General features: G+C 36.2%; 1 protein-coding gene and 4 non-coding genes across 5 annotated transcripts; all 5 read right to left on the reverse strand.

Annotated features, from left to right (window-relative positions):
* Positions 1 to 6588: 6588 nt before the first annotated feature.
* Positions 6589 to 6662, reverse strand: Trnat-agu. Its single transcript has one exon. It is a non-coding gene; the product is annotated as a tRNA-Thr (tRNA).
* A 278-nt stretch (positions 6663 to 6940) lies between these two features.
* Trnat-agu lies at positions 6941 to 7014 on the reverse strand. The gene has a single exon. It is a non-coding gene; the product is annotated as a tRNA-Thr (tRNA).
* A 278-nt stretch (positions 7015 to 7292) lies between these two features.
* Positions 7293 to 7366, reverse strand: Trnat-agu. The gene has a single exon. It is a non-coding gene; the product is annotated as a tRNA-Thr (tRNA).
* Positions 7367 to 12567: 5201 nt separating this feature from the next.
* Positions 12568 to 12641, reverse strand: Trnat-agu. The gene has a single exon. It is a non-coding gene; the product is annotated as a tRNA-Thr (tRNA).
* Positions 12642 to 13558: 917 nt separating this feature from the next.
* On the reverse strand, positions 13559 to 16127 carry LOC123675532. Its single transcript, XM_045610898.1, has 2 exons — positions 15998 to 16127; positions 13559 to 14676 (listed from the first exon to the last, which is right to left on the reverse strand). Exon 2 carries the CDS (start codon positions 14664 to 14666, stop codon positions 13659 to 13661), a length of 1008 nt encoding a protein of 335 aa, XP_045466854.1. The 5' UTR covers positions 14667 to 14676; positions 15998 to 16127; the 3' UTR covers positions 13559 to 13658.
* Positions 16128 to 72089: the final 55962 nt, after the last annotated feature.

The following is a 72089-nucleotide window of genomic DNA, read 5'->3' on the forward strand; positions in this document are numbered from 1 at the left end:
AATTAAGAGATATGAGTGAAGAACAAGATGAAAGATTTCACCAAATATTGAAGTTATGGAAGAGGAGAACCCTCTACCAAATAAGATGGGACATGCACATGATGGCAGATTACTGGTGGAGTTTAAAAAGAGACTGTTCAAAAACAAATTCAAGTTGCGAAAAAGAAGCTTTTGGTGTTGAGTGACTATTTGATTTCTTCAATGGTTTTTTTTTTGTAAGTTCGACAAAATATTGTATTCTCTTCTGTATAACTAAAATAAAAATTTCGTATCTACTTTTGTTTACTGCAGTTACAGATTTGAATTGAAATAATGTAACTTATATTTCTCTAAAATTGTATATCTTGAAAAATTGAGCTGGTAGGTAAAAATGGGTACGTTATTTGAATTCAGGACATCGAATTGATTTAGCATCAGCTCAAAAAACCTCGACACCAAAACAGCTGTTCTTTTGTGTTGTTATTGTATCTATACACAAAATCTCAATCGAATCGGATTTGTAATCAAGAAAATATGGCTTTTTTCCAATATGTTTCTTCTTCTGGGTTCAGATGGAACTTGAAATTTTGCAAAAAACTCGATATTGTTATATTGTATAAACACACAAAATCTCAAGTAAGTTTTGTTCAATATTCTTCATTAATTTTGTGATTTTGGTTGAGGGACAATTAAAAATTACACACGAGGGATAAATTTGTCATTTTTCATTCAAATTTACCTGTTTATGCGATCGAATATGCAGTACTTCCTGGGTGATATTGAGTCGCTCTAGTCTGCCTGGGTCTATCCGAATCCTTTCTCATCGACTTCCACTTTGTAAACCTAATCATGACTCGTCCGAAAAAGAACGTTACGCCATTGTGGTAAAAGCCAGTCTTGGTGGTGTTCTGCTCATTGCTGACAAGTAGGTCTATGTCCAGGTGATAGCCAAGGTATTCTTGAAAAACTTCTTGCCCTTAAATTTGAGGAATGCAACCGTCTACTTATGGTACCTACTGGTTGAGACTACCCGTCTATATGTCCTCAAAAATGACTTCGAAGGGCTGTTACAGATACCGTTCGATTCTTTTCAGTAACATTTGCGAAATAATGGTCGTTCTCATTTAAGTGATAAGATAGTGGAGATTCCATGCACACGCAAAAATTGTCAGGTTACATTCAACAAGTTGAGTGTGAATAGAGGGGCCAAGACTTTTGACGATGTTTGCAGTTTCTGGAAAAAGCTAATTCTGACGACTGAACACTGGCTGAAATGTGTTAACTATGAGTGCAATAAGCGGTGCAATAGGAAGTGTAATATGAAAAATTCAGATCAAATTTTGTGTTTTATTCAACATTAACTTTTCCACATATACTGGTGCTTCTCAAGTCTCTCAAGCATCATGTCTGACGTCATTCAAATAAAAAACCGTCCAATCTCTAACACAATGAATAAGCAAACCACCGAATTCATTAATTCATTATCATCGAACGCCTGTTTCGGCAAACTTTCGAACTGAGGCGTTGCTTCTGGACCAAAATGGGGAGGCTGCAGACGAACGCGCGAAGGCTCTCAATATTTAAGTTTTCAATTAATTAATATTTGTTGTTTTCAATGCGGCTTTTCCCCGCTCTTGCAATAATTGATTCCGTTCCGACTTGATTGTGTTTATGAAATATTCGATCTAGACGTTGTTCGCAGTTTTGAGTTATCGAATACGAAGATGGAGACGAGAACAATGCTTTGATTGCTGCTGATGAGGAAGCGGAGATGAAAGCAGGTCTGGTGTCACGTGTCCCGAAATCATGGACAGCACAGTTGAAGGCAGGTTTCGAAATTGATGGATAGAAGGATACTGGCAAAAAATATTGCGTAAAACTGGATATTTTTCGCATAAACTGAAATAGTTATTCATAATACAAGTGAGAAGGCATTAATATTCTTCTACTAGTCTAAAATTGAAAAACGAGTCAAGAAGCAGCGAGTTTTTCAAGGAACGAGTGTTGAAAATGTTGGAATGAGACTTTCTAGGGGTGATAGTACATTGGCAAATAAGTTTACTTTGATGAATACATTTGCGGTCCAAATGGATATTAAGGGATATATATCCTTCCAAATTTGATAAAATGTCCTCCTACTAAAAACAATATCTAACTTTTATTTTCATCTGAACCTTGTAGGGGCAGACTTGTTGTTAGCTACTTATTGTTTATCAACGGCACAAGAAGGTTATAGCATCGGCAAAATTAAGTACAAAGTTTTTCACGACCTGCTAAAATATCCTCATGAATGATTCTCGCGATGAATGAATCTGATGTTATCATATGTCTACAAAAACTCAAATATCCCGTAAACTGTTTAATTTTTGTGTTTGGATTAGAGTACCTTCTTCATGTAATTTTTTTTGGTCCATCAAATGCTTCTGTTTTTCACCAAAACGAAAAAAACGAAGGAAATTTCCTCAGAAAAATCATGACTCACCCACTGGAAACACCCTTCAGAACAATATCAAGAATGTAGAAGTTTCAAGATCATTGATGTCCATCAGGAACAGAAAAGGTCCCAGACTGCTTCCCTGCGAGACTCCTTTGTTGACATATTCAACCTCAGACATAAAAACCTCTCCTCGATTACAGTTGCAAACTCTTTGACTTCAATTGGACAAATAGTTTTTGAGTAACTGTAGTTTACAATCAGGTATTCCTTATAAAAAGAGCTCATGAATCACGTTATCAAATACCTTAGATAAATCTAGAAAAACCCAAATAGGAACTTCATCATTTTTCAAAGTCTCATCAATATCACAGACCAATTCAACATCGAGTAGTAGTATTATTTTTTAGAGAGCTATATTGTTTCTTGGGTACCATCCTACTCACATGAGTCTGTATCAAAGTGAATACATCGAAAACAGTTGCAATCTACTTCGAAGGAACTACAGTAAAGAAAGAGAAAGCAGGAAATGTCAGAATTGAAAATCAGACGATAGAATGGAAAAAGAAAGCAAATTATCTGGGAGTAATACTAGATGAAAGAATGAATTTCAACAAACAGATAGAAGAAAACAGAAAAAAGGCAAAACAATTGCACGGGAGACTGTACCCGCTGCTTAACCATAAAAGTAAACTTTCCTTAGAAAGCAAGGTGGAGATAATAAAAATAGTGCTAATACCAAGCATCGAGTATGCAGGAGTAACCTGGTATAATACGAAAGACAATAATAAGGATCAGTTGCAAAGTACGCTAAATACAATAATCAGAACAGCGGTTGGCGCCCCATGGTATATAACCAACCAACAAATCAGAGAAGAACTGAAAATTGAAACTATTGAGGAAATAGTTAACAAACAAAGAAAGAAGACAATAGAGACGCTGAAAGAGTATGAGAATAATGAATTAAGATAGATACTACAAATCAAAATAAGAATGACGGATAAGAGGAAATACCTTTTTCAAAGGCGTAAGGAATGTAAATTCCGGACCTTGAACAGAAAGAAGATCTGAGGATCATGGGGATATGTGAGGTTCAGGTTTTTGGGAACGTTCACCTCACCATTTCATAGTGGCTAGATACCGATAATCGTATTATGCACTTCTATCTGAGGAAGCCCCATCTCCCTTCCTTATTAGGTAACTTTTTTGAACTAGATAGAGCATTTCGCCCCACCCTTTATCAACAATAAAACACACCTAGAAAATCCTTTTTTTTTGTGGGAGATTTTCTCGCACTTAACAAACCGCACAATAAAACACGTCCATCGCCTCTTCCCAACCCCAAAACGGACCATAGACACCGTCTTCATTTTACTCGCCCTCCATCTGTCAGCACTTCACTCCTCAACGACGTCCCCGTATATTTATCGACGGCCAAAGTGGAAACGTCTGTTGAAAAGACGGGTTCTGTCGATTTCCCGGGAATCTCTTTTTAAGTGTTCCTGATTTATGGCCGTGGGTCGGTTTGGAAATTGGATAGACGCCGTTTTTCCGCCGCCCCCTTTCGTATATACGGCCTCTTTATCAGATAGAGGACGATGTGTTTTCGTATGTAGATCGGGGCCGATATAGACACGTAGCGCCCGATATTGCGTTACGGATGGATTGGGGAGGCTGTTCGTGACTGATGCTATTATCTGATTTGTTATGTCTTATTTGGGTTTTTCACCCAACTTAGAGTTTTCGGCGATTTGGTGGATCGATCAGGCGAATATTTCCATCTGTTTGGCGATACGGTTCAGTGTGTATCATTCCGATATAAGAACTGTAATTTACAAAATTTGTACCAAAAATCGAATGATATATGACTATATTTTTCCTGAATAGCTCGAATTCATGCCTAAAACAGTCTTAGTTGTTTGGTTGATGATGAAATTGGTCATTACCTAACTTTGAATGCATACAGATATTTCTCTACTTATAAAGGGTGTTTTTTTAGAGCTATAGAACTTTAAACTTCAATTAAACAACGACGGATTATTCGATTGAGATGAGTTTTATTTATCCGCAAGATAATCTTGTGGCATTACATTTTAAATATGACTTCTGGCATATGACCGCCACGGCTAGCTCGGATGTAGTCCAATCTGGACGTCCAATTTTCGATGACTTTTTCCAACATTTGTGGCCGTATATCGGCAATAACACGGCGAATGTTTTCTTCCAAATGGTCATGGGTTTGTGGCTTATCCGCATAGACCAATGACTTTACATAGCTCCACAGAAAGGAGTCTAGCGGTGTCAAATCACAAGATCTTGGAGGCCAATTCACAGGTCCAAAACGTGAAATTAGGAGGTCACCAAACGTGTCTTTCAATAAATCGATTGTGGCACGAGCTGTGTGACATGTTGCGCCGTCTTGTTGGAACCACAGCTCCTGGACATCATGGTTGTTCAATTCAGGAATGAAAAAGTTAGTAATCATGGCTGTATACCGATCACCATTGACTGCAACGGTCTGGACATCATCGTTTTTGAAGAGGTACGGACCAATGATTCCACCAGCCCATAAAGCGCACCAAATAGTCAGTTTTTCTGGATGTAACGGTGTTTCGACATACACTTGAGGATTAGCTTCACTCCAAATGCGGCAGTTTTGTTTGTTGACGTAGCCATTCAACCAGAAGTGCGCTTCATCGCTAAACAAAATAAAATGGACGTAGTGTGCGATACGTATTCCGCACAGAACCATTATTTTCGAACTGAAATTGCACTATTTGCAAGCGTTGTTCAGGCGTGAGTCTATTCATGATGAATTGCCAAACCAAACTGAGAAAAATCACTTGACAGCTGTTGAATCGGTCGCCATCTTGAAACGTGATGACAACATAAAGTTATATATCTCGAAAAAAAACACTTGTTATATGTAGGGATTCATCAAGCTTGACATTTCAACCAACTCCTTGACTCTCTGAGAAAAATAAAAAGGCAGTAGTGAAAAATTGAAGGAAAATGAATAAATCAAATGAATAACAATATAAAAATAAACTGGAAGCAGAAGTATATTATAAGTTTGATAGAAGGCGGAACAAAGAAATTGAAATTTGGAAAATCGATATAATGGAATTTTTTAGGAAAGATTCAACTCAATTCGAAAGGACGTCGAATGAAAAATAATATTAGAAAGGCGAAGATCAGTTGTTAGTTGGGTTAAGTTATTATTGTGTTAGTTCAAAAAAATTTAATGTAATTTTAAATTTGAATATTCTGAAATTATTTGAGTGACTAGAATCCACCCCAATTTTCAAAATTTAAAAAAAAATAATATTCATTCTACATTATGAAGATAGATTTCAGTAAGAGAAATAATATCAATTGGCGCCCAACGTGGGGCTGGATAGTCACTTATCAATTTGCTTTCCATTTTGATAAAACTTCAGACTTCATATAAATTATTACATTTTTTTTTCTTTGAAGTAATCAAAAGGCTCATTCCTGAAATATTACACAAAATTTCAATAAAAAAAAAACAGAAATTACTATTTGTCAATGAGTAAAATTATATGAAGGCAGTGTTGAAGTGTTAAATTGGAAGAAATTGATTGAATTAAATATATAACAATCTGAAGATAAACTGGAGGCAGAAGAATATTAGAAGCTTGATAGAAGGCAGAACAAAGAAAATGAAATTTGGAAAATTTGGAGGAGAGGGCCTATGGTGGTGAAGCTTTTGTTGAGGATTAATGATTTTTTTTTGATTATAATTAAAAAAATATTTTTTCATTCTGAGACACGAAATCTCTGAAAAAATCCTCACCACCACAGGCCCCGGAGGGATTCGAACCTTCGATCTCCTGTTTACTAGACAGGCGCTTTAACCAACTAAGCCACGGCGCCGATGAGAACATATGGAATATTTATCAAATGTGTGGTCACGGTGTTCTTTGGTAATTTTTTGAAATATTCTTCAATATTCCAAGGTTCTGATAATGGGATCAGCCCAATGATTTGCATAAAAAAATAAAAAAAAAATTATGTTCACATCCACCGTCGGTTTTGTGGTCAAGGAATCATTTTTTCAACCATAGTGCAAAATTTTGTGTGGATAGCGCCTTCAGAACCACAGATAATTCAAGGAGAATATCCTTTCATTCTCAGGCACAATCCTCAACCATAGGCCCCGGAGGGATTCGAACCCTCGATCTCCTGTTTACTAGACAGGCGCTTTAACCAACTAAGCCACGGCGCCGATGAGAACATATGGAATATTTATCAAATGTGTGGTCACGGTGTTCTTTGGTAATTTTTTGAAATATTCTTCAATATTCCAAGGTTCTGATGATGGGATCAGCCCAATGGTTTGCATAAAAAAATAAAAAAAAAATTATGTTCACATCCACCGTCGGTTTTGTGGTCAAGGAATCATTTTTTCAACCATAGTGCAAAATTTTGTGTGGATAGTGCCTTCAGAACCACAGATAATTCAAGGAGAATATCCTTTCATTCTCAGGCACAATCCTCAACCATAGGCCCCGGAGGGATTCGAACCCTCGATCTCCTGTTTACTAGACAGGCGCTTTAACCAACTAAGCCACGGCGCCGATGAGAACATATGGAATATTTATCAAATGTGTGGTCACGGTGTTCTTTGGTAATTTTTTGAAATATTCTTCAATATTCCAAGGTTCTGATGATGGGATCAGCCCAATGATTTGCATAAAAAAATAAAAAAAAAATTATGTTCACATCCACCGTCGGTTTTGTGGTCAAGGAATCATTTTTTCAACCATAGTGCAAAATTTTGTGTGGATAGCGCCTTCAGAACCACAGATAATTCAAGGAGAATATCCTTTCATTCTCAGGCACAATCCTCAACCATAGGCCCCGGAGGGATTCGAACCCTCGATCTCCTGTTTACTAGACAGGCGCTTTAACCAACTAAGCCACGGCGCCGATGAGAACATATGGAATATTTATCAAATGTGTGGTCATGGTGTTCTTTGGTAATTTTTTGAAATATTCTTCAATATTCCAAGGTTCTGATGATGGGATCAGCCCAATGATTCGCATAAAAAATAAAAAAAAAATTATGTTCACATCCACCGTCGGTTTTGTGGTCAAGGAATCATTTTTTCAACCATAGTGCAAAATTTTGTGTGGATAGCGCCTTCAGAACCACAGATAATTCAAGGAGAATATCCTTTCATTCTCAGGCACAATCCTTAACCATAGGCCCCGGAGGGATTCGAACCCTCGATCTCCTGTTTACTTGCTTTTGCTTTTATAGTCTTTATTATATTTTAATATGTACATGTTATAATGGTTTACATCATTTGTTGTTTGATATTTTAGTAGTTCCTATCTATACATGATTTACCTACAATAATAATAATATTTTGGCTGGACGCCTTTAGATATTCAGAGGTTTTGTTTTTTTTTTTATGTTTTAAGTTATCACTAAAATTCAAAGTATTCACAGGAAAATGTAGAGAAAAACCTGTTTTCATTGTTTCCCAGTATCCTGGGCTTAAGCAGTATCAACAATGTATAAAATGAGATATAAAAAATAACATCAACAATAACAACAACAAAAACAACAATAATTACAGTAGCAATTACAGTAGTAAATAGCCAAAATGTTAGCTATTTTTTTAGCTAATGTGTTTTCTATTGAATATGGGTAAATGCTCGTAGGGAAGGGCATGTTTTTCATTGACGTTTTTCGAGTTCTTTCTAGTCAAAGTTATTTTGTTAACGGGATCGCTCACGTATCTCGTTTTTTCGTAAAAGTTCGCGGAAATTCTATCTATGTGATTTTTCATTGTTTCAATACCTGCTAATTCGTGCAAATCTGTGATTCTTGTGTATCTATCCTTGTCAGTGATAAGCCTCAGCATTCTGTTTTGAAAAATTTGTAACGGTCGTGTCGGCCATGATTTCAAGTGACACCAGGCCGGTGCCGCATAAGTTATGATTGGTCTTATTAAGGAGGTGTATATTAATTTTTTATTTTTTTGGTTCATACGGCTATTCTTGCACATTAGAGGATACAGGATTCTGATTGCCCCGTTGGCTTTTATTAAGGTTTTTTCAATGTGCTTGTGAAAATTAAGTCGGCTATCTAGTTCCATTCCCAGATATTTAACCGTGTTATTAACTGTGATTGGATGGTTGTTGAGTTTAAGAGGAATTGAGATTTTGTTGTCGTTTAGTTTTCGGCTAAACACGATCTGTTCGGTTTTTTTCTCGTTTACTCTGATCTTCCAGGTTTTGTAAAATTCGGTTAGTTTATCGACGTTATATTGTAGCAATCTGTTCGCTATTGCCGAATGAAAGGAGTGAGCGTATAATGCAGTGTCATCTGCGAATAGCGCCATTTTTGTGTTTGGAAAACCTGGAACGTCGTGTATGTAGAGGTTAAAGAGTCTGGGTCCAAGGACGCTTCCTTGAGGTACACCTGATTTAATTTTTTTGATGGACGATAGTTTATTGCCGATTTTTACTACGTATTTTCTGTTCGAAAGGTATGAATTTATTAGTTTGATGATAAAGTAGGGAAGTCCGAGTTTTATCATTTTGTAAGTAAGACCTTGGATCCAGACCCTGTCGAATGCTTTCTCTATGTCTAGAAAAAGCATGGCTGTGTTCTTTTTTTTGTTGAATTCGTTGATAATGTCTATTACTATTCTACAGATTTGGTGTGTGGAACTATGTTTTTCTTTGAACCCAAATTGATACGGATCATGCAATTCCGTGTGTTTGAGTGTTTTTGTTAGTATTTTGAGAATAATTTTTTCGGAGATTTTACTGAGCGTTGATAACAGACTGATCGGTCTGTAATTAAGTGGTGATTTTTTGTCGCTACTACTTTTATGTATAGGAACAACTAGTCCAATTTTCCATGTATTCGGCCAGTGTTGCAAGTCGATTATGGCGTTGATTATATAATTGAGTTGCACGATTGCCTTTTTAGTGAGGTTTTTGATCAGTTTGTTATCAATTTCGTCTATTCCTGGGGATTTGTTATTTGCTAAGTTGTTAATAATGTTTTTTATTTCTAGTGGGTTGGTATGAAACTTTTTCGATTCATTATTAGTACTGGTATGGCTACTTAAGTAATTTTCTACAATTTCTATGATTTTTTTATCTTCGGAGCTGTTTGTCGGACCTATGTCATGTATCTTCTCATAGGTTTCTGCCAAAAGTTCCGTTTTTTGTTCGTCTGTTATGTAATCGATAGAGTCACTTGAAAGAGTTGGTATTTCTTGTGGTTTCTTTTTCAAGAATTTCGTGAATTTCCACAAGGAACCATTTGATGGATTTAATTTGGATAGTTTCTTTCCCATTGTTTCATTTTTATATTCGCCAATTTTGGTTCTTATTCGCGATGTTAAAAGTTTGCTTAGGTCGTTATCATGAGGGTTCCGATATCGCTGCCAGCGTTTACGTGTTCGATTTCTTAATTGAATTAGGTTCTTTATTTCTGGTGAGAGGTCGTCTTTGTATGGATAAATGATCTTCAATTTAGTGGTTCGGTTCCTGGTGTGAATTAAATTTTCCGTGAATTTTGTTACCTCCTCCTCAAGTTTCTCTATCGAGTCAATATTGTTATTTATGACGATTTTATTGTTAAGAATTCTTCGATATTCATTCCAATCTGTGGTCGAATAATCAAAGATTTTCTTGGAAATGTCAACTCTACAGGTACTAGTTAAAGTGAAAGTTACTACGTTATGATCTGAGGGAAGGTCAGGTAATGATTCAGGGGTACTTATGTTGGGTACCATTCGGGCCACTATGAGGTCAATTATTGAAGGGGTATTACCGTTAGGCGGATAATGCGTAGGTTCGGAAGGATGATGGATGATGCAGTTTTGTTTATTTTCTAAGTATTCGAAAAGAGTGAGTCCGTTGGTATTGTTTGAAACACAGCCCCAGAGTCCGTGTCTAGCGTTGAAATCTCCTACAACAATGGTTTTATTAGTTTTTAATAGTTCTTCGAGATCGCTTTCACCGAAGTTATTGGTTGGTCTGTTGTAGATGGAGATAAGTTTAAGACCGTTGGCTAATTGTATACCGGCATTCTCTAATGTGCAAGAAATTTCCGGGAGTTCTTTGAACGGAATATCTTTTCTAACAAGGATAAGGATACCCCCGTGTCTAGTGTTACCTGAGCGATCCCTTCTAACAACGTGGAATTCCTTCATCTTAAATTTGTCTGTTTTTATTAGTCTAGTTTCATTTATGAATAAAATATCTATTGAATGTTCTTCAAGAAAATGTGCAATTTCATTATGTTTGTATCGAATTCCATTGGAATTCCAGGTTGCTAGATTTAACTGTTTTTGGGATTTAAAAACCATGACTAGGAAGATTTTCTAGGAAGTCGTTGAATATTAAGAATTTTTCTTTGAAATTAGTGCATTTATCCATTTTTTGGTTAAGTGCGCGGATTTCTAGCAAGAATTTATTTATATTGATATGTTGGTTTAGTTTGTCCATTTCATTTTTTAAATCTAAAAGCGGGCTTTGAGCAGTATTACCCATATTCAAATTATCTGTATTAGTCCTAGCAGCATCTGGTTGGGAGCTTCTTATTTCGTTTATTTTTTTTCTTCTCTCTTCCCATACGTTTACTGCTGGTAGTGGAGCTTCAACGTATGTAGATTTCCTCGTAGGTTGTGGCTGGTTCCTGGATATTCTGCTTTGTAGAATTCTCTGGTACACTTCACATTCAACACTATTTGCCCGATGTTCGCCTTGGCAATTCGCGCACTTATCTTTCTCTCCCGCGGGTTTGGCGCATTCTGCTGTGGCATGTTCGTCCGCACACAGTAAACATTTGTATGCTCTATAGCAGTTACTTGTTGCGTGTCCCCATTGTTGGCACCTCTTGCATATAGTCATTTGTTTGGTCCTATATTGCCTTTCCCAATGTATCACGGTGTAACACAGTGTTCGCACTTCTCTTTTCAATTGTTTGAGTGTCACTTGGCTGCTGGTTATGACGAGGAACATCGGATTTCGTGTGCCTCTCATTTTGTAGATGTCTTTCACGTCTATTTCATAGATGTTCTTCAGTTCATCTATTATTTCTGGGATTTCAATATTGGAATTTAGTCCTTTGAGTACATGAGCATGAGTTTTTTCATTTTTCAATGTGTACGAGTGGAACTTTTGTCCAAGATTTAGGAAATATTCCTTTAGTTTTTTATGGTCTTCCATATTATTCGTATAAATCGAGGACTCCCGTCCGTATCTTATGTGGAAACTTTTGTTTCCAATTCGTTCCGCTATTCTTTTAACGGTTTGGTTATGATCTTCAATAAGTCCTTGAAGAACTATAGGAGGAGGTTTTATTTTTGTTGATTCGCTGTCATCTATTTGCATCTTGGTTTCTTCCACGTGCAGATTTTTAAATCGATTAGTAGTCGCTATTGGTTCTTCTGCTTCTACTACTTCGGTTGATGTGTTCGAAGGTTGTTTAGCACCTCCGGGGTGGGTTTGCGTCGGATTTATCATGTCCTTTATCTTCTTTCTTCGGTTTTCCATTTCGGCTCCTAAGTTCGTTGTTCCATCAACTTTTTCAGGGCTTAGAGAAAATACGGTTATTTTTCTCTTTTTTTCGTTGTCCATTTTGGGGGGTTTGGTCCCCATTTTATAAGATTTTCTTTTCAGCACTTTACTTGAAGTAATGTCACTGTCACTGTTCACTTTAAACTTTCGTTTGGAATTCAGGTTGGTTTTCTGACTATTCACAATGGATACTCAGGTACTTACACTACTGGTTCAAGACACGTCTTACCTGTTCGGTGTCTCATTGGGAATATCTCCTGTTTACTAGACAGGCGCTTTAACCAACTAAGCCACGGCGCCGATGAGAACATATGGAATATTTATCAAATGTGTGGTCACGGTGTTCTTTGGTAATTTTTTGAAATATTCTTCAATATTCCAAGGTTCTGATGATGGGATCAGCCCAATGGTTTGCATAAAAAAATAAAAAAAAAATTATGTTCACATCCACCGTCGGTTTTGTGGTCAAGGAATCATTTTTTCAACCATAGTGCAAAATTTTGTGTGGATAGCGCCTTCAGAACCACAGATAATTCAAGGAGAATATCCTTTCATTCTCAGGCACAATCCTCAACCATAGGCCCCGGAGGGATTCGAACCCTCGATCTCCTGTTTACTAGACAGGCGCTTTAACCAACTAAGCCACGGCGCCGATATAGAAATTTGTGAAACAGATCTGATCTGTGGCGACAGTAATATTGATTAATTGAAAAAAATATTCTTCTTGAATATTCTAGATTTCTGATTATTGCATCAGCCTAGATTTTTCCAGAAAATTTAAAATTGTTATGTCATATCAACATCCATCGTGATCACGGAAAAATCAGGATCATTATGATGCATTTCAAGGACCTAATCAGCGAATCTACGATGTTGATGGTAATCTACCGATTTGAGTAATGGCGTTAACTTAACTTTAAAAGCCTTAGGACCTTAGTCTTTATACAAAATAAGTAGAAGTGCGTAATTCTTAAGACCGACAAGGAATAGACAAATTTGAGTTTTCGTAAATACTACAGACTACTGATTCAATATTCTCAGGTGTTTTTGAGCGAGAGCGACGCACATGGTTCAGATTTTCCACATCGTTAACTTGTCCAAACAGCTCAAATTTTTCGATCAATTTCACTATTACCGGCTAAGACGGTACTTCAAAGACGACCCAAGAGTGCATTAGTGTTGCGAATTGTATTTTCACGATTTTTTATGTGAATTTTTAATTTTTCAATGCGTTGCTGAGGAAATATCATTCTATTCTCAATAATGGCGTAATTTTTTCTTGTCAAATGACAAAAGACGATAGCTTCAAAGGTGTCAGCTGTCCAGATAGCGAGCTCTTGAATATGATAGCCTCTTACGGAAGAACCCTCTACATATACAGAGTGGCCACTTTTTCAATAGGATTGTATTGGTAACTTTTAAACCATAAGAGTTAGAAGGTCGGTCAAATGGAGAAAAAGTTGCACGCATAGAAGCATTATCAAGCAGTTCAAACAAAGAGGTCATCAGGGCCGGTTATTGAGATATCGTAAGAAAAGTAAATTTAATAAATAAATAAAAACACTTGACTATACGTTCACAAATTTAATAAAATATTATATTACGTTGACATGCATGTTTCGGGTTTTACCCCATTCTCAAAACTAAACAGAATAATAAACGGTACAAATTATACATCAAACAAAACAGATGTTAACACCGGAGATAAGCGGAACTCCAGCTGATCGTTCACAATTGGCAATTTTTGTTTATGTGCTGAAGATATTTCTAAACATTCTAAAAGATCTAATCGCTTACTTTTCTCTCCTTCGTGTAAAATTTTGGTTTTATTGAAATCTATAAAATGGTTACAAGAGATACAATGAGTTGAAAACCCCGTTGTGGATTTATTTTGTAAAATAGATTTTTTATGTTCTTCAACCCTAACTTTGAGAGAACGACCGGTTTGACCAACATAAAAAGCAGGACATTCGTCACAGAACAACTTATATACACCACTTTTTTCTGAATCACTTAACTTATCCCTACCATCAGAAAACATTGATCTCAAATTTTTCTTGTTTGTACACACAATATCAACTCTGTTTTTTCTTAATCTATTACAAACTATGTCGCTAATCTGTGGAATATAATTAATATATACAAATCTCTTCATTTGATCTTTAGGTTGAGGTGGATAGATACAAGTTAAAAGTTTTTCACGTTGTTTTTTCAATATTAATTTATCTATTATGTCAGGAGAGTAGCCGTTGTTCTTTGTTAATAACTTTAACATCTCAACTTCTTTTTTGAAGTTATTCTCCGATAGAGGAGTGGAAATAAGTCTGTGCACAAGGGAATGAAACGCAGACATTTTAATTCTATAAGGGTGTGAACTACTATTATGAATGAGAACATCGGAAAAAGTTGGTTTTCTGTAAATATCAAAATCAAGATGGTCATTTACGATTTTTATCTGAATATCCAGGAAGTTGAGTGATTTATCCACATTTTCCAATTCCAAAGTGAACTGAACACCGTCATAAAATGAGTTAATAAGCTTTAGAAATGATTCGAGTTCTGAATCCGAGCCAGTCCAAATACAAAATACGTCATCAACATATCGCTTCCAGTACAGTACATATACAGTCAGATTATTATTCATTATGGAAAATATTTTCTTTTCCAAATGTGTCATAAAAATTTCACTGAAAAGGGGGGATGAAGGAGAACCCATTGGTAGACCATCTAGTTGTTGATAAAATTTCCCATTGAACTTAAAATAGCTCTGTTCAAGACATATTTGTAGTATTTTCATTGTTTCTTCAATTATTTCCGTACTGAGTGAAATATTGTCATGGAGTTGTTCACTGACTAAATTTTTGACGGTGTTCAGTTCACTTTGGAATTGGAAAATGTGGATAAATCACTCAACTTCCTGGATATTCAGATAAAAATCGTAAATGACCATCTTGATTTTGATATTTACAGAAAACCAACTTTTTCCGATGTTCTCATTCATAATAGTAGTTCACACCCTTATAGAATTAAAATGTCTGCGTTTCATTCCCTTGTGCACAGACTTATTTCCACTCCTCTATCGGAGAATAACTTCAAAAAAGAAGTTGAGATGTTAAAGTTATTAACAAAGAACAACGGCTACTCTCCTGACATAATAGATAAATTAATATTGAAAAAACAACGTGAAAAACTTTTAACTTGTATCTATCCACCTCAACCTAAAGATCAAATGAAGAGATTTGTATATATTAATTATATTCCACAGATTAGCGACATAGTTTGTAATAGATTAAGAAAAAACAGAGTTGATATTGTGTGTACAAACAAGAAAAATTTGAGATCAATGTTTTCTGATGGTAGGGATAAGTTAAGTGATTCAGAAAAAAGTGGTGTATATAAGTTGTTCTGTGACGAATGTCCTGCTTTTTATGTTGGTCAAACCGGTCGTTCTCTCAAAGTTAGGGTTGAAGAACATAAAAAATCTATTTTACAAAATAAATCCACAACGGGGTTTTCAACTCATTGTATCTCTTGTAACCATTTTATAGATTTCAATAAAACCAAAATTTTACACGAAGGAGAGAAAAGTAAGCGATTAGATCTTTTAGAATGTTTAGAAATATCTTCAGCACATAAACAAAAATTGCCAATTGTGAACGATCAGCTGGAGTTCCGCTTATCTCCGGTGTTAACATCTGTTTTGTTTGATGTATAATTTGTACCGTTTATTATTCTGTTTAGTTTTGAGAATGGGGTAAAACCCGAAACATGCATGTCAACGTAATATAATATTTTATTAAATTTGTGAACGTATAGTCAAGTGTTTTTATTTATTTATTAATAACGATGTTTCACCAAGTGTTGAGCGAGAGATCTATTTCTTTAATCAAGAATGCAAACATTTCACGACTCGCAATATATTACAGAAAGGTACTCTTAAAGATCAAGAGATGTAACAACCACCTATGGTTCAATAAACAGTGTTTATTGAATAATATCAAACCGAAATATATGAAGATCAGTTGTAAAAACAATTCACCCCAGGCAAAACTTGCCTTAAAATCCGCAATTAGAACTTGGATCAAGCTGGAGATGAAAAAGTGGTATAAGATAAGAGACAACAACAAACTACACCTGAAAGTGATACACAGTGAATTAACTTACCGCATTAGCCCTGCTGAGTTCGACCATTTGGATTTTACCATCAGAGAAGAAGTAAGGATTTTGGGACATAAACAATATGAAAATCAACTTAAAAAACTTGAAGCTCTTGTGAATAATGTGGACAAATTCGAACCTAACTCGTTGAATTACGTGAGTGAAACTAACAAAATCTTTTACGAAAAAGTGAAAAATTTTACAGACGTACATTTCGAAGAAACTGAAATTAAATTGCTGGAAAAAGGTTTGAAACATTGTCCGAATGTGTTCAGTAAAAACGACCTCAAACAATTTGCAGTAAATGTTGAATTGGCTTTAAATAAAATTGAACCTCCTGAAAATCGAGATCTCGAAAAATCATTATGTGCGAGAATAATATCAAAAGCTACCGTGGAAGATAATAAAAATGAGTCATTGGTTTTAAAACAAATCAAAAAGAAAGCCTCAGAAAATGACCTGATCATAACAAAAGCTGACAAAGGCAATACAGTCACATTTTTGAACAGAAATGATTATTTGATAAAAACTGAAAGTTTATTGAATTCTAATAATTTCTTAGAATTGAAGTTTGACCCTACATCAAAATTCCAAACTGCGGTGAAGAAGACAATTAAGAGCTGCCCTAACTTGTTATCTCAAGTGAGTTTCCCTCTGACCATAATGAACCCCAGAATACCCTTATTATATGCTCTTCCTAAAATACATAAGGAAAATTGTCCGATGAGACCCATTGTTTCATATACTCATGCACCATCTTTGAAGCTCTGTAAATTCTTGAATTCGATGTTACCAGGTATGATACAACATAATCCTATTTATTCTATCAAAAATACAGTTCAATTAACAAACGAATTAAAGATCCTCAAAATTCCCTCAAATGCCAGGTTGATTTCATTCGATGTGGTGAATTTATTTCCATCCATACCGACTGCAGAAATCAAAAATTTAGTCAGTGAACAACTCCATGACAATATTTCACTCAGTACGGAAATAATTGAAGAAACAATGAAAATACTACAAATATGTCTTGAACAGAGCTATTTTAAGTTCAATGGGAAATTTTATCAACAACTAGATGGTCTACCAATGGGTTCTCCTTCATCCCCCCTTTTCAGTGAAATTTTTATGACACATTTGGAAAAGAAAATATTTTCCATAATGAATAATAATCTGACTGTATATGTACTGTACTGGAAGCGATATGTTGATGACGTATTTTGTATTTGGACTGGCTCGGATTCAGAACTCGAATCATTTCTAAAGCTTATTAACTCATTTTATGACGGTGTTCAGTTCACTTTGGAATTGGAAAATGTGGATAAATCACTCAACTTCCTGGATATTCAGATAAAAATCGTAAATGACCATCTTGATTTTGATATTTACAGAAAACCAACTTTTTCCGATGTTCTCATTCATAATAGTAGTTCACACCCTTATAGAATTAAAATGTCTGCGTTTCATTCCCTTGTGCACAGACTTATTTCCACTCCTCTATCGGAGAATAACTTCAAAAAAGAAGTTGAGATGTTAAAGTTATTAACAAAGAACAACGGCTACTCTCCTGACATAATAGATAAATTAATATTGAAAAAACAACGTGAAAAACTTTTAACTTGTATCTATCCACCTCAACCTAAAGATCAAATGAAGAGATTTGTATATATTAATTATATTCCACAGATTAGCGACATAGTTTGTAATAGATTAAGAAAAAACAGAGTTGATATTGTGTGTACAAACAAGAAAAATTTGAGATCAATGTTTTCTGATGGTAGGGATAAGTTAAGTGATTCAGAAAAAAGTGGTGTATATAAGTTGTTCTGTGACGAATGTCCTGCTTTTTATGTTGGTCAAACCGGTCGTTCTCTCAAAGTTAGGGTTGAAGAACATAAAAAATCTATTTTACAAAATAAATCCACAACGGGGTTTTCAACTCATTGTATCTCTTGTAACCATTTTATAGATTTCAATAAAACCAAAATTTTACACGAAGGAGAGAAAAGTAAGCGATTAGATCTTTTAGAATGTTTAGAAATATCTTCAGCACATAAACAAAAATTGCCAATTGTGAACGATCAGCTGGAGTTCCGCTTATCTCCGGTGTTAACATCTGTTTTGTTTGATGTATAATTTGTACCGTTTATTATTCTGTTTAGTTTTGAGAATGGGGTAAAACCCGAAACATGCATGTCAACGTAATATAATATTTTATTAAATTTGTGAACGTATAGTCAAGTGTTTTTATTTATTTATTAATAACGATGTTTCACCAAGTGTTGAGCGAGAGATCTATTTCTTTAAAAGTAAATTTTGTAATTTTGATTATTCTCTTTTTCCCGATGTATTACAAATAATATCGAAAAAAGTTACAGGAACTTTTTAGTCGACAGTAAATTATCTTCAATTTGACGTAATCAGATTTCGTATACCACGTTTCGTACTCTCTGGGCCACCCTCAACCTAATTTTTTTCAATATGGACCTGCATATTTTATGACACTTTTCGAAATAACTTCTAACGCTGAATTCAACGATATATCATACAATGTCATTCAAAATTGATGTTCAGGTGATTTTGACCCTTATCCAATTTTCTTTAGGTCTGATCTGTATTACATTTAGATACCTTCAGTGTAATTAACAACATGCAAGACATTTCGATAAGAAAATCAACTTACCATCTAACTAAATGGAACATATCAGAATCAAAGGAAGAAACCAGTAATAATTATTTACATATTTCAATTCAGAATAATTCAACTAAAGTATCATTTAATGAAAGAAAAATCAAATGATTATTCGAAAGTAAATGAAAATAATGAAGTAAGTGTTCGAAATGTCCACCATTTGGTAAAATGCACTTCACGGTTCTGGAACCCATACTTCTTATACATTTGCTTGTTTCGTCTCCTTGAATACCTTCCAATACATTATCAATCTTCTCGCGAGGAATCACTATTGTTGGATTTGTCATTTGTTCCGTTGAAACAAATTACTGAATACAACTTTATTTTGAGATCATTACGATATAATTTTTGCGAGGCTGGGTATTCAAATTTGAAATCATTGTATTCGCATCTCTTGACTATTTTATTAACAATAGTTTTTGATAAATTCCATCCACTGGCCTCAGTTCTCGTTTTTTTCTGGGTTCAATTGAATATGTTCAGAACATTGATATCGTTGATAGACTTGTTTTTTCTTACATACACACCAGTAAATTTGGGTAACAGCCAAAATCACCTGAAAATCAACTTTGAATGACATTGTATGATATATCGTTGAATTCAGCATTAAAAGTTATTTCGAAAAGTGTCATAAAATATGCAAGTCATAAAAAATGAGGTTGAGGGTGGCCCAGAGAGTACGAAACGTTGGATACGAAAGCTGATTACGTCAAATTGAGGATAATTTACTGTCAAATAAAAAATTCCTGTAACACTTTTTGATAATATTTGAAATAAAGTGGGAAAAAAAAGAAAGATTAAAATGACAAAATTTACTTTTGTTATGATATCTCAATAACCGGCCCTGATAATCTCGATTTGTTTGGACTGCTTGACAATGATTCTATGCATGCAACTTTTTCTCCATTTGACCGACCTTCTAACTCTTATGGTTTTAAAGTTACCAATGCAATCCCATTAAAAAAGTGACCACTCTGTAGAATTTTCACTGTTGGTATGAGTTAAAGAGTAACCGTTTTTCTATGCACAAAAGTGAAATAATCAGATATTTTTCTTCCATGTGATAGTAGGTGATGCCGTTAAAACTGGAATATTCACTTTAATATTGCCTACTGTTTTTTCGTAACTTCGATTACAAATATTCAGTTCTCTTTTTCAAATTAATTATTACCATAACATTCAATCTCCTTAAGATTCCAGAAAAATTTCTTCAAATCACCCAATAGATACCTATAATTAACCCACGCGTCAAACGTACGTTCCAAGATCTGAACCCTGCCTGTCAGACGTTCAGACATTCGTAAAAAAGGGGGAGGCAACTAATAAATATGTATTAAACATTAAATCGAGGAGAACGAGAACACTATCTGCTTAATAACACGTTCTCGATATATAAAGTGTCACTCAAACTCATATTGATACCAACGTTTTAAAAACAACGGCAGAACACGTCGGCAGCGGTCGCCTAAGGCCATACGAAACCGAAGATTCCGTTTTGATATTTTGTTTATCGATGAAGAGAAAAAAATTGATGTTGGCGTGGGTTCCGAAGACTTTTTCTTCGGTTTTCTCGGGTTGAAATGAGGCTCGGAGCGGTCTGAGGATGAGTGACTGACAAGTACCTTGCCTAAGTTATCAAAAATTTCGATTCGAAACTGTCAGATTGATTTTTTCGTTATGAGATGGATGTTAAAGGGGTCAGTTCTGAGCGATTGTATTTTATGCTCGGAACTGAATATTCTCAGGAGTCGGCACAAAGGAATTGAAATTTAGAAATAATACCTGAGGTGGATATTGTGTTGAAGGAATAATAACCCAGTAATTTTAACAATGGTTGATCTGAAATATTTTTTCATTATCCACTTCAAACAGACACGTACCCACAGAATGGGTTAAGGGTGGATTTCTTCCTTCGGGAAGAATTTCCTACACTTACAGGGCGAGTCTTTGACTAGTTCATTTATTTCAACAGTAGATTCTTCAGGTAAAATGAAATACTTTTTTCCCTTAGGTACCATTTTTTTCGATTCGAAATAGTATACAGCTATAAAAAGGAAAACCAATGTAAAAATGAATTACAAAGTGATGTTGAAATAATTAATCCAAGTATTTCCGTTTCCCAATTGAACACCCTATATATCAAATCAAATCAAATTAATTTAACAAATCATTACAAAACGATAGGTAACTATTAATAGTCAATGAAGAAAAAATAGTGTAACTATCAGAACAATATAAGCAAAAAAAATAATATTTTTATATTTATTTCACTTGAATTCGTCTTGCAAATATTAATCAAGTCATCAACAATATTCATAACACTTGGAGCTCAGGAAGTATTTCAAGCGTTGTTCTTGTTCATAACATCTGCAGAGTTTGATCTCATCTGGGAGATTGTTGTACAATATTTATTTATTATATATTATTTATTCATATTATTTATAAATGATCTGCCTGTGTGGTTAGCCCCGTTTTTGTTAACTTTATTCGCTGATGATACTTCTGTTGTTGTTTCTGCGGGGAGTCTTGGGCAACTCCATAGGGCATGCGAATGTGTTGTGGCGGAATTTCTAAATTGGTGCCGTAGGAATAATCTTATGGTGAACATAAATAAAACTGTTTGCGTTAGATTTTGTTTAAGAAATAGTGAAGTCGAAGCATTCAGCATAAGGTATGGAGATAACCTTATCACGGCATCAGAGTCGACAAAATTCCTTGGTATCCATGTTGATAAAAATTTAAGATGGACGACTCACATTGACGTTTTATGTAAAAAATTGAACAGCTCGTATTTTGCAATTCACAGAATTAAAGACATTCTACCTAGAAGCTGTCTGATGAGTGTTTATTTTAGTCTGGTTTATAGTCATCTATCGTATAACATTCTGCTCTGGGGAAGATCTTCTGACTTCCCCAGAGTATTCGTAGCACAGAAACGAATTATACGTACGATATTTAACTTGAATCCGATGGATTCTTGCAAATCAATTTTTGTTGAGAATAAAATTTTAACTTTGCCATGTATATATATTTTCAAATGTTTGCTGTATGCCAAAGAGAATGAATTTAAATGGATGAAATTATCAGATTATCATGGTTATGAAACGAGAAATTCACAAACTTTATTGTTTCCTAGACATAAGACTTATAGATTTGAATGCTCTCCAATGTATCAGAGTATCAGGATGTTCAATCATTTGTCACCTACTATGAAATCTCTCAATTCAAAAATATTCAAGAAAGAAATTAAGAACCTTCTTTTCGTTAAAGGTTACTATTCAGTACAAGAATATTTGTGTGATTTTTTTTTGATTCCTTAGTTCATAGTGTTATTTATGATTATTGTTTTGTTCTCATTTTGACCTGTCCTATACACCATGTTTGTGTCTGAAAGGATCGAATAAAGTTTATTTATTTATATTTATTTATTTATTTGATCGCTAAATAGTTTGTGGACTTCTGTGCTTGTTTAAGTCTCTAATCTGTAGTATGGTATACATGCATAAAATGAGGTTACTCATATAAAATGAGATTACTTATATAAAATGTAATTCCTTATATGAAATGAGTTTCCTTCAGCACATTTATCATTAAGAAATGACGATCTACTTTATATATTATACTTGTATTTTAAATTCCTTCAAAGTTAATTGAAGTGGAATTTAATGAACACAATGTTATAATAGCCTGACACTATCCATTTCAGTGAGAAAACGAAAGTACCTGCCGATCTCAACTTGTGGTGGTGCTCAACAGGGGGCGGTAAGATATAACAGGTGAACTGTCTATCAACCTGTCATACCGAAGAATCCTGATAGAAAAATTAAAATCGAGACGTATCACATTCCTATGGATTCGATTACAATATGTATATCGCTGTTAGATTTTAATCGTTTTCATCGCAAGATGGATATCCGTGCGCATGGTTGAACTGAAAATAAAAAATCAAGAAGAAATCAGTTTTTGGAAAGATGTCAGCATGGTCACCCATCGTGAGGTATCTATATTTGATAACATACACAATCTCATGGTATAGCCGTATCAATATTTTTTCGATTATTCATTTCTTTTAGTTTAAGTATTGAAACGGCTTATCGAATATTATTCGCCTAATTTCGAATACTGTGTTCGCGCTTGTACTAAGGATGTAGGTTTTTTAGGGTATTTTTTCTCCTTTTTCTTGAATCTCAGTGTGTAATACCTCATCATTTGATACCATTACCGCCTGAATATTTATTTTATTTCAGATTTCTTCATTTTATTTAGATGGGTACGACAAAAGAGAATTTTGTTGGTAAATGCCACATGATCATGATTTTTATTCGATAAAAAGGGTACATTTATTTATTATATCATAGTGTATAGTATTAGTTTATGAATGGATGAATGGACGGTTGCCTTCACCAAAATTAAGGGCAAAAAAACCTTTAGGAGTACCTCGGCTATCACCTGTACATGAAGCTACACATGGGTAGAACACCACCAAAACCGGCTTTCACCACAATTATACTTTTTTCGGACGAGTCACTATTCGTTTTACGAAGTGATAGTCGACGAGAAAAGGTTTGGAGACATCCAAGCAGAATAGAACGACTCAATTTTGCCTATGAAGTTGTACCCTTTCAAGGCGGATCAATAAATTGCAGGTCGCCATATCCCACTTGAATTATCGTTGGACGAACAATGACAGGTGCCATCTACGTAGAAAACATCAATGAACTAATGTTCCTCTGCACAACGACTTTGGAGATAATTTCATTCATCAGGATGATAAAGTCCCACCACACTGCACATGAAGGGTTCAAAACATGTTTCAAAAGAACAATATCCAGAGGATGAATTGGCCAGCAAACTCATCACCAGACTTGTGTCAAATTGAGCACGTATGGTTTTACCTAGGGAGAGCAATATCGAATCGCTAAAGCCCACCTTCAACTTTTCAGGAATTGAGTTCAGCCCTTTAGGAAGAATGGAGCGATACCCCTGAAAATTTCATTGATGACTTGATTCGTGGGATGCCTAGGCGTCTTGGGTTGTTGATTTAAAGGAGAGGTGGTACCTATTATGGACTATGGAATTTTTTTTCTCTATTTTGTGTCATCCTGCTCAAAACAAAGAGTAACAATCAAAGATTGTCAATCAAATATATTTCAGTTGAAATAGAGGAAATTATCTCATTTCCAGAACATTGATTGTTTATTTCTTGAGAAATCTAGGAGGGGCAAGATTTTTAACGATGCATGTATAAATCAAAAATCCAAAACTTCAAATCCATCCTGCAGAAAGTTCAATACTAGAAATAAACGGAAATAGAGGTAGTCAAAATCTCATCCACGTGCATATTTCCCCAATCCTCCCCATATATTCGCCATCATCCCCAAGCTAATTATCAAACAATCAACAACTACAAACTACACCGACCCCACTTGCCAATCCGGCAGCTCGATCTCAAAAAGATTCGGTATTAGACAAGCCGCCCCCTGTCTGCCGCTCGCGCGAAGACGTCTGAAATTAAGTGGAAGATTTTGATTAGGAATAGCAAAGCGGAAACAATGGTCCCGGATCTGGTCCGGAATCATACACACGGAACAGACATGCATTATGGCGGTATTGAACGTGGCAGCCGCTAAATCTAAACCAACGTCTAGTGTGCTTTGAAGATGACAATTCAATTGTTCGACGGTCGCGGCGGATCTTATTGGAGTCGAAGGATGTTGAGGATGACGTTCGGCGTACGGAGGACTGATATGGGGATCATTTGATTTCGAGCTGAGGGGGGGAGGGGGGTAATCGGAAAATTATGCCTTGTGACGGTCGTGGGTTTGATTGATGTTTTTGTTTATCGTTGGTGACGAGTTGCACAGTTTGGAAGGGGGGTTATTTTTTTTAGAGTTGAGCGTAAAAGAATGATTTAAAAAACCAGATATTTTTCTTTTTAGTTTGTCTGCCTATATAACCGTGTCATATTTTTCATTAATATTGGTCGCTTGTCCTCCCATTCCTGACCCTTACCTTCGACCCTCATCTTCAAACCATATCTTTCTGTGCACTGTTTCCCTAAAATCTGGAGGGAAAGTAGAGTCATCCCTGTTAAAAAAACCGACAAAAATATGGTCGACAACTATAGACCGTTTGTAGTTCTGATCAACTTCAGTAAAGTATTAGAGAGAATAGTCCATAATTGTGCTTACGCACAGGTGAAATGTCGAATCTCAGTTTTCCAACATGGGTTCATAAAACGTCGGTCAACCATCACGAGCTTGACGTGTAGAATTCAGTAGATACATCACTTCTGCTTCAGATGATTCTTCTCAAGTTGATGTAATTTATACAGACTTCTCTAAAGTGTTTGACCGACTGAACCATGGTATCCGAAGTATACTTCTTACAAAACTATCCTCCTTTGATTTGACTGTGACTTCCACTCGTTTTTTTGAGTCTTAACTTACGAATAGGTGACTTTGAGTTCGAAATTTAGGTTGCAGATCGGCTTAACTCGAAACGTCTTCTGGTGCTCCCCAGGGATCTATATTGGGTTCATTGCTATTCATAGCCTTCATAAAAAATATTTTTTCACATTTGATTTGCCGAACTTTGCTTTATGTTGATGATTGCAAGTTGTTGCGTCAAATTCAGTGTGTTTAGGATTGCTGGGATCTCCACGGTGACATAGATGGGCTTAATGATTGGTGTTGCAAAAACTTGCTTCCTCTTGACATTCTTGAGTGAAATGTGGTGTTCTTAAGCCGTTTTTTGAAAGTAATGGGCGAATTCCCATAGAACGTAGGTGGTAACGTTCTCAATAGAGTTGTTCAGTATAAGAGACCTTTGTTGTTCGATCGGAAATCTTACTTCACGTCCCATGTGCGTTCTATTGTTTCACGTGGCTGCAAGACTCTACATAGGTTTCATTATAAGACATATTTTGTATTTTTCAATGCGCTTGTGAGGTCAAAGTTTGAGTATGGATGCATACTCTGGAGCCCTGTGCTACATGAGGATCTTCACTGTCTCATGTAATTTTGCTTGGTTAGGCAGGTCCGTCAATTCCGGACAACGATATGGGTAACCCAGTATATACTATTCAGTGGCGGCTAGTGGCATTATCAGATGTGGAGGAACATTAGAAAAAATTATTATTATTATTATTGTGAATACATAAATTTATTTTTAGTTTACGGAAAAAGTTTAGCTAGTGAACTTTTTACAAAAAAAAAGTTGTACGTAATACTAATACTTAATAAATGATGAAAATCCTGAAAGGGTTTAAAAAAAGCTTCAATCTGTTGAATTGAACTACAAGCATGACTTAAAAGCAAATTGAATACATGTGTATAACAATGAATTAACATCGCTTATGGTGCTATAGATTTGATTTTTACCTGTAAGGCGTCTATTTCTCCGGGTAGTACACTAGTCCCTAGTTTGAGTCACTGATTTTGAATTCTAGTTAAATTTTCTGAGTTTGGCAGTTAAAAATTGAAATGAACCTTCAGCAGAATGTCCAGATCTCACATCATCCAATCACATGAATCGCTCAACAAGTTGGTCATTGATTACATAACGGAAAATTGTGAATGGCAGCTTATGTCAGTTATTTTATCAACTTTGCAGGATAAGAAGATTTTGACATTTCTTTCATTTTTTCTTTCAAAACAAGAGCAATCCAATGAATCAATTCATTTTGTATGGATTTAGATGTACTAGAAAAAACTGATCAACTGTTAATATCATTGCAAATACACGGCCAACAAAATAATTTATTCAAAGTAAGTAAGTAACTACCAGTAAGCTAGACGTGCTTTTCTACTTTTAATGTATTTTGAAACCGCAATCTGATTTTTCGACCCCACTCATGGCCACAAGTCATTTACTCAGATCTGAAAGAGGTCGCTTTACTTCTTTAATTATGTATAATATATTCTCATGGGAATGACTCGAAAAATGCTACTGATTTATTAAAAATTTACCAAATTACAAGTACATATTTTCATTCACCTTGATGGGAATTTGAGACGACTTACTCAATCCCCCCAAATCCATTTCGTCTTCTGGTAGTAAATGAAAAATCTTATTCAAAAAAGTTCACACTAACACGGAGACAACCTTACACGAGACAGTCGAGACACAGAAAATTACAACATAGCAAAAACTATCCCGATTTCCAGCTTCCCAAATACTGCAGAATAATTGCAGTTCGTCCTGCAGCATCGGCATGCCTCAAATCTATATAATTCTGGACTGTGGTCACTGAAATTGTTCGCAATTTCTTCTGGATTTCCCAATAGTTGCCAGTCGGCAATCAGCTGAAAAGAAGTTATTTCAATTTCATAAAGTATGACTGCGAGACTTGATGTAACTAATTTTGAATTCTATTGAATTTAAAGTATTATTAATAAGTCATCTCTCACATAATTCGACCATCTCCAAAGAAAAATTATCGTTTTTTAATTTTCAAGGCAGCGTCTGCTTGTTTTACATCACAACATCAACAGCAGAGCCTCCGACAACATAGAACGCCCAAACCGAGCATGCAACATGTTGCAACACCTCCACATCATCCCAATTTACAGCATAAATACCAATACCAGCCTCGATAACCGCCCTTCAGACACGAAATATCGTAAGCTTGCGGGCCAAGGGTTACGTGATCTTCGCAAAATCAACAAGTAAGAACCGGATAGGTAATTATGGTCGGTTAATTGCGTACAGGTGTTCTATAAATTAACCCCTTCGGGTTATTATTGTTAATCATGTAGATATTATTGCCCCTTCTTGCCGGCCCGTTTTCCGATTGCCTCCTTCAATCGGACGTTTTCCTTCGGCGCCAGAAGGAGCAAGGATAATTACCGGGATGTAATACCGGGCCTCTGACCGGAAGGAAATTCATTGTTGAGGTAAGGGCGAGCGCTCGGGAACTGATTGATGCTGGAGCTGCGATGTTATCTCAGAAAATCTGTTGATTTGGTCGCTGTTCGGTTTCGAGGATTCGGTTTGTTGGATGTTCGGTGGGATGCGGGGTCCTTCATCTTGAGGGTCTTTGTCAAGGTGAAGTATGAGTAGTAGGCGAATTAATTCGTGTTTCAAAATTTATGTTTGGGAACAGAAGGAATTATGGATTGGGCAAAAAGTCGCTTTAGTATCTTAGTTGAGTTCTTTATTGAATTTCCCAAGCTTTCAGCCATTCACATGACCATTTTCAGGGCACTAAAAATAATTTTATATCATAAACGACTCTGAAAAGCTCATCAGTTATTTAAATTAGGATTTACAACTTATCTGAATCTAACAGTGTAAAGTCAAGAGATTAAAAAAAATAAAATACATCTCATGATCTCATCTCTTGAGCAGTTAGCTCGATCACATCCTCGCAAGCTTTATACTCTCGTACTACCGAGTCGAATCTTTCACAGGAATTCATTTTTCTCCATTTTGATGGAGTACAAGCGAGCTCTTATTCAAGTGTGTGTCACATCAACTCAAAACTCTAATTACTTCAACAGGGTCTCGGATATTGAGAATTTTCTCGTAGTAATTCTCGTCAATTCTGTTTATGATAATGTCTCGTACCCAATTACTTCTCTTGGATTTGTTGGCATATTACCAAGTTTGGTTACTCGTACTTGGCTCTATGACGTCCAACAAATCATTTGTCAAAAGCTCAGATCTTAGACTGTCGATCCAGATCTTGAATTTGAATTCTTCTGTAACATGGATTAATTTTAAATATCTGGGTTTTCTCAAACTCTAAATCTCTAAAATTTTACCTCAGAAAATATTCTCATAACTCTAATTACCTCTGCAGCATAGATTTATTTTGATATACCTGGGTTTTCTTATACTCTAAAATATAACCTCAAAAAATATTCGCTTAACTCTAATAACCTCTGTAACATAGATCAATTCTTATATACCTGGGTTTTCTCATACTCTAAATCTCTAAAATTTAACCTCAAAAAATATACTCATAACACTTATGTCGACAATCTCTCCTCTCTCAGTGTCTCTAATATCTCGAAAGGGGGTTTGTCTAATGTCTCTGATATTTTTCTAGCATCTTTCATCTAGTCTCTTAGGTATCACTCATTGATACTGCTCTAGTCAGCTAAAATCAAGGAAATGGCAATTATTAATTGCATGAAAAGGACTTACATTGGTTCTGACAATTCTCTCTTTCCTCGTATTGCATGAAACCTCTTTCTTCTGCAATAACGGAAATGATGGAATCTGAATCAGTATCATAATCCACCAATTGTTTTCCTTTGGCTGCCATGTCAATTTCAGGATTTATGAAACAAAAATATTTATATTATGTATTTTAAGATTTTTGTGCATTATATGCTCTCTTACTGCAACTAATATCATCTACGACCAGGTATAAGATATAAAATTTTGTTTCGTGCTTCTGAATCATCTCAGACGCACAGCAATCTGATACAATTCGAAACAGGACCATCAAGTTTTCAAGCAGCACCACCTCATACATGTACACCTTACTTCAAAAGCGGTATCACGCAATGAATACCTGTTGAGTTAGGTATGGCCATTGTACAGATACGGGATGAATACTTGAATCCTATAATATCCCTAGCTTACAAACAAACAACACAGCACAGCAAGCATTGTATGAAAGAATTCCTGAAATATTGATTATCACCAATCATACCATACTGCAGTTCTTGTAGTTCAGTGAAATACATAATTCCCCAAATTTTACATCAAGCATGATGAATATATACTCTCAAAATATCTCAATCTCTGGGTTATGTATGTGGAATATGAAATATCAAATTTTACATTCCCCAAGCGATACAGGGTGTTCCTAAATTGAACGTACAAACGAAAAGGGGAGATTCCTTAAGTGAGTTTAAGAAAAAAAAGTCCCATAAACATGGGGTCGCAAACGTTTCGTTTTCGAGATACAGAGTGTTGAAGTTTGAAATTTTTTTTTTTTAAGTTTTTTCCTCATAGTATCTACACTTCACAAGATATTCAAATGAAATTTGGCATAGATATTACATTTGAGAGTTCTCACCACGTGACATGGCAATTTCGATAGAAGATCTACAGGGTGATATTTTTTCTGGAACACTGCCACCTGTTCTTCTGCAGAACTTTTTTTTGGTGAGCAACTGTTAATCTGAAAAAATGTAAATGTAAAAAGAAGCTTTGTTCTTATAATAAACTTTTCGGTCTCTTGTAGTTTTGTCGTATCTACCAACGATTTCGAGAAAAAAAATGTGGAACGATTCTCTCGAAATTCTCGTAACTATGATAGGAAGGCCAGTTTGTAATCTGTGGTGAATGAATTCAGTGCCTGTAGATCTTGTATTGAAATTGCCACGTCACGTGGTGAGAACTCTCAAATGTAATATCTATGCCAAATTTCATTTGAATATCTTGTGAAGTGTAGATACTATGAGGAAAAAACTTAAAAAAAAAAAAATTTCAAACTTCAACACTCTGTATCTCGAAAACGAAACGTTTGCGACCCCATATTTATGGGACTTTTTTTTCTCAAACTCACTTAAGGAATCTCCCCTTTTCGTTTGTACGTTCAATTTAGGAACACCCTGTATATGTAGAATCTCCAAATCTGCATGCTCCAAGCCTCTAGGTGTTGTATGTAAAATCTCTAAAATTATCCAATCTGAAACAGATAGTATGTTAGCAAAATCTCTAAAGTGAACATAATCTCAACCTCTAGATGGTTTGAGTAAAACTCTAAAATATTCTCATCTAAACCTCTCGAATGATGTATGTACATCACCTTTATCTCTCGAACGGTGAATGTGACATCTCTAAACGATGAATATGTAAAATCTCAACATTTACATAGCATGTAAACGATGAATTGTGAAATTCAAACATTTTTATGTTATTTGAATCGATTGTAAACAATGAATATGCAAATCTCTACATTCGCATAATCTGGATCGATTGTAAACGACGAATATGCGAAATCTCTACATTCACATGAATCGATTGATGGTGAACATCATCTAAATCTATAAAACATGTGTATAGTAAAATATTTCATTTCTCTATACATGACTAAAATTGAAGCAAAACTACAGCAAGGTCTCGAAAAATTACGCAAGGACTATATCGACCACAATGCAACAGGATCATCTAGCCCATCAGTTTTTGAGGAAAAATTGAAAAGCTTCGAATATGAAATCAGAGCTGAAATAAAAAGGATGAATGAAAATATACTACTTATTCAATCAAAAGTGAGTAAAAATGAACGTAACATAAATAAGATCATGCATGGAAATAACAACAAGAAACTCTTATTTCGTGGAATTCCTGAAAATAATGGAAGATTAGACATCAAGGAAGATTTGTTAAGTATGATTCATAAAAATCTGGGCGTAAATATCGATAAAAACGAAATCGCCTCCTGTTATCGCCTGAAAAGAAAGAACAACAAACAAGAAGAGAACAGACCATCACCTTTGATAGTTGAATTCGTCACCCAGTGGCGGCGTGATGAAATATTCTATAATAAAAGCCGACTCAAAGGGAAAAATATAATGGTGTGTGAAATGCTGTCAACTGAAAATTATAGTCTCCTTCTGAAAGTGAGAGAGAAATTCAAGAACAAATCATGGACCGATCGAGGAAGAATTCTAGTCTTTCATAACAACCGAAAGATCCAGATCGCCGATGAAAAGCAGCTAGAAGAGTTGGTGAATTGAGGGCGGAGTGGTATCTATGTGAGCGTATACTTTTCGTTTTCTCTATTGCTCATATTTTATATTAGGTTTTTTTTTTTTTTTGTAAAGCTCTCTCTCATTTCTAATAACTAGTCATTCAAGTTTTCGATTAATTCTGATAAATTTCTTTTAGTAGCACTCAGTGAGAAATCTTTGTGCCTCTTTCTCTGAATTTTTCTTTTTTTTTTGTTTTACTCATCACTCTTTTATGAGTGTTTACTTTAAATTCTTATAATACACTCTGCTAACTCTATTCCCGATGAAAACTGCTCAAAATTTAAGAATAGGTCACATTAATATTAGATCTCTTACTCCAAACCTTTCTGACTTCGACCAATTCGTGAACTCTGAGAATTTTGATTTTATTGGCATATCTGAAACATGGCTTAATGATAATTCATTAGACACGAATGTAGGGGTTTGTGGATATCACGGTATTTTTCAGAACAGAAAAAGTAGGGGAGGAGGAGTTGGCTTATTCATAAAACAAGGTTATAAATTCACGCGGATGGAAAATGAACTAACAAGTAATGAACACTTCGAGCAAATATGGATTAAGGTTCAGATGGGCAAGAGTGAATTCATTCTGGGATGTATTTATAAACCCCCTCATTACAGACAATCTGATTTTCTAGTTGAATTTGACGACATCTTATCATCCTTTGTACCTCTTTGTGATAGAATATGCTGCGTTGGCGATTTCAATATAGACTACATGGATTCCCTATCGAGGGAAGTTATGGAGTTCAATTCTGTGTTGGAATCGGCGAATCTTTCTCAGATAGTTCCACACCCCACTAGAATAACTGCACAAAGTAGCTCCTTAATAGATCTTATTATAATTTCTAATAACATTAAGATATTCGAATGTGACACTTTGCCATTCCAGTTCTCGGATCATGAATTTATTTATTGTGAGGTAGAAATACCTAGTATAACTAAAGTTATTAAATATAAAGAAGTCAGGAACTGGAGTGATATTAATATCAGCCAATTTGAACAAGACCTAAAATCTATCCCATGGCGGAATATATATGACATGAATGATATAGATAGGAAGGTTGATTTTATAACTGAGAGTTTGAATATTTTATTGGATTTACATGCGCCAAAAAGAACAGTAAGACTAACTAAACGTAACAGGCAACCTTGGTTGAAGAATGTCATTAATCTGATAAAAATGCGTAATAAAGCGCTTAGTAAATATAAAAAATGCCGTTCTGATACTAATAGAGCTTATTACAAATCACTAAGGAACTTAACATCATCAACAATCAAAAAGGAAAAAAAAGCATTTCTCGATAATAAATTTTTAACATCTAATAACTTCTGGCATGATTTGAAATACTATTGTGGTGACAGCGAGGATAATCTTAAAACTATTCCAGAAAACCTAAAAAAACCTGACGAAATCAATCAATATTTCATCTCCTCAATCCCTCAAACCACAAGAAACTTAGATCAAACAATTGCATATTATTCAAGTAACAAGAGAGAAAATTTGACTTCTGTACTGAAATTCGAGACTGTAACGGAAATTGAGATCCTCAAAATTATCAGCCAAATCAAATCCAAGGCATGCGGTTTAGATGAAATAGGAATGTATACTATCCATTTATGCTGTCCTTTCATCCTTCCTTATTTGACTCATACTATTAATTTCTGCATCACAAAATCTATATATCCAAAATCATGGAAGAAAGCCCTTCTAATTCCGAAACCTAAGGTGAACATGCCCAATGAGTATAAAGATCTCAGACCTATCAGCATTCTCCCATGCCTATCTAAAATCCTAGAGAAGGTAATTAGTGGACAACTTCTAAACTACATAACCTCAAATAACATACTACCAGAAACGCAATCTGGATTTCGTAAGGATCACAGCTGCTCTACTGCGCTATCTGATATCGTAGATGATATAGTTCGAGCAGCCGACAATAACCAGTATACCATGCTGGTGTTGTTGGATTACACTCGAGCTTTTGATACTTTGGATCGTTCAGTATTGTTAGCAGTGCTCCACTATATCGGACTGGACGAGGGCGCAATCCAATTCTTCAGAAGCTACTTTGAGGGAACATCACAGAGGGTAATAATCGATAACACCGTATCGCAGGATCTGATAACCACAACCGGCGTAATGCAGGGCTCAATCTTAGGCCCCGCTTTATATGCCATTTATACCTCAGGGCAAAACTGCTGCTTTAAAAAATCAAAAGTACATTATTACGCTGACGATACTCAAGTATACTTGTCATTCAACAGGGAAAATGCTCATGACACATGTGAAACAATGAATCGCGAACTCGCTGAATTGAGCAAGTACTCATTGGATCACAATTTATTTCTAAACCCAGAGAAGTGTTGTGTTATGTTGTTCGGTCCAAGGAGTCATTTTCAAGATATCAAGAAAATGATAAAAATAAAAATAGGAGATAATTTGCTGAAAATAGAAGACGCCAAACGAAATCTAGGACTTACATTGGATTCAAATTTAAGGTTCGATAAACATGTTTCCAGTTGTATTCAACGTGCTCGGTATAAACTAAGAACGATATACAATAATCGCCATTTCATCCCGGAAAAATTGAAGAAACTATTATGCGATTCTCTTGTTCTATCAACCTTCAACTACGCTGATGTTGTCTATGGCAATTGCCTCACTAGTGCTCAGAGACTGAGAATTCAGAGGGTTCAGAATTCATGTCTGCGCTTCATTTATGGTATCCGAAAATACGAAAGAATATCGCATAAATTAAAAGAGATTAGTTGGCTCAATATGGATTATCGCCGTAAATATCACGCTGCATGTTTTTATCATAAAATCCTGGTAAATAAAGTACCTAAATATCTCTACCGAAAAATAATCTACAGAAGTCATGTACACAATATAAATGTTCGAAGTAGAGGTTTAATAACACCACCGGCGCATAGGACGACTTTTTTCCAGAGGTGTTTCACATACAACATCGCTTCTGTGTACAATGCCCTTCCTTCTCAACTAAAAATATTGAACCTGCAAAAATTCAAGTCCAGTATTTTTTCTCATTACCAACTAGAGCAGAATCGAATTTGAAGGACTGAATTGTGTATTTAAATAGTCCTAACCAAATGAAAGAGAGAGAGAGAGAGAGAGAGAGAGTTATTGTAAATATTATATATGTATAAATATTCTAATATAATTAGACGTCTTAGGTTGTTTTATACCAATGAAATTTGTAATATTTTGTTTAGGTTGAGTTGAACAGAAGATGTACTTAGGTGCATCACTGGACTCCGCCTATTCTCACATTTTCGAGGTTATTTTTTTTCTTTGTAAAATTATTTGTATTGATCTTGTATTGTGGGAATAAAGTCAATTATTATTATTATTATTATTATCAACGGTCAAGAACTGTTGAGAATCAAAGGTAAACACATTATTTCCGAATACAGTATATACCGTATGACAGGAATTCTCTATTTCAGCAATGAATATGATATAAATCATTTCCATTCACTGAACTAAATAAAATATCTCTAGCCTCGTAATTTACCTACCTCAATTGATATTTTTCTCGTATTGTACACAACAGATTTTCAGAATTAGTGTTTACCTCGTTGCACAGTGAAGAGTGCACTGGAGCCTTTAACCTGTTATTATTATTATTATTTGAACTGGGGTCGTTTTGCTTCGGTAAGCCTTCCGGGAACTGCGACCATGCAGATCTTTTGTTCACTACCCTACTCATCCATAGAAACCCAGGGAGGTCGTCAACGATGTTAATAAAATTGACAACCTCCCTAGGGGCCTTGGCCATTACCTCTCTGGTATCCAGGACCGACTTGCCCATGTGAATGGTTCTTAGGCCAGCCAGCTCTGGACACTTGCATATCAAGTGTTCAGCCGTTTCCACTTCCGATCCACAGAGCCTGCAAATCTCGTCTGCTGACTTACCCATACGGTATAAATGATGTTTGTACCGAAAGTGCCCCGTCAGCAGTCCGACCATCACCCGAAGCTCTGCTCGCGACAGCTTCACCTTTAACCTGTTGGATTTATAGGTTCTACAGAGGATTCACTAATACACAGTTCAAGTTTTATAGTTTAATATAATCTCTAGTATGTCTCTCTCCGAGCAAACTCGATTCCAGAAGGAATGATCTCTTAGGTTAGACCTCTGTAATTCGCTCTAGATCATTGAAGATCTATTCATGGTCTTTCTCTCGATAGCCCTCGATGGCCTCGTAACTGCCTAAGCGCTTACAGCGCTGCGGTGGTGAAATGAAGTGATGCTATGAGTAGGTAGGATGTAATTGGTTGCCTCTCTCATAATTTGTTCAGATGAAGTGATATTCTAACAAAAACCAATCCAATGAATTTTTCAAATCAATATTCTGAATCGGAAAATAACGCCTTGAGAATGTCTGATGTTTTAATGCTTTTTTACGGTGTTTCAATTTGAGATCATTTCAAGGTGGCAGAAGCGGTCAAGATTTCTTAATATCATTAATAATATTATGTTAAATTTCATATTTCTGTCATAGGTATCGAATAGACTCACATTGTACCATAAATTTCAAAGGCTCTATAACGAAGGATTTTTTTAGTTAATACTGTAAACATGTGGATAACGAAGGGATTATTCAAAAAACAAAGAAAGAATAACGGACATCCCTCAAAGAAAATTGCTAACCGTAGACACGTGCTTCGGGCTTTCGGCCTTCATCAGTACGGTGAAAAGTGTTAAGATGAACAATACTTGGGAGGAAAACAACAAGTAAATGAAAACAAGAACTTGAGCCAGCGTCTATTTGTATTTTCCGTAGGCAGACCAAATGGGGTTATTCAAAATGAAACCTCTCATTTAGGGATTCACGGCTTGACTTGATATTCAAGCTACTTGACTTGATATTTAAGCTACTCGACTTGAGCTTGAGTTGAAATCAACTCAAGTTCAACTTCTTAATAAATGAATACTTGACTCGACATTGAAAAACTACTACCCGACTTGAACTTGACTAGATTTCAAGTTAAGCTCAAGGCAAAGTCAAGACATGAATTCCAACTATCATTGGAAATGAAATGTTTTATATATAATCGTGGCAAGAAATCTGAAATAGTCAATTATTTCTTCAGTTTTATCTCTAGAAATTGATGCATGGCGTTTTCGATATTTTCGGGAGTATCAAGAAGAATATTTTCACAACCATTACAACAATTTTTCATTAAAAATGTATCTTAACATGAACATTCTGTCCATACTACGCCGAAGTCACCACTAATGACAAGTATATTCTCCTGTTTTTTTTCTATTTTCGGCCATCCCTCACCGCATTACAAATAAAAGAAACTCCGTCAAATACCACTCTCACAACAATCCCCTTGCCTCTCACTCCCCCGCATCGAATGTGTTGATGGAGAACCGCACAAAGAATAATGCATTTCCTCTCTGAAAGGGACTCGAAAGGTTTCTTTAATCCGATATATCAAATCAAAGATCACTGGATCCGTCTTACGGTCCAACCGATCCCATAACTACTCGAAGAATATGGGGACTTCATAAGAAAACATACAAGTATGTAGTTGGCTCTCTCGGTTCCTTTCACATCGACTTGGGCAGAAATCAGATAACTTGATTTCTCTGCTCGCTCCGCTGGATATTCTATGTTTGTTTCCTCCTGGACCGGATGTATTGACACCGATATATTGGATTCTACATTAGCTGGGAGTGTTGAACCGTGAGATGGGGTTTGGTTGTTCTGTTTTGGAATTAAGAGGATGCTCATGGAATCCCACGATGTTATTTTCAGCAAAACCATGAATTAAAATTCATGGTTACTTCCAAAATGAGTTAGAAGGTTTGATTTAGGTAACATTGTAGACCATAGTAAAAAAAAACTTCAATAGCTCATTAGTTCTCGTATAGGAACTAGGAGCCTCATCTGTTCCTTTCTGAAAAAAATACTTTTTGTAATGAGTAAAAATTGATCCAAAAAAATTGGTACCTCCAATACTTAGATATGTCTCCATTTCCCCATATTCATGTATAGATTATAAAGGGTTTTCCAAATTCCAATGGCAGGTTTCATTTTAAGATGAAAAGAAGGATATTTTGAGATAAATGAATGGTTGTTTATTCCATTGTGAAGAGAAAAGTACACCATTAACGATGGAAAACACCACAGCTACTCTTGCAGAACTATATCTTTCGATGAAATTTTCCAAGACCAATTAGCAAATTTGCGACATTTTATTCTCGATAACTTCAACAATTCAATCTTTGAAGTCTTGAATCGGTTGAGCAGCATTGTCATAGACCAAACTCTCACAAGATCCCAAAAATTTTCATATATTCCGGCCATTAAAAATGATCAATCATAGACCAATTCCCAAGATTGTCAAGGAATTGGTAATACTTGGTTTTCGTCAGGACTATGGGCTACAATAGCGATATTGTCAGTTTTTCTTGAGCAACTGATACATACGATTTCAATTCTTTACATCACTAATTTGTCCCAACAGCTCAAATTTTTCTACAAGTTTCACTATTGCTGGCTGTAAATGTTCTCCTCGACGACCCAAAAGAGCTTTTTGTGCTTCATTCGCACGGTGATTAGAAAATTCAATCATTTTGTAGTGAATTTCAACAACTCCAAAGCGTTCTTGAAGAATGTGTTGTTCTATTTTCAGTAATGGCCTAGATTTTGTTTGTTGAACATCAAACTACGATATCTTCAGAAGTGATGCCAGAAAGCGGTCTATTCAAAATCGAACCTCTCATTGGAAAACCCTTTATTGAAGAACATAAATTGGTGGAATGGATCATCTAGGGGCACGGATACATCCCATAGTCTTTTGCTATTTGCCACTTGTATTCAATTTATTATTTTAGAAGAGTGAAGGAAAATATGTTGCAGAACAATTATTGATAGATAGATAGATATTCCCTTATTGGCGATCAACAGCAAATATAATCCATCACAAATAAGTTATAGGCAAGTACACATAATGAAACAAACATCATTACCATAACATTATCTTTGTCAATATGAACTCTTCAATAGCATATATTTTTTTCATTCGAAAGCAATACTTTCACATCTCTTTTGAAGTCCGAGACTTGCTACACGAAACACCGAAAGGCTTATTAAACAATTTGGGGCCCCAGAAGTCAACGCCTGCTGTATGCGCTTCAGATGATGCATTGGGATCTGCAAGTCTCTATTTGAATACCATTCGGCAGGATTCATTATACTTCAAGCTAAACATAACTCTGATGGATCTTTCTGCAGAATTAAAATGCTTCTACACCCTGATTATGCCATAGTTGACATGACTATGAAAATTGGCATAGTAGACCGACTTCAGAGCTTCCAAAATGACCACCGATTTGATGGTTCTTAAACTGAAAATTGCGGAAGTGAGCTCTTTAGTTAGCTCTTCTATATTTGTATCCATTTCAGACCAATGTACATACCAAGAAACTCAACTGATTTTCCTGTTTCTGATTGAATATCAAACTTTGAGTTTTCTGATTATCAAAATTCAATCTGTTAGACGACATTCTCCATAACTGTTTATTTCTTCTTCTCCAACTCATCACTTTTAGTCTACCTAAAAATCAACATAAAGGCAGACATCAGCACTCTCTACATTACAGACCAGGTCGGTTATATATATAACAAAAAGTATTGGTCACAATATTGACCCCTTAGGAACTCCACACGAGTCTTTCTGTGTATCTAAATATCCTTCATTTCAGCTCAGAGTTTGCCTTCCATCATCTAAGTATAATCTCATAAGATTCATTGGTATACCCCTGATCCCATAAAACATCAATTGTTATTCAAGACCACCATTTTGACATATTGATGACTATTAAAAAATGGGACAACTATTTATTAGAAGTAATTTACTTATGGATATTATCGTCCCTTATGACTTATAAGTTACTCTCATCTACTGAAAACATTTCGACTAGTTTGTCCTTCTGTATACTTGTTTTTGTTGACTACTTGAAACTATTATTTAGTTTAGTATGCGATCTTTGGTGGTATGTTGAAGACATATCGCATTGAAATTTTTCAAAAATCTCCTGTTATTCAATGATTGTGTTTGAGGTGGTCACGAGTTTTTTATTTTTGTTTGTCTGATATTTTCATTTGCAATTTATAAATTTTGTTGTTGATTTACACAGTGTATTGTGTCTCAATCTGGCGATAATAAAAATGGTTATATGTGCCAATCTCGATTCACAATGCATGTGAGCTTTTCAAGACTTTTTAAATAACTAGTGCTGCTTCCTGTAGAAAATTAATATCACGTATCGCAGACGATATATATCTCAAAAATCTCCATCAATTCGTTTACAGATGACCAAACCTTGAACTACCCGAAATACTCCAGACGCGCACCCAAACCAATCTGTTAACCATCCCAAAATCGAGAAACTCGCGTTTTTCTTCCTGTCAGAACTGAAATAATAAATTTCCGATAGGCCATAACCTGCACACGACCGATTAATATGAAAATACCACCGAGGTGCCCCGTGGACCTGTCGAATCGCGGCGGCCTATCAAAAAAACCAAAATGAGGTACCGATCCCAGTGGGAGAAATGAGGAGTATTTATGTATAGATGACGAATCGCGTTGTCCAGCCTGCGGACACAATTACATATTTTACCATGGCATGAACTAATGGACGCCATTGTCGCTGCTACTGTTTGTCCACTTGGGAGGTATGGCCCCCCCGCGGGTTCAGATCGGGTTACGGAGGTGGCTACCGCCCGATTTTCCGGCTCATTGAACGCTGATAGAGCAACAAGTTGTAGTATTGCTTGTGGTTCATATAGGTTGGCGATCTTAATCAGATGGACGTCATAATCTCGATGATCTAAGGCTTGATTAGATCATAAATCATTAAATTCGGGTAGTTCTGGTTTTCGCCCACGACTTCGTCAGTAGTAGGAAGGAAATACTGAAGATCTTTATAATGATCCTGTTCAATTTTTGATGAGGATGAAATGCATTTAAGTGAATTTGTAAGACGCACGAATTCATCGATTCTTGAGGAGATATTGAGAATATACTTAGCTCTGCATATGATAAAAAATTCAGAATTTCATTCGCTAAAATGACTTTTACTTTTGGAATTATTAAATGAATCTCGCAATGAAACATTTCAAATACAGAATAAAAGAAAACAGGATGAAAACCAATGTTAATAGTGAAAAGCTATGGTTTCTGTGGTGCAATTATTTAGGAATTATTGAGTTTGGCTATGTAGTTGAAATCTGCTATAACTAGTGCGTCACCTCCTCATTTACCTCTACAGCTTGATAAAATATCAACTGATTCACCTGAAAAACCAGAGTAGCGGAAGAACTTGCACTACTCAGTTGATAAGTAGGTATAGGGTTTTCCAAGAGGTTTCAATTTTATATTAATGAAATTAGTATATTCTCAAAAAAATCAATGGATGTTTATTTCATTGTAGAGAGGAAGGTATGCCATCAATGATGGAAAAATATCACCCAAATGGTATTAGTTTCACCAGACTCCAGGTCCAATCACATCACCAGCCCAAAAACGGCACGAAACAGTGACACGTTGATTTTTAACAATCAATCAGTTTCAGTATTGCCAACCGAGATTATGCGAAGACCCAAAGGTACATCAGTTTTGCGAACTGTGACTACAAAATTTTCACAATTTTTGTAGTAAATTTTAACGATTTCATTGCAGTGTTGAAGCATGAATCGTTTCATTTTAAGTAATAGCGTAGTTTCTACTTGCCAAATTACAAAATATGACATCTTCAAAGGCTTCCCAGGTAGCGGGCTATTCCAAATGAAACCTGTTATTGGAAAACCCTTAATGTCTTAAGATGCTGTATTGTATGAATTCATTTCACCCATATGTGTGATTTATTAATTCCCTCTCATAATTGATACAATGATAATTACTATAATTGGTTTATGAACGAACGAGCACTCATAAGCACTTGAAATAAATGTGGACATTCACATAGTTCATCAAATAATCTCTCTTGGTGGAAGTTCAAGACTATTTAACATGTACGTTCTTAGATTGGTAAGTATTCTAAGATCAACAAATAACCTACCCTCAACAACTTGTTTTCGTTGGAATTAAAGTTGCATAAGTTTGACTTGAGTTTGTCTTGAGATCAAGTCAAACTCAAGTCAATCTTTCTGACAAATGATTCAAGTCAATTCAAACTCGACAATGGTTACAGGTCTGAAAATTCAAACAAATTTAGAGCCGTATAGTATAGAAGATTTCTGCTGTTAAGTGGTAGGTAAATGTTATTTTGACACCATTTCTCTTCATTTTATATACAAGCCGAACAAGTACGGCTTGTATATGTAATTAGGAGAATAAAAAAAAAAAAAAAATATCATGATTTGGGAATAAAGAGCTATCATTATTATTATTAACTGTTTGTCAAACTAGTTTTGAAGAAATTGAAAAATAATTTAGTCAGTAGATATACTTTGATTGGGTAAAATATTTATATTTAATAAAGTGAGTAGGTGAAACAAATACCTACATCAATTCAAAACAAAACGATAATACATTATTTATAACTTTTTTTTTACTCCAACTTGTCAACTCAAAATTCTTCGTGAAATGTGAAGTTCTTACTTCAGTACTTCTTACAAATTGAGTAAATGCTGTGAACACGAAATCTGGCCTAGAGTCACTTGCTAATAAACATTACAAGTAGGTACAATAAAACAAACCGCATAGTTTTAACATTAAGGATAAAGGAGCTGCTGTCGAAAAACTATTTTGACAATTTTGGATCTAACGTTTTATGTTGTTACTACCACGAAAATACTATCTTCTTGATCCAAGAGGTGTTGCTTCCTGCGAAACATCTACTTCATACAATTTTTTGAGGCTCTTCATCAAAAATGCTAAAGTTAAAGAACTAGTTCCACTATTGGCATTGTAGACCGTTGTTCTTTATTTTCACTTTTTAATTTTGCCTCATCTACAGATTTTTTCTCATAGTTTTTGGAGTACACATACACACAAAAAACGAAACAAGCCAAGCGTATCCTTTAAATATGAACTATGACTAACTTGCGGAGTAGCAGAGTACAGGTTCAGACACGTTGCGCAATATGATATTCAAACTACAAACTGTTTGAAGGAGTTTGATTTCAAGCCAAACCTAAAGATACAGAAATCAAGTCAAGTCAAACTTTTTCACATGAAAAGTTTGAATTTCAAGTCAAGTCAAGTTTGTGAGTAGAATCAAACTAGTTTGACTTGAAAGCATCTCTAGTTGGAATGGATAGAATGATTCTAAGATTCTAGATTTCTTTCTCTTTCGGCCTCATGTAAGAAACACCAAGCATGTATGACCTAGGTTGATCTGCTATGGAGTATGCATTTTAAGTAATTTTTGCTATACTTCCACAGCTAATTATGCCCCGTATTCACTTATAGAACCCAAACATTTCTCTAATAATTGGTCATTGTTATATTGAAATTGTGAATGTTTTGATTTGATTCAGTATTCATTTCCAATGAACCGCTAATTGAAATCCAGATTTTAAAGACTTCATTGTCAAAATAACTCTCGGCACCACGGCACCATCAGCACATTTCTTCAACACCATGCATATTTTCCGTGGATAACACTGTGAAATATTTGATGTTATTCAGTATTAGTTAAGGGTGAACCTCTTCATCACCAAGAACAAACAGGATAAATTATGTACTGGATAGTACTTCAACTACTACTATCAAAATCCATAAGTATTGAATGACTAACTGCTGTTCAGTGTTCGGCTGTAGTGTTACGATACATTTAAGATTATTTCTATGAAAGCATGATCTTGCATAGAATATAATTCACCTGAATCATAATTCCGGTAAGCAAAGTTGCGATTGAAATCAATCCAACTTGTAGTAACTCACGACCTCGTCCACGTCCCAAAAGGATATCGTCACGCCTAAAATCAACATGGAGCCGGCTCCGGAACTTCCAACGCCGCTATTGTAGATTTGTAGCGATTTATTATTTGGTCAGTATTGTTGCGAAGTGTCGACTTAGGCCATTGAATACGCCAGACTTTGATATGTGACCGGTAGACTTCGGGGTCCGGCTTTCAAACGCTCTCCCGATAACTTATTCTCCAAAGGGTATCATTCAATTAATGATATCGTTTCTGCACCCATTCTTCCAACCCCCCCTCCCCTCGGCTGGGACCTTCCGCAGATTCATTGTTTCACTTGAGAGCCACTGGACGCCAGACTACTAACTAATGGGGATCGGTTATATAGTGGTAAGTTGTTTTAGTAAAATTGAATGGAGGAAGCTGCGGTCCAGTCGGTTTTTGTCGGGTTGACGTACACGTTGTTCCAGACGTGATGTATTGGGAATTGAATGGGGAAAGGGAGAAGAAAGGAGAAAGTTTCTGGTTCAGGCGAGGGTGTTGTTGGAGAGAAAGAGTTGGACACGTCGAGGACAATGTTATTATTCTGGTCAAGTGATTGATTATTTCTATAAAGGAAATATATGGGAGATATTCAATTAGGGTATTATTTGGATTGTATCTTGGCTTTAACAAAGACTGCTGAAATCGTAGGTTTGGAGATATTTATATAATTCTTCTTCAAATGGAATATCATTTATAGATATTTAAATTGAAGAACACATAGATGTGGGGGATGATTCATCTTTGAATTCGGAGAATTATTGTCCCACAATCTTTATTTGAATGAACGAACGACAAGCTTAGAGACCTTTGAAATGGTCTTATTTTCAAGTCAAAGCTACAAGGAATTCATTCAATCAAGTACAAAAGATGTAAATGAATTAAGTTAGACAATAGTTACATGCAAGCTAAATAAGTCAAATCAATAAAACAAATCTTGCTTCTATTATCAAACATCGAAATCGAAATTTTGAGTTATTAGATGAATAAAACAATTATATTACAATATTTATGTACAAGATGTTCATATTCAAAAAACATATAATCAGATATCAACAATGAATCGACGTGTAATAATAAAATGACCATCAAAGTAAATCACGACACTAAAATTTTTCTGCAGAACAAGAAAGATGGAAGGTATATTCAACCAACATAACAAAAATAGAAGAAGAATATTTATACAAATTCTATACGTTGACCAAAGTAATGGGGACTATATAGGTGTAAAGTCATAGCCAATTTGTTCATTTAAAATATTTTTTCCATTTCTATAAGACCTAAAAATCTCCATACTCTCCAAGTTTCCCAACAGGAATCCTTTACATGTTTCCATAATCTTATTCTGCTCGTTGACAGCACTCTTAAAATACAAAATATAACACAGTCCACATCAATTTTTCTAAGCAATTTTTGATATATTTTTCAAAGCCACCAGTGGAACGACAACCGTTGTAACTCATTGAAGAGGATATATTATAAACTTTTTGAAATATATAGGAGATATGGTCCTTGAAGACTTTTTGTGCAACGATTTCAATGTTATGTTTTTGTTACTAACAGATTTCAAATTACTGAATGGTTGGCTAAATTAAAATATGTTGAGAATTAACACCAAGTGTCATGATTTTCGGAAAGGAGTATACATTAAGATCTTTGATTGAAAAATTGAAATTGAAAAAAAAAAAATCAATTTAATAACGAGAAAGAAAAGAACCAGAAAGGTGTAATACATGTTATAGCTTCCATCGAATCGATTTGAAGTTAGCGACCCATTCTAAGAAAGAATCTGAAACTGAATGGATAGATTGAAACCACCATGAAATTTATAAATTGGACAAGTATTCACCAAGTGGACAATGGTTTCCACACTCACATAGTGGGCTTTCCATAGAATGCCATTTGAAGAGCACACTTTTGCAATGACCATGTCCGAAGTCGATTTTAAATACACCAAATTTTCCTAGGAAGATTGAAATCTGGAACTTTCTCTTAAGGATCAACGATTAGACTTTTGTTGAAGACATTCTAAGAGTTCCATTCCAAACGCCAAGTTTTCTTGCCACTTTCATCAGATAGTAGGGAAGTAGGTAGTAATCCATAAAGGTTTGCGTGACTTCAATCTGACAGTTTCAGTATCTGGAAGGTGAGATACAATTGAAAATAAGTTGGGATAGAAATTAAATTTATCCCAAAATTTCTTGACTGCAACCTGTCTGCGAAGATGAGGCCTATATGTGATAACACAAGTAACCAATGTGAACATGTAGATCAAATAGTTACACTGATAATTTTCATAGAAATGTTCAGGTGTGCATAAATTTTATGGACATGAGAACTATGAAATCAAAAAGAACAACAGTATTCCTCAGCAGAAAAAAAAAACCAAGGCCAAAGCTTCCATACGAAAGATGCTGGCAGCAGCACCCCATGAAGAACCAGCTAATTTTCGAAGGATATTATTCCTCGACTTCAATTTTATACTCAAATTCTTCAAGTGGACCTTGAAATTCTAAGAAGAATGGAGCTCAAGATAAGAGAATTCGAACAGAATATACAAAGAACTTAGGTGTCAGGAAATTCTGAGCGCTTGCATTCAAACTCCAATTGCACCTTTGGCTATATGAAGTTATGTGGTCTCTATGGGTGCGATAAGGGCTTTGATGAACGAGTGCCTAAAATCTTCCGACTTCATCCTAGTACTTTCCTCATTTGTTGCAATTTTTTTCATTGAGGAAAGTGTGTAATATTGGAAGGATAATAGATATTTTGATTTGAAAAATATGAAGATTTACCTGATCAAGGTAACTCAATGAAAATATCAAAATTATGACATCATTGTGCAGAAACCTTCACTTTCCGATTTATTCTTTTTTGTCAAGAAAAACAATTCGAAATTAACATAACATCAGAAACTAACTGGAATAGAAATGAATTATCCACAACTGTACAAATTTAGAGAACGGTTAGTTAATTGAAAAGGTGGTTAACATGAAGAATAAGGAAAGACGTATATTATGGAACTTTTTTTTTAATACAATTTTTCCTCATCAGTGTTCAAAAAACATACTGAATTCACAAACTTGAAATTTATATACTCATTTCACAAACTTGCATTTCAAGATATTAAGCTAACTGAAAGAAGCTATTCCTCTGGTAAGGATTCATAGAGATAGCAATCGCAACAGGTAGATTTTTCATTTCTTACTCTTCTGTGAAATAAGTATGCAATTCAACATTTAAATTATATATCAATATGATATATCCAATAATGAAGGTTTTGCCACAATGAGGTCATAATTTTATATTAATATTTTGTTTCTAATTAATCGATTCCTGAATTTTTCCGATAGTTAATCAGGATGCATTTTAGGATAGACTCGGTACATTCCACCGAACTTTGCCGCCCGTTTCCGAAAAAATGAACAAAATCAGGTCCTTCCCCATACCGCGAAACTTTTAATGACCCTAGCCCAAAAAACGAACGAGCCCCGCACGTACACCGAAAACCCAGAAACTTAAAACGGGTGGGCGCGCAATGAAAGCCTCTTCGATAAATATAAATCTTTATCAAACTTTCTGGCCGTATCGGCATGAATGGAACGACGAAAACAAAAACGGTTAAGGGGACAACTTTGCCCCTATTCATAGGAGTTTTTTCCTATTTATCTTTGAACCTTTGGGACCTTTTGAACTAGATGAAAGGGCCCCATTCTTCCACACCGATCTCCGTCTCCGTGTTCTTATCCGGACGATCCGCAGATATTCAAATCGAACGATTCAGATGTCGACCATTTTGAATATGAATGAATGGACGTCAAATACGTATTGACGTCGGTTGCAGGTGTAGACAGTGCCCGTTGAAAGGACGGCTTGAATATTGATACGGTGAGCAGATAGGGTTTCGTATAGACGCATCGAGATCACGAATTATCGCCGGATTCGAAATGGAGATCGCGATTGACCTTCATTGAGTTGGAGGTTAAAAATGAATAATCCACCTTCACCCTTTCAAAGCTGTCCATTGATACGAATGTTTTGAATCTGATTGACTACACAGGGTGGGCCACGGTCGATGGTACCCTGGACTTTTATGGGGAACTCTTCGTATTGAAAATTTTTTATTTCTTGGGTAGGAATAACATTTCTCTAAAATTGCTTCAACGCTGCTGTGTTGCCACTTACTTCATGAAGTACTAAAAACTTCGATGTTTCAAAAGAGGCTGCATGTATATTATTACTTTTCTAGGTTTTATTAACTTATGTACTAACTTCTCTGTCCCTTTCTATAGCAATCCTTCGCAAATCATCAAAACACTTATCCAAACAGAAAAAATCACAAGATCTTGGTGTTCTCTACGAGGAATTACGCGTCCAGACTTTCTTCGCTGTCTTACCACGTCCAGATCGACGATTAGGTCGACCATAATCTACTCGTACGAAACGAAACTTTATTTTTGTAATACATAAGCGGTTTCATTTTGATTAAAAAAAAAGTGTATATGTTTAAAAGAATCAATGGGTGGTTTAATTCATTATGATAAAGAGGAAGGTATGCTATTAACGATGGAAAACTATATCAGCCAAATTGCCAGCACTGCTATGGTAGCAGCACCATATCCTTTTCATGAAATTTTCCATGACCAATCGTTAAAAATAATAAACACAATAATTTTCGCAGAAAAAATATGCAAAATGAAATGATCAATCAAATAGAAAAATAGCCTACTATAATTTTATCTGCAGAAAGGAGACTAATGGCAGTTAAATTGTTTATATGTTAGCTCCCAAAGTACCATTGAAAAAACTGAAAAAGGCAAAAAACTCCAGCTTTTGCTGCTGTATGTTTGACATAGCTTCACGAATTCCACCATTTGGAGCATTGCCATAGACATACATAATTTACCATGTGGTCCCAAAGAAAGATGTTAGATCTCATTTTTAATTGAGATTACCTCTTCTTGAAATAACAGTCCATGAAACTTTCCTCACAAAATTGCGATTGTTTCGTTGATTGTGTGGTACTCAGCACCGTCATGTTGAATATAAACGTCATCCACATCTGCAATATCTGCTAATTCCGGCCATAAAAAATTTTCAATCATGTTGCCTTAGTAATGACGCAGTTTTTATAAGGTGTGGTGGAAAGAAATCTATTATTTCCGCATGAAAAACAAGGCTTGAATTGATATAGTTAGAATAATCCGATTTAGGAAAAAAATGATCTGTTTTGCTTGAAAACTTGATGCCATTTTGAAAGTGATATCATGATGCCTCTCTCATAGAAGCCCTCGGCTCTTTTAGCAAAAAAATTGAGACAGTCGATTCTCACAAACCTCTGAGTGAAATTTTCATCAGCAGAATTGTCCCCATGAACAGAAACAGATGGTTATCACTTGATGTCAGGTCCGGATTATGAGATGAATGCATAAGAACCTCCCAACCAAACTCCCAGAGCTTCTATTGATCCACTATAAAGATGTGTTGTTTACAGGACAGTTCCAAATTAATAGTTGTGCCATAGGGGAGCAGCTCATAGTTGATAATTCCCTGCCAACCCAACCAAATATAGAGCAAAACCTTCCTGGCCATCAATTCTAACTGGGCCACCGTTTCCGCCAACTCACGACATTTCGACCACGACCGTTTTCACTTGACGTTGTCGTAAGTATTCACTCTTCATCACCATGGAAATTCGGTCCATGAGATTTTTTGCGTTAACTCGTGTGGTAGCTATACATCGAGCTTCTTCTTGGGACCAGCCTTATACAAATGGTTATTCCAAATAGTTTTTTGTGTAATCTTTATCTCTTGGCAATCGAAACAGTGCTTACATGACGGTCGGATCGGACAATGTTCATGATTTTATGGACATTTTCGACAATTGGCCTTTCAGTGCGTGGTGTATTTTTGACATCGAAATTATTGAAACGGAATCGACAGAACCAAAATTGTGCGTGAGTGGCTGTCACAGTATCAGAACCATAATATACTCTTTTCATATTTCCATCTGCATACCTTGCATGTTCGCCTTCATTGAAGTAAAACTGTGAAATATAGCGTATTTTCTCTTTGATAGTGTCCATATTTGACGAGCACTCAAACTAAACAGAGCCAACTAATCACAAAACTGTCAGCAAAGGTTTTGTAGTATGCAATCTCACCTCTTCAACGTCATCTAGAAAATCCTGATCAGAACTATACAATTCAATAACAGAAGCCATCAATTGGAAAAATAATGGAATTCATTTCACTACACCTTACTTATCAAATGTCAAAAGGTCACTTCTTCTCAAGATACAGCTGCCTAGATAACGAGGTATTCAGTATAGAACCTCTTATATGAAAACACTTCAAGGATCTCCATTCGAGATCGATAGAGTGTTAATCGATGTCTACTTCGCTTTCGAAATCAAATTTCGAATCTCATAAACGTCAAGACATCCTGTCGAATATTCTGCCTGCAAACTTCAAATACAAACTTTGACCTAGCCGAATCCTGTTCAAACCCAACCGGAACAGTCCTCGTCCCTCTTTCACCCCAACCGATATATCAGACACGACTCATGGACCGTCTTGAAAACCGTATAACTCAAGAAACGGTGGCTGGACATGCACACAATTACAAGCCAGTGTACACGGTATCGGTGGTCACTTCAAGGCGCCGTCGTGCGTTGAATAAAGGTCCTAATTTGAATCGGTTCTTGTCCGAACACGGTTCAGGTGTTCGGAACAATCACGGTCGCAAGTTACGTTCCGCTTCCGAGGGCTGCTGGACGGTGGTCAGATCGGAGTTTCTGGGATTTTTCGCTCACAGTTAGAACGATCGGTCGTTAGGGAATATGCGGGGATCGATGGGCTCGTTTAGTTTTCGATTCGACGTTGCCATTTACATGAACATAATTAAAATTTCACACATAATTATTAATAAGAGGTGTCGACAAAAAAAGTTTACATAAAAACCGGTTAAATTAGGGGCACGGGTATGTTTGTAATTTATTTTCTCTTGAACCCTTCGGACCATTTTTTTAACGTAGCTTGATTCATCGGAAACATAACTATTTGGATTCCGTTCGCAGTGTCCGAGGAGTGGATTCACCGCCGTATGTTTAGAATCACATGGACCACCTGAACAACTAATACTGGGGTTCTAAGTAAAGCTAATAGTGATATTGAACTGTTTAAGACTACCAAACCCTCGAAGATTTCCTATCTGAGGCACGCCCCCTTACATAATATAACATAACATAACACAACGTGACATAACATAACATAACATAACATAACATAACATAACATAACATAACATAACATAACATAACATAACATAACATAACATAACATAACATATCATAACATTACATAACATAACATAACATAACATAACATAACATAACATATCATAACATAACATAACACAACATAACATAACTTAACATAACATCACATCATATATCACAACATAATGATCCTGTAACGCAATAAAAATTGCAAAATGGTTACAAATCGTGATTCTAAGTAAAAGTAAAGTAAGAATCAAAAATCTAAAGAAGAAGAAGAGAAATATTCTCTCAATGAACTTATACATTTCGATGAAAGCATATTTTTGATTTTTTTTTTTTGAATTGATGTTTATTGAGAGATTTCTCAAAGGATAGTTGATGATTGTCTGATTTAAAATGCTCTAATGGGAATATTGGAATGTATGAGCTTTGGCACAAGAAGAATATAAGAAATTTATTTTCAATATTCATGATAGCTATACTGATTTTCATTCTGTTACATTCTATTCAACGTCAACAAGTCATTGTAGATATATGTGAATACAAGGAAGTGGTAATATTTCACCAAAAACAAATATTGATTTGAATGATGAACTAGTTGTCAAATCGAAAATCAGTGATTTTTTTTGTGCAATACTGTTACCCCAGTGTAGTATATTGTATACATGGTGGCTGTAAACAAGACGATAATAGATGTCAATAAGACAACTACGCGGCAGACAGTCTTCAAGCCTAAAAATAAAAAGGTTTAAGGGATGTTTGCCTCGTAGCTCTCTATATTCTATACAAGAAAATCAACAATGCTTTATGAAATCAACATTTCTCTATTCGGAATAACAAATGAAGCAATGTTAATTTTCTTGCATAAAATATCGATATGGGACTGGGATGACCTCCTTAGATTTCTGTCACTATGGATTTCAAGAAATTCATCTGAAGTTATTAAATCATTTATAAAATTTCAATTTTGGGGAATGTCTCTTTTGGTTCCTCAGACCGAAATATAGGCGTACTGTTTTATTGATATCAATCTTCAACTAATTCGAACGACACCACCTTAAATACTCTACCTTCAAGCTTTCACAATCCTGCCGGAGCTCCTCAAGACTTCTTGCCAGAACCACCAGTTGCATCAGCAAACAATAGAAAATGGACAAAAGGTTAAGATACAAGCCGAATGAATAACAAAATCAGTAGTGGTACCAACACAGATCTCTTAGGAATTCCCAACTCTATATTGTTCTTCTACTTTGACATCGTTCTATAATTGCTTCTTCATGGCTGCTGATGCCAGCACTATTCGTATCTTTGGCCTAGTTTTTTTTTCTGCAGCTAAATACTGTTGATATGTTTGATTCAATGGTGCTCATATTCATAAAATTGATGAACAGCTTACAGTTCCCATGAGAATTATCAGTGGAACTAATAGATCTACATCTTTACATTGGTTACCAGTGCTATCACTTATACTTCCGCCTCATATACGAAGAAAGGTTTCAGTCAAGAAATCTTGGGAAGAATATCATTTCTACCCTAACTTATTTCCAATTGTATTTCACCTCTCACAAACTAGAACTGCCAGATTAAAGTCACACAAACCTTTATGGATTGATACCTTCGTTCAATCTAATGAAAGTGACAAAGAAATTTGGCGTTCGGAATGGAGTTCTTGTAATGTCTTCAATAAAAGTCTAATCGTTAATCCTTCAGAGAAAGTGCTAGGTTTCGATCTAGGTAAATTTGGTGTATTTTAAATCGACTCAGGACTGGTCATAGTCGTTGCAATAGTTTGCTCTTCAAATGGCAGTCTATTGATAGCCCACTATGTAAGTGTAGCGTAGAAGAAACCATTGACCACTTGGTGAACAGTTGTCCAATTTATAAATGTAATGGTGGTTTTCAAGCTATCCATTCAGTTTCAGATTTTTCTATAGATAAGTCGCTAACTTCAAATCAATATAATGGAAGCTAACATTTATCACTCCTTACTGGTTCTTTTCTTATTTTTTCAGATTCAACTATAAAGTTGTCAACCGTTGGTAAAGAGGAAGGGTGAAGAAGATTTTGTTTGGATGAAGATGAAGCCCTTCAATATAAATATGTCAGCTCATACTGTAAACGTATACAACCCAGTCACTACACCTATTCGGGGAGACAAAGTTTTTGCTGATGTTTTTATCTGTGCTCTTATATCATATGTTGTAATGTTTGATGCTCCGTTTATATTTCCTCTGCTAATTATGAGATTACATCTACACATGCTTTGTTGTTTGAAGTAGATAATTTTTTGTGTCTCTTCATCTCAAAAGTAGATGAGAAATTGAGAAAACTACTCAATCAGTCCAAGAACACAATAATATATTTTTTTTCAATGTCTTGGCAAGCGTCTTCTTGCAGATATATCACCAAATCCAATCCTAACACGCAATGCCTCCGACGGACCCACAGTTATAAGTTTATGACTCCTCTGTGGAGGTCTACAAATTGTAGAACTTTACGGCATGTGCCTTTCGCGAATGAATACAGTCAGAAAAATCGCAAATATGTGACCGGCTTCGCTCATATGTCACCGAGATGACGCTAGATGTCGCCCGCGATAGCTCGTCGGGATCACGTACGACGCGAGGTGGCCTGGGCCGAGACTGAATATGAGTTTTATAGATAGATCGCGAAGTTTGATATTATTCCGTGGTTTTATTCGTTGCGATACGTGAGACGAATGTTCTATGGGGCAGGAATTTATATCGATAGTTTAGGCGGACCTGTAGGTAATGGTTCTTCTGTGGTCGCGCTGTGCAGTCACGCAATGCTACCGCACGGTTCGGTACATAGTGGAAGGTAGCTCTAATGAGAATGTATGATTACTATCTTTGAGCGATCATGACGCAAAGAATAGTTCATGTATGTGGAGGAATTGATTGAAGTGAACTGCAACAGCTACTTCTTAGAATTTCAGTGTTACGAATATTAGAACAAGGATTTGATTGTATCAGATTGAAAGAATGGTGGAAGAAGTTAGAACCTGATGATTATTTATCTTGTTTGGAATTATTGATGGGTCATATTAGGCGTTTCTCTTCCAATAGTCCACTATTTGGGAGTTAATGGTTATTGAAGATTATAATAACTCTCAGTGTTCGATATTTCCAATACGAGTCCTAGTCAGCTTCTTCAAAAAAAGTGGATTTGGTATAGGAAAGAATGTAATACCTACCTAATAGTCATAATGAAGTTCACTTGGACAAAAATTGTCAAAGAAAATATATAATTTTGCAGACGAAACAGCGTAATTTGACTCTTCTGCAATGGTATCAACAGAAATAATTTTATGATGGAGATAGCAATAGGACCAATTGACTTATCTGCAATGGTATCTACAAAAATAATTCTATGATGAAGACAATAATAGGACCATGAAGCAGTATATGACTTTTGAAAAATTTCAAAAAAATTCGAAAAAATTTGCACAAATACATAGGAATGACAAGTAGGTTTTTCCAGTCTTTCTCGAGCCAAGTTCTGAGGTGCTCCCTCTCCAAGAGGTTTGGTGTTGCCTCCCGAGAACGCTGGTGGATTATTCAGTTAGACAATCCAGCGATCTTTGCCTAAGACACATCATCGTGGAGAGGTGTCTCTGTTTCAACGCTTTGACCCCAATAAATCCGCCGGGGCCAAAGTATGTGTGGCACGAAAACCCATAACGCCATCTCTGAGCAGACAGAGTCACTATATACTCCCCCACTAGCACCGACAACCTACCAAAGGAGGATGTGCGCAGGGATACTTAAGGGGGAGAGAGCGCAAGCAAGCTGTGAAGGCGGAAATGCAGGGCTCAGCCTACCATCGGCGCTTTGATCCTATGAAGATGACAGAAATCATTACGTTGAGCGAGGCAATGCTCCAACGCAGCAGCTTTCCGTCGAGTCTTTCTCGAGTCAAGTTACGAGGTGTTCCCTCTACCAGGGGTTTGGTGTTTTGTTCCCTGATCACTGAACCTATAGCAAGAGCTTTGAGCTTCAAAGGGGTAGCATAGTGCTAGAGAAAAGTCACTGTTAGGATAAGAGGTTTTAGTCAGCATAAAAAAATCCTCTATTTATTGAAAAATCTTTTTGATTATTGCTAACTTATACTCTTTTTTTTATTATAATTTCCCTCTAATTCTCTTGTATCCACTCGTTTTGCAATGCAAGATAGCTACGCCATTGTTTCTCCTTAGTTAAACGAAATTTGTATTATGTAGTGATTCTCTCGATTTCATAATAAAAAAAGATTTTGTTCACTCGAATCTATTTTTGCTAATTTGTCCTACCTATCACCAAACGAACATCACTTTTCCCTTTGCTTTTTCTGTGCTACTATATTGTTATAGTGATTTGGAAAAGAATGTCAAATCTTCACTCCTAAAAATGAAAAAATGATGGTCCAAATCAGAAGCAGCAGATTATTTCATCTAGAAGTATTTTGAAGACATTGAACACAATGATTCTAATTTCTAAAGGTTGATGGTATCAAAAACTTGAAACCTAAAAATACTAACTATGTAAAGATTAGTTTCATCTACTACTTGTCCCTTTCCTTTCATGAAAAGAAGCATATTTGTTACACGTTTTGAAGACATTGAACACAATGATTCTAATTTCTAAAGGTTGATGGTATCAAAAACTTGAAACCTAAAAATACTAACTATGTAAAGATTAGTTTAATCTACTACTTGTCCCTTTCCTTTCATGAAAAGAAGCATATTTGTTACATATCTTAGATTGCAATTTTTCCGATAGAATACTGCCTGTTGAAATTATTCCCATATTCATTTCAAAACCTCTCCTTCTGTTCACTCAGTGATCAAACAAAACTTTTTCTCCTTGTTCTTTTTCCTCTATGTTGTGATAGTAATTTGAAAAATAATCTCATATCTTCAATCCACAGAATGAAGTTAGGATGGTCCATTCTCAAATAATTTCTCCCATTGCTAAATTCCATTGAACTCAATAATTGACGTCATATGAAAAATTCAACAAAACAAGATCCCTGGCACCAGCTGAAATAGGAATGGTGAATATACTTTTTTTGATGCCCAAATAAGTAGACTTTGCCGATCATTTCATCTAGAATTGATTCGAAAACATAAAACACGATGATTATAATATCTAAAGCTTGATGGTATCAATAAATCGAAACCTAAAAACACTAAAGGTATAAAAATTACTTTTATCTGCTAATCGTTCTTTTCCTTTAATGGGAAGAAGCATTTGTCTTACATATCTTAAATTAAAGGTTTTTCTTTAGGTAATTGCCTGTTGGAATTATTCCCATTCTCATTTCAAACCTCTCCTTCTGTTCACTCAATGATCAAATTCAGTTGGCAGAAACACATTAACTCCAACCGGCCTGTATAAACGGGATTCTCTTCTATCGTTGAGAGAGAACTGATACGAAAGGGCCCCATCATCAGGCCGTCCCCCTTTAATGGAGAAAACCGAAACTGTATTTCTTTATATCGATACAACAGTTAGAACAACGTCCACCCCAGCCATTTGGACCGGCCAATTTCAATTTATTTACGAACCTTAGAGACGAAAGGGCATAGTTAGTCGGGTCTGCTGTATTTACAGCAGGACTGATCGTTAGTGAAGCGAAGGGATGTCCTAAGCACTTTCCAGAGTAATCCTTCGGAAATAGAACTATTTTCAGTATATTTGAAACAAGAATAATAGGTATCCATATTTCGTTCACATCTCTCATTTTTGAAGGTTGATATTATTTTTGACGCCTATTTAAGGAAACCATCGAGCGAGCATTTTGGCCAAACGACTGATATTTTCCTACATGAGCGTACAACTTTGCTTCCGACGTTTTTTTTTCCGAAATTCAAGGCTTTAAAAACTGGTTATACACTTATGACTCAAAGTAATGTCCGTCGTTGGCCACTACCTATTACATCTTCCGGGCAGCGTACAAATCCCTTTTCGATAAAAACTAGTCATCCTTTGAAGCGATCCACGAATCGATCCAATTTTCACTTCTTCATAAGACCGGAAGTGCTGGTCAGCCAGGCTATGTGCCATTGATCGAAAGAAGTGATAGTCCGAGGGAGCAATGACTGGAGAATACAGCAGATGGGGTAGAACTTCCCATTTCAACGATTCCAAGTATGTCTTGACCATTTTCGCAAAATGGGGTCAAGCATTGTCATGCTGTAAAATAACTTTGTCATGTCTCTCATTGTATTGCGGCCGTTTGTCTTTCAATGCTCGACTCAAACGCATTAATTGCGTTCGATAACGATCGCCAAGTGATTGTTCGAGTTGGTTTTAACAACTCAAAATACACTACGCCGAGCTGGTCCAACCAAATACTGAGCATGACCTTAGAACCAAGAATATTCGGCTTTTCCGTCGACGTGGAAGCATGATCGGGATATCCCCATTATTTTCTGCGTTTGTGTTTATCGTAATGAATCCATTTTCCGTCTCTAGTCACAATGCGATGCAGAAATCTCTTCCGTTTTTGCGTTGCACCCAGCTGTTCATAAGCAAACAAACACCGTTCAACATTTCTCGGTTTCAACTCGAACGTCACCAATTTCGTTGTTTCTGAATAATTCCCATGTCTTTCAGGCGTTTTGAAATGCGTCACTCCTAATGAGCCTGCGAATTTTTGTTGTGTTTGACACGAGTCTTAATCAACTAATGCCTCCAATTCTGCATCTTCGTGAACATTCTCTGTTCCTCAGCGAGGCTGGTCTTCGACCTCAGTATTACCGTTCTTGATTGAAATCACTTTTGGCACGTTCTTCTATTTATAGCGGCCTCACAATAGGTATTTGAGAGCATTCGATGAGCATCAGCCGCAGATTTATTCATATTAAAGCGGAAAATTGAAACTTTTCACAAATGATGAGAATTTGGCTCGAAAGCTGACATGTTTAATAGAGATTAACTTTATTATGCAAACATAACTCGACTAATATTAAGATGGCGTCATTTTTACGAATAAGCAAGCGTATTGTATGACATCTACGATCTATTTATTTCGACACCGCTATAGCCATCGATTGCAAAATGGCGGAATCAATCTTGTACACCTAATAACTTAATCGATCGATAGTGGGCAGAACAAGTATGTTTGAACGTTCCTGATATGTCATTTACTTTTTGAACTGAATGAACCCTAGAATAAATCAAATATTATGAATCCAAAAATCTGGATGGCTTTCCGTATGAAACCTAGAAATCTAGGTTGAGAGTTAACCAGTTTAACACACTGGTGGAAGAAATAATCAGGAATTTTCATGCTGCCCTAAAAAAAAGCGTAAGAAAAAACCTTTTCAAAGATCAATAAACGAAAACCATATCGAAGGACAATAACAAAAAGGTAACACTGACTGGAGCCCAACTCACCTTGGTGCTGAAACTTCTGAGCTCATCAAAGATTTGATCTGAAATAGTAAATGAGAATGATATTTCAGTGGAAAATAAAATCAATAAGAGAAATCAAATGAACCCGATTTACGAGACATACTCACCTACATAAATGAAAGATATTGGCAATCATCAAAACCTACATTACTGAGATTGTGTAGGGGAGAAAATCACTAAGAGACAATGGATTTTTGACCAGTAGATGGCTAAAACCAAAGAAAAAGAACCAACAGTAGGTAAGGTAGAGTAGAGTAGATTGTGTTCTTGAAACATGGAGTCCCACATGTTCTCCTTTCGAGGTGATTAATCTATGAGGATTCTTCAGGATTTATGCTATACAATAATAAAAAAATTTTCTATCCTATACATATAACTATTCGGGGCGATATAATTTAACAAACAGGAATTCTTCATTCATAAAAATTTCGAATGGTTTTCAGTTTCGGTAGATAATATGCGTGTGAGGTTACACATACTCTTCCGAGATCACTCAACCGTTAACAACCCAAAACGAGGTATCCCTGCCCTAACGGGGATAAACTACGGCGCCCCCGAAGGAAAACTGTTACACAACAAACTATCCGATCCAGGGTCGAAGGACCAGAAATGAGGCAATTGCGTTCACGCGTATAGAACAACCGATAATGAATCCCGGTGACCTGACTAGGGGATTTCCCAATTGTCCGTTTGGCCTGGGGTATTTTACGAACGGCACACTTAAAGGACGGACAAATCTATGCGGTTTGGACCGAATACTCGGTTACGGTCTTGGTCCGCTGTTAATTCGGAAACGAACAAGTGTATCTGTTGGAAGTCCTGATGTTCCGGAGGTTTTAGCATTATTAATGGCTTGTAAGTGGGGAGGTCGATCTTTGAAATTCCGACACGCCTCTATTCGAACATTGTTTAAGCCTATAGTTCTTGTCGATTCATTTTGCAGATGATACGGAAATAGCAGTTAGAAATAGACGAACAGACGTCATATACAGAATACTGCAAGAAGCACTAGAAGGTTTAGACTATAGACTAATGGTTCATCAAATTAAAAATTTCAATAAATGGCAGAAGGAACAAGACTATTCGCTTAGAGAAAAAAACTATGGATCAAATCAAATCTAAGAATAGATTTAGAACGAATAAAATGAAAAAATTGAAGTTAAGTAACTAGGTGTAACTGTAGATTATAGACTTACATGGAAAACCATATAAAAAACGCGATGAATAAAGACGAGTCAACAATGTGCAGAGTTCAGCCACTTATAGAAAGAAAGAATGAAATGAACCAAAAATACCAAACTGATAAAGATCGAGTCAACCTCTTCTAAAATATGGATAGGCAGCATGAGGCTACGAAGCGAAAAGCTATATCAAAAAGATACAAGCGAGAGGAAATAAAGTCCTAGAGTTGCAGTAAATTTGCCATGATTCGTAAGAAACAAACAAATCTACAGAGACAAAGAATAGGAACCTGTCATAGATTTCCTAAAGTGAATAGCCGAAGAAGTTTTTTGATAAAGCAAGTCAGATAGAGCTGAAAGGACTAGTTGACTACAACCTCGTTGAAGATATGAAAAGGATACTAACCTATCAACTGGACTTCGATGGAGTAGAAGTGATTATAACAAGAAGGGCAAACAATCATTTTGTGACACCCTTTGCAACAAAGTCAATCGGACAACAGGGAAACGCACGATATGAGGCTTGAAGGTAGATTATCAGGTTGTTTCGAGTTGAGAATAATTGCAATCTATATTAAATTTTTTTTCTGGCTTGTATATAGTTTTGGGAGTGGTGATAAGAATGATTATTTTCTTTTCCTTTTTGCCAAACGTTTATTGTCACCAATAGTCTCTCTCTTTGTGATTTTGTTTCACTGTATTTGTAATATGTTTCTATTATTATTATTAATTGAACTGGGGTCGTTTCCGGGAACTGCGACCATGTAGATTTTTTGTTCTCTACTCATTCATAAAAACCCAAGGAGATCGTCAATGACGTTATTAAAACTGACCTCCTCCTTAGGGGCCTTGGCCGTTACCTCTCTGGTATCCAGGACCGGCTTACCCATATGAATGGTTCTTAAGCCAGCCAGCTCCGGCCACTTGCATACCAAGTGTTCGGCTTTGTCTGCTTCTGATCCACAGAGCCTGCAAATCTCATCTGCTGACTTTCCCATACAATCCAAATGATTTTTGTACCGACAGTGCCCCGTCAGCATTCCCACCATCACCCGAAGCTCGGCTCGTGACAGCTTCAAGAGCTTTTTGGCATAGTTGGCATAGGTAGGTGAAATCGTCACGAATTTCTTTGCCTGAACAAGTCTAGGAGTGTTAGTCCAGTGGATTATCCTGTTGTTCAACTCCTATAGTTGTACCGCAGATTTATATTGGTCTTTTTCTAGCCCACTGAAAGGCTCAGGTCCAGAAGGTGTTAACCTTGATGCACTTTTTGCAAGTTCATCAGTTTTTTCCTTTCCTTTAACCCCACAGTGCCTTAGTACCCATAGTAGAGTCACTTTATTGCCTCTGGCCAGTTGCTTTATGGTGTTACGGCACTCCCAAGTCAGCAGAGACCCCTGGCAACAAGATTCCAGGGATCTCAGCGTGGTTTGGCTGTCCGTGGTGATGTAGTTATGCGCCCCCTTGAGGTTCGTTTTGAGACACTCCTGAGCGCATACATAAACAGCCAGTATCTTGGTCTGTAGAATCGAGGGCTCACTTCCCAGGGCTTTAGAGATCCTCAGTTTATGTCCATATATCCCAATGCCAGTGCCCTTCTCTGATTTTGATCCATCGGTGGACCATATGGATGACTCTTTGTCCAAACGATTTACGAGACTTATTGCACTAGGACGGTCATTTATAACCGTTTCAAAGGGCGTTTCAAAATCGAAAGTGGTTGGCATAACATCCGATGGTTTTGCTGAGAGGTTTGAATTTAATTGATTCAGTATCCTCATATGTCCAACCCAGTTTCCAGGAAAGATCCTCGATAATAAGGCTAGTTGAATTTTTTTCATGAATCAAGGACTGTATTATGATATTGTATTTTGTACCTTTTGGCAAATAAAGTATATCATTATTATATTATTTATTACAACTCCACTGTACGTGGGTAGGTTAGTGTAAGTCTTTCAAACGGCAAATCAAATGTTTAATTTTTGTAAGTTCTGTTGGGTCCATCAATGGTTTAGAATTATCTGCGTTAGACTCGTAAGTTAGCTCCACATCTGTGAAAAGCTAAAGAATAAGGAAGTCAAGTTCTAGAATCCAGAAAATGTATCATCAAAATGGTCGCCTTTGGTTGGATTCCGACTCATTATCTAACTGATAGTAAACGTTAGAATAGGCTGTAGCAAGTTATATAGAATAACCGGTGTCGAATCACAAAATATTGATTGATGCGAAATGAACAGAGATTCTGATGGCTACCCCTTACAGTGCAGATTCAAAATAAGTAAAGAAGAAATTAAGTAAGAAGGTAAAACTTATAATTTGTATCTTCGACTATTTGACAGGACAGCGTCGTCTGTGTACGCCATTATGATACCAAAGGAATGTATGATCTGGTCGACTGCCTCATCCCCGAATCAAACCGGAAGCATCCACTCCCGATCTCTCCAAAACCGACTCCACGCCTCCTCTCGCCACCCCAGCCCATCAACCTGAAATATCCTACACTTACTCGGATCCAAGAATATATGTCTGTTTATTCCGGCTGCAGACGTTTCCGGATTCGAGAGCATTTAGTCAGTTTCCGGGCTCGGCGGAAATACCACCGGAGCCGGTGTGGTCTCGGCCCGGATTCGAACGCTAAAGATATCTCCCCGGCCCCGCAGTTCGAGTGTGTTGTATCCCTAATGCACTATTAAGAGGCGTTTCCACTTAATTTACGATTATAATTATTATATCAAAGTGGGGGCCGGTAAAGTCGAAGGAATCCAGGAAGTTCACTTGAGCTACAGGCTGCGCCTGGGGGAAAGAGCAATGCTTGAAAAAATATTTAGTTAAGACGCTATTTTCTCTCCTTTCGAAACAGCCAAATACATATCTCATGGAGAAATGAATAATTCTTTCATTCAATAACGGATATAATATATTGGGCCACTGAATAATTATTTAGTGGAATAAAGTATGTTAATATTCACATGGGCGCACAACTTTGCTTCCGCCGTTTTCTTCCACAATTCGGGGTTTTATTGTAAAAAACTGGTTATACATTTATAATTCAAAGTATTGTCCGTCGCTGGCCACTACTTTCTCCCATCTTTCGGGTAGGGTACGAATCCAGCGTTAAAAAACTTGCTCATCTTTTGAAGTGATCCACGAATCGATACAATTTTTTACTTCTTAATAAGACCAGAAGTGCGGCTCAGCCAGGCCATGTGCCATGAATGGAAACAAGTGGTGTTCAACGTTACCAAGTATGTCTTGACCACTTTCGCAACATGGGGTCGAGCATTGTCATGCTGTAAAATCAATTTGTCATATATCTCGTTGTAGTGCGGCCGTTTGTCTTTCAATGCTCGGTTCAATCCCATTAATTGAGTTCGATAACGATCGTCTGTGATTGTTTCAGACGGTTATAACAACTCATTATACACTACGCCGAGCTGGTCCCACCAAATACTGAGCATGACTTGGAATCGTGAATATTAAGTTTTGCCTTCGACGTAGAAGCATGGCCGGGTATCCCCATGATTTTATCCGCTTGGGATTATCATAATGAATCCATTTTTCGTCTTCACTTACAATGCGATGCAGAAATCCCTTCCGTCATTGCCTTGCAAGCAAACATATGTTGTTCAACATATCTCGGATTCAACTCGTACGGCACCAAATTTCCTTGTTTCTCAATCATTCTATGATATTCAGGCGTTATGAAATTGCTTGTTTCGTCACTCCCAATAATCCTGCCAATTCTTCTTGTGTTTGACACGAGTCTTGATCAAGTAATGCTTCTTTCACCGTCATTCTGGTCTTCGACGTAAAAATCACCGTTCTTGAAGCTTTGAAACCACTCTTTGCACGTTCTTCCGGTAATAGCGGTTTCCCAAAAGGTATTTGAGAGTATTCGATGAGTCTCAAACGCAGATTTTTTCATATTCCCGCAAATGACGACAATTTTGCTCGTAAGCTGACATGTTTCATCGAGAATAACCTTATAATGCAGACAAAAATCGACTAATATTTCCATGGCGTTATATTACAAATACTTAAACTTATTGTATCTGCTTAGTTAGACTACCACTTTCCGATACAGCCATCTATTGCAAATAAACTACACAAATAATTACAGGTGCAGGTAAAACAGAATGGAATTTTTTTTTGTTCGATGCAAGAGATCTTATTTCCCTTGTAACACTAGGAATAAAATACTCCTAAAGTATACTGGATACCATGGAATTGCCAAATTTAATGGAGCTTTGAATATAACTTTGTTTCCATTGGAAAAAGTGACATATTAAGTCTATTCGATTAGATAGATTAGATTAGATAGATATTAACATTTGGAATATGTTTCAATTCGAAATTACTTCTAGATAAAGGGCTTTAGATTCATCACCTTTAGAATTTTTTTTTTGGGGCATGTAAAATACATATAAGGTCTTTGCCAATGCTCTACTATCCCCCTTGAGTTGCATCAAAATGATGCCTGTTTTCAGCTTAGAGGTTACGCTAATAGGCAGAATTGTCCAATCGAAGAATGATTATTAAAAAGCCTCTTCATTCCCAATGTGTAACTGATTGTTGCGTTTTTTGGGCTGTGATTGGGCCATACTCATTCGAAAATGAGGCTGATTGGATTTCCCTGTTGAGCTATGATTGATGATTTTTTATGGCGGAATCGGCAGATATTGATGTGAACGACGTTTGTTTTTAACAGGTGCCACACTAGTGACAAAACAATGGCAATTTCGCAAGAAAACTTTTTTGTCGTATTTTTTCTCGAGGTAATCTCAATTGACCTCAGAGATCTTGAGATTTAACAATTCTAGACCTTTGTTTTGTAGACACTTTAAAAATGATGTTTATGCCACTGCTTCACAATAGATTCAAAACCTTCGAGATTAAATTCGTGCAGTTATCGATGACATACAGTCGCAAATGTGCGAATTGCTCATGGAAAATTTGATGGAATTGATATGGTGTAGCAACCGTAGCCGTAGCGGCAATTTGGATGAAAAGGTTTTTCATCGTTAATAGCTTACCTCAGTTTTCAAAAATGAATAAATGTTCATTGATCTCTTTCACAATATATACGTTGATATGAATCCTCCTATTGGAGAAAGGAAGAGAATACCACAAAATCGATGAACACAGAGGATACCTCTAAAAGCCATAATATTCAGTGGATATAATTCTAACTAAACATCCAATTGACCCAAACTCAAAACCCCATATCGAGAAACGCAGTCGACCCTCCTCAAAATCCATAAATTGAACACGAGCAATGCATCAGTCCGAAAATATCAAGTCGCCTCCTTACGCCAATTTGACGAAATCGTCCGCCGGTCTCTGAAGAGAAGAGGACCCCGGAAAAAAAAATAATCCCTCATTTTATATTCCGCAGACCTTTGAATCATTTATCCAGTTTGGTAGCTTCCTTAAGCCCCTAATAAAATTGTAGGAATCTGGGCAGGCTCATTGGATAAGATAAATGGACAGATATCAATATAAGAAACGACCGGACCGGACGCCCCCTCGATCTCGACGGGACGCCACCGACGACGACGTCACGGCCCGCTATGTTTTACAATGTTTCGACCCCGGGAGTCCCCTGAAGAAGTTATTCGATTTGGACTCTTTCACCCTCATTCGGACGTTTAGGCTGTCATAAAATTTGAATAGGGCCACTGTTCGCTTGTTCGGAAAATGGAAAACAACAATAGATTTCGCTGGCAGGCGGATTGAAGCTCTTAGATGTTTTATGGGGGCGTTTCATTTCCATGCGTCTTCCCTTTTCGGTTTTTTCGATCGACTGTTATATGCGGTTCCGAGGATTGCGTATGAAGAGATTTCGTATGCGTGTATATATACAAGGGGGTCATCTGTCTCTTTTGACGTTTTATTGAAATCGTTGGTAGTAAGGAAGGGAATTCGATGGTCGGTTAGATGAGAAGAATAATTTCGCTTTTTATATTGTGAATATGCGATATGTAGATGGCTATCGAGGCAAGATGTGGTTGACATACGTCGAGTGAATGTGCAATTCAATTAATTCATGGTTTGTTTCATTGTTTTGTTTTCATCTCGAATTGCCGTATCATTTTCTGAACTGCCAAGGAGCTCAAGAATGCTTCAAGTTAGATAGGCAGATGGACTTCAATAACGGTGGAGATTTTGCTGCCTTTAACTCATAAAGAACAACCAATTTGGTTGTTCATATTGTTGCAGAGGGGAATTGTGATGACTTAACCTTTGTTAACTAGCGCCTATTAGCACTTGGACACAAAATATTTTGAGGTCCATAGTATACATGCTCTGCTTGAGCGATTCCCTTGATCCTTCCTCTAGGAAAAAAGAGTTATGAGATATGAAGACGCTACAGTCGTATATTTGAAGATATCGAGCTCAAATATATCATAAATATGCAGGTCCTCTATCTATCCCCAGACAGCAAAAACCATTTAAAATTGTTGGAATTGTTCTTGAAAATCATACATTTCCGAATATAATGAGTTTTTCAACAAGAACTTTGTTTTCATCCCTGTTTCCCAAATCATTTTCTTAAGAAGACTTACAGAGTGAGTGTGAGGTGAGTGATTGATGTCTAATAAAAGTGAAGAATATCTTTCGAAATGATAATAAATATTCTGTCTTCATATCATAAGAAGTGACCAATTTTGTTTTTTATATCGATAGAAAGGCAACTCTTGTCTTATCGGTTATTTCATTTATTGTGTTTATAGTAAACATCTGAATAAATTATTATTATTATTATCCATTGTTAACAAACGCCATGAGCTCTTGAACACGAAATATTCGCTGTCCGTTATAATCCCTTTCAAAAGATTCATCGTTTAAAGGGTTTTCCAATAAGATGATTCATTAGAATAAAAAAAACGAATATATTTTGAAACAATATATAAATGTTCATTTCATTGTAAAGAGGAAGATATGAACATGGCCGGCGCGAGTAATTTTGGTGCCTGAAGCAAAGAATTTCCCGGCACCTCTGTTTGACAAAAAAGAAAAAAGATTAAATGTATGTGTTCACAAAAAAAAAGGTATTTCAATGAGTTAACAGCTATTGTGTTTCTGAGAGGTCCTTTATTACATCCATTAGTGGTTTAGTTGGGTACTTTCGTCTGTGTTGTCTGCTATCATTTTCTTGTATCGTGTTGCATTGTAGGATTTGTAGGTTGTGGGGGTTGTTTACAAATTTTTTCCCTTATGTTCTGAATCTACTCAATATTGGTTCTATCTTAGTTTTTTCATACAGTAGGGTGTTGGGTGGGTTATAGAGTGGGTTTTCTGGATGACGTATCTTGCTCAAAGTTCTCAAACTACTGCGTTCTGCTACTTCGATGTTGTTCAGGGTGGGTCTTCTAGCGTTGCTATACAAAAGATGTCAATATTCAAGCATTGGTCTACATATAGTCATAAATCTTAGAGGCTGTTTCGGTGTTTATGCCACGATTTTTGTATGTGAGAGACCTAAAGTGCTTTGATCTAGCAATTATTTCTTTCTTTTTCTTGTAGGAATGCGTTTTGAAGTTTATTTTATTATCAAGAATAATTCCTAGGTACTTAACATGTTGTGTTGGTTTTATATTCTGTGGAGCATATTTATCCCTGGTGACATGTTTGACAGTTTGTGACCAAATAGTATAAGTTTGGATTTCTCCAGGTTTGGCAGGATTCTCCACTTTTTCATCCACATCATGATTTTGTCACAAAGATCTTGTAGTTTTTTTATTGCTTCCAATAGGTTTCTGTTGTGTGCGATGATTGCTGTATCATCGGCATACTGAAGGATATAGCTTTCGAGATCATGTTTTATCTCTAGGATGTCGTAAACATAGATGTTGTATAATAGGGGCGATAATGGAGAGCCTTGCGGTACGCCTTGTTGGGGAGTAAATGGTAACGAGAGATATTTGTTAATCTTGACCATGATGCTTCTGCCTCTCAAAAAATCTTTCATTATTTTTTGTAGGTATATTGGAGCATCTAGATGATGTAGCTTATACAGAAGACCCTCATGCCACACGCTATCAAATGCTTTTTGGATGTCCATGAATAGAGCTGCTGATTTGTGACCTTTCTTCATTGTGGTTTGGATGTTTGAGATAAGAGCTACTAGTGGATGGATGGTGGAGTGATTTTCTTTGAATCCAAATTGGTGATTGGGAATATTTTGACCAATTGTGTTCTGAAGACGATTTTTCACTATTTTTTCAAATGTTTTTCCGATTATTGGAAGAAGGGTAATGGGCCTGTAGTTGGACACTTGGTTGTGATCTGTTCCGTGTTTGTGGATTGTTACGATGATGCCTTTCTTCCATTCCACTGGAAAGTATCCCTTAGATAGAGAGTAGTCATATATTTTCCCTATTTCATCATGAATTTTTGGGCTCAGTTGGCGTAAAATTTTTCGTGTTATATTGTCATATCCGGGTGTGGTGTTTTTTCCCTGTAAGGCTTCTTCATACTCTGTATCGGTTATTTCTGGGACTGTTTCTGTATTACTCTGCTTTTCAGCTGTTTTTCTGAGATTTTCTATTTTTATTTTGAAATTTTGATCAAAGTTTACATTGTCTTTAGGCGTGAATGTTTCCTGATAGTATTCTCTGAATGCTGAGGCTATTCCTTCATCGGTGTTGTAGGTTCTTCCGGTTTTAGTTATTTGGCTCATTTTAACTTTTGGGTTGTATCTGGTCAGTTTCTTTATTTCTTGCCAGTATTTTCTGCCTTTCATTTAATTAATCCTATCACATGTTTCGATCCACTTGTTCGATCTATATTCAGTAATGAGTTTGTGGATTTCTTTGTTGAGGTTGTTACAAAGTTTTTTCAAGTTGGCGTCGTTGTTCACTTTCAGTTCTCGGTAAAGTTGTTTTTTCTTCTTGATTTTATTGACCAAGCTACATGGTCTTTTTCACCACATGCAGTGCAGGAAATTGGTAATGGGGAAGTGCAAGAGTTGGTGTGATGATTTCCTTTACACTTGTTGCATATAGTGACTGATTTGCAGTTGATTGTCGTGTGGGTGAATTCGTTGCATCTTGCACAAGGTACTGGTATCGGTTCTGGTGGGGTACTGGGGAATACAGGGTAGTGACGACATTTGTAGAAGAGTCCTGCTGCTAGGAGACATTCAAATGCTTTAATGTTGCCAGTAATTATTCTGATAAGTTGTGTTGGTTTTCCTGTAGCTCTAGATGTGATTCGTTTACAGAATCGGTGCTCTATTTTCTGGTTCTTCAGTTCTGTACTTATTTCTTCGTCCGTTATATCCGGATCGACAGAGCTTATAACGACTGAATAACTTCCCTGGGTTGAAAATCCTTGTGATGTTGAGTTCATTTCTTTGTTTTCTTCAAATGAGTTTATAGTTTTGTTGTTTTTCAGCAGTTGTAAGATTTTTACGATGTTTTCTTTATCGCCATCTGATTTAATTAGGAATCCCTTTTTAGTTTTCAATATGGTATCTTTGCTTCTTGGAAAGTGATTCATCCATATATCAGCCATCTGAGTTCTGGGGAGATCTGTTGTTGTTGATACATAAAAACCATGTTGATATTTTCTGTTTATCTTGTGGAACATTTGTTGTGAATGATTATTGATTGTTTTTTTTTTTGAGAATTGTTGGAAGTTGTATTTGTGACTTTATTTTGTGGATTTTTTTGAGGTGGTGGTAAAAGTGGAGGATTCATTCTGATTTCAGGTGATTTAGTGTCGTTCAGTTTTTTTGTTTGTGTGGAAGATCGTTGATTTTTTTTGCGTTTTTTCTCTCCCACTGTGCTGACTGGTTGCTCATCTTCAGCTCAGCTCAGGCTTGCGACATTATGGGACTACAGAAGTTCTCAAATTCATCTACAGTTATTATCTTTTCTCTACTTGAAGAAATTTTGAGATTTTACGTAGTTTTCCACTAGAATTATTATCGTAATTCGCCGTATGCGCGCGTTATCACACATGTGTACACCGCGAGCGTTAAAACGAGACTGACAACATAATATTGCTTTAAAGAATCAAGTATCAAATATGAAGAGGCTACCAGCAAAATGGGACGAATTGCTGTCCTTCGAATAGAAGCGATTGAAACGGAAGCTGTTTCACCTCTAACGTTGGCCCTGGGAATGAATTATATCAGCCGAGTGACCACCACTGCAATGGTTACCGAACTAAAGCATTTTCTTGAAAGTAATCGCTGTAATGTTACCTCGAATGATTACTAAAGGTACTCGCTTGTGCTATTGCGTGTTGGTATGGAGTGCTATTGCACTCCATACCAACACGCCCACTGTCCGGTGTACATGACGCTCAACATCAAACTGAGGTTCACGTCTTTCTCCCCGACGTGGTCTAACCCTTTTTCGGCCATCATGTGCACCCAAGGAGTATCGAAATTCATCAGAAAATACGACCTGATGCCATTCCACATTCCAATGTTGACGTTCTCTGCACTACTGTAATCGTTGCCGCCGATGCTCAACTGTCAGAGTAAACCCAAGATAGGGTCGATTATGCTGCAGTCCAGAAGATTTTATTCGGCGGTAACCATTCGGACAGTTACAGAAAGGTCTTGTTCTCCTAACCATTCATCAGCCAAAGATCGAGTTGTCGCAAATCGGTCTCTAATGGCTATTAGTCTTAGACGTCAATTTTAAACTTCATTTGTGCCCCTTCGACGTCCGGTGCCTACTCTTCTTTGATTTTGGTCATTATTAAACCACGCTTGACAACATCTCAGAACAGTAGTTCGATTTCTGTTCGTACGGTTCTCTAAATTTTTAAGTTTGAGTTTATAGGTATTTGTACCTCTACTCTTATTGAAATAATTATAATAATAATAATAATAATGACAACCCCTCCTCGCGTAGATCAATAATTCGACCTCTTTCAAATTCACTTAGCTGGCGAAAAATTCCGCGTACAGGTTCTCTAGGCATTTTAACAACAACTGAACATCGACTTTGGATATCCTCGAACAGCTGGTTTTTTGTAAAATTTGAAAAACTTGCCAAAAACGACTATAATATTTGAGTAACAAAAATTGTTCACATGAAAAAACCTTCACGATTTTTTCTCCGAATTCAATCATTTACTTCTTGCTATACTATATTTCACCAAAAAAAAAATTAAAATTTAAACAGCTTCCTCTGCGTGTTGCAGTTTCTTTGTAAGTTAGTATATCCACATGCTATTCACTTGTCAGAATTTTAATGATATCGAGCTCAAATTTGACATGAATATGATTTTTTGTCCCCAGAATTGGCGGAATGTGTGTGGTTCTTACATTACAGACTTTTTGGTATTTTCATTGTGATAAACTTCTGTTCACAGTTTTCTAGCAATTGACATAATTATCCAAAGGTAGGCGCTACTCAGATGTCTCACGAATTCTTTTGAATCTATAAGATTCTTCGAAGCTTGGTCACTGCAGAAAAAAACAGAAATTTAGAGGAATTCTTCAAATTCATCTTATTTTGTTTAACTTGATTGCATCCTCAGCGACTCATTCTGTAAGTTCATTTGAAAGAAACCTAAACTCTATTTGCCCAATAGATAACAATGAATTTCAATTGCAATCATCAAATCTCTATCGAACGTATCTAGAAAACCGGAACACAGACTAACGTTCACTCTATGCCGTTAAAAGCAATCCTCACAGAAAAACCCCATAAAGACAACGATCGCCACCGCCCACTCCTTCGACATATCTTAACTACGCCAATTCCCATCTCCGAAGCCATAAAACACCAATCGGAACCTCCTAATCACCATCCCCCTAATTGAAACACAGCCCAATAACCCTGCCATATCGGTTCTGCCAGATAGTTACCCCCCTGGACCATTTGGAACAGGCTCGTGAAACGGCAGTAAAAATGCCCAGCTCCTTCGGGGTCCAGAAATCGAAGAAACCCTCGGACTTGATTGCCGATTTTGCCGATGGAGGTCCGATGAGCGTTTTCTGAACCGTGCACCAACGGCTTAAGGTTACGATCGCCAATTAAGGTTATGGCCAGCTTTGATGACGATTTCTTCGTTAACGTCCAGTGTTCTATATCGTTAACCTAAGGTATACCTATTCCGTGTAGATTGCTGCGGTTCATAAAATGTATCGATGGGTGGTTGTTTCCGCAGACTGTGTGCTGTTGGTTTTTATCGGATGTCTGGGGTGAATTCCGCTGATGAAACTTCGAAAGAATAATAAATAAACGAAGATGAATTGAGTGATGTCTCTTTACATATTAGGAGTTGTAAAAAGAAATCCATTATTTTGCCAAAAGATGGCTTTTACTATCTGTATCTCGCGTTGTATAAATTCCATCGTGTTCCTCTAGGTGAAATAAGAAAGATGAGATGAGTTTTTGTACTACAAAAACTTTTTTGACAGTTTTGTGATTAGTTGATTCAGTTGAGTTTGAGTGCACGTCATAAATGGACACTAGCAAAGAGAAAATAAGCTGTATTTCACAGTTTTTCTTCGATAATGGTGAAAATGCAAGCCAGGTGGCTGAAAATGTGAATAGTGTTTATGATCCTGGCACTGTAACAGCCAATAATGCGAATTTTGGTTTCGTCAATTCCGTTCCGGTAATTTAAATGGCAAAGGTGCACCATGCACTGGAAGACCAATTGTCGAAAATGTCGATAAAATCATAGAGATTGTCTAGTCCGACCGTCCTGCAAGCACTCC

This window comes from Harmonia axyridis, chromosome 3 (genome assembly GCF_914767665.1).
Source record: "Harmonia axyridis chromosome 3, icHarAxyr1.1, whole genome shotgun sequence".
Classification (NCBI taxonomy): Eukaryota; Metazoa; Arthropoda; class Insecta; order Coleoptera; family Coccinellidae; genus Harmonia; species Harmonia axyridis.

Excerpts from the sequence above, each read along its gene's own strand:
- LOC123675532 (XM_045610898.1), bottom strand. The coding sequence starts at position 14,666 with ATGACACATTTGGAAAAGAAAATATTTTCCATAATGAATAATAATCTG.